Genomic DNA, 72,089 nt, shown 5'->3' with positions numbered 1-72,089 from the left:
AAAAGGTTGAGGAGCAAAAGGTAGGAAATGAAGAATAGGCTGGTGACATGATAAAGAGGTTAGCAGGGACATGGATGGGTGGAGAAATAAGGCAACTGAGGGAGGGAAAGAGAAAGAGTGATGGTTGGAGCTGCATATGGAGAGGAGGGGCAGAGAGATGAACAAAAGGTAAAAAAGTATGACTCTGATCATATACCAGATACAGGCATGATAAAATACTATATGGACACAAAGCACAAACTTAACTACCACTTAGTGTTCAGCTAAGAGTTCACTTCAAAGCACAAGAACCAAGCAACCTTAGTAACAGCGTGCAGTCCCAAGTGACCCCTGTCAAATACAAACACTCTTGCACAATCTTCAGAAATTAATCAGTGACGTGAATGTCCTCAACGGGCAGACAGGTGGATGTGGGCTGACAGCAGAAAGCACAGCCCTGTAACAGTATGTGACAGGCTGCGGAGTCAGAGATAACAATGAGCCAGCTCAGTTCCCAGCAGGAAGACAGTCTTTAATGAAGCCAATAGTTGGGCTGCCTGGGGAGAAAGGATGTTATTAGCATAGGACAGAAGTCTCTGTTACAGGTAGCTCAAGTTAAGGGGGGAAAAACAGGAAACAAATTCGGGATTTCAGCATTGCTTTTTGTGGATGATGTCATGTTGGCTTAGAGGTGGTGACCTCCAATTGCACTGGAGCAGTTTGCGGCTGAGTGTGAAGCAGCAGGAATGAGAATTTGCAACTCCAAGTTGGAAACCATGGTTGTCAGTCGGAAAAGGGTGGAGTGCCCACTCCATGTCAGGGAGCAGTTACTGTCCCAAGTAGAGGAGTTCAAGTGTGGTGTCTTGTTTACTCTGGGTCTTGTTTAGTAGTGAGGGGAGAGTGGAACACGAGATTGACAAATGGATTGGGGCGGTATCCGCAGTGATGCGGATGCTGCACCGATCTGTTGTTGAGAAGAGAGAGCAGAGCATAAAGCAAACCTGTCGATGTACTGGTCAGTCTACATTCCTACCCTAGACTGGAACACTAAACATAACCTCCTTAAAACCAGGTTATGTGTTCAGGTCACCATGGTCATTTTACTGTGGTGATTTATGCAGTTAAAAAGACAGCCAACTCCATCACACAGGAAATTCTGACTTGATATACCTGACTAACCCATTCATTTCCTCCATGTTACACACATCTGCTACATACTACACAAACAAAAGCAAACATTTTTTCACATCTCAAAATTTAAACTCAAAATCGTTCTCACACATAAGTTTTCTTAACATGGCTCCATCTCACAGCTTGTTTTAAAGAGCTTAATTATATGAATTCTAGTGTAATTCCAAAGATAGCAAACCTGTTTTTAAATCACAAATAACAGTGGCCACAGTGAGGACCTGTAAAAGATTGCTTAAAAGTGGGGTTGGCAAATTCATTAATATGCTCTAGGCTAAATATGATCTTCAGTTTATGCTAGTGTATCTATGCTAGCAAATATTATTACTTATTACCAGTGATGGGAATAACAGCATCACGAGTAAAGGCGTTACTAACAGCATTAGTAGTGTGTAGTGTGTAGATAGTTTTGTGTTGTGTGTCAGAACAATGAGGTGACTGCTGTCTCCAGGTAGAAAACAGGAGTGACACACCTGCTGCTGTCAGACCTGCAGGTATCAGGCTGTGATGTTCTCCTTTATAGTGGACAGAAATTTTTGGAGTGGCACAAATAATTTGTGTGACATCTTATTGAATGCAGAACAGCTGACTGTTGTGTAAATAGTCTGAAATGTTTTTTTCTTTTTAAAAGGGGGTAAAAGGTAAATGGCTGCAAATAACTTTGTTGTTTGCAAAACTTGTGCGTATCATTTTCAAATTGACAATTTATATTTGCATTTAAAGTTATGAAATATGATTCATTAATGTTTGTGTTTGTTACAGTAAAAAATATAACTTTTTCTACTCTGATTTTATTTTTTTTTGTCTGATTTTAGATCAATTGTGTTAATGCAGTATGTCAAAATGAAACATAACTGTAAATTCAGACATGTGAGGTTGTGCTGAAAACAATGATACCAAACAAGGCAAAGTAAATAGTTGTTAAAGGTGAAATGTAGCAGAAACATCAAAAGTAGTTAAAATGGCCAATTATACCCTGGACCCCAGAGGGTTAAACTTTTTTTTTTTTAAAGTAACGCAATAGTTACTTTTCAAGTAATTAATTACTTTTAGAATCTTGCAACTCAGTTACTAACTCAGTTACTTTTTTGAAAAAGTAACTAGTAGCTATAATTAATTGCTTTTTCAAAGTAACTTGCCCAACACTGCTTATTACTATTGTTAATTATTGATTACTGCTTGGCGAGTAGTTTTTGCTGACAAGCCAGCTCCTTTCTTTCACACAACATGTGGCTGAGGCTATCTACAAACAACCAAACCAGTTGTGGAGAGATTTCAGCTGCAGCACTGTATACCAGCTCTAATAATCAAATTCATGCAAGCAACAGCGATAGCAACCACTTGCCATCCAGTTGCAGAATACACACTTTCCCATAATGACCACTTGTTACCAGGAAAAGGGGCTTTAGAAATCTATTTCACAGCAAATACCATGCAGACACAACTGGTTTCGAATATGCACTTTTCCCTAGTGGCCAGTGGGTGCCAGGTGGTTGCTAGCTAGTCTTTAGCCTAAGCAAACTAGCCTATAGTCGGTGAATGGGAAGTGTGTTATCTGTATTGCTTTTTATTATATTCATTTTAGATAAAAACATAAGTAAAAGAAGAAAGATGCATCCAAGGTGAATTTAAATATAATTGAAATAATTGAAAATGGATAAGTAATTGAAAATGAAGAAAGTAAAGAAGAGCATATCGCCTCCTGTTCACTCTAAGTGGACAACCTCAGACATTTCTAGCTGTAGTGAGCACAGAGCAGGAAAATGGGATTTGGATTTGGATTTTCTGTCATCTCTCCTTCATACTGTAATCTTTGAGAATGTAACCAGGGTCGTTAAGCCAGAGATGAACATATAATGTCATCCTTAGGTCGTAAGCTTCTTCCTCCCACCCTGCAATTGAAACGGCAGTTGTATTCATGGTGGCTTGACAGTCTCACACAATAGACACAGTAATGGGTGGGTGCATTCCAGCATGCGCCACACACACACGCACACACACACAAAACAGAAACATATACAGGCTTACTGAGACCACAGGCTTTCAGCGAACCACAACATAAAGATCATCATTTAGACTCCTGACTTCCCCTTCACAGGGAACTTCAGACACTGATTATATGATGCTTGTTTGCATATATGCTTTTATATCTGTTTATGGGTGAGACCAGAGAATAATTTTTAGATCAAATTTGTGAGGTTAAAAAATTGGAACACTTTGAAATTTTGTCTGCAACCTGTTCTCCATCAATTCCCTTAGCACCCACAAAACGAACATCCATGAGTTTAATCTGGGTGGCTGAACACGGTTTAAGAATAAGCAAAAAATAAAATAACTTGACAAACAGCCTGGTTTTTATTTCTAATGCATTTCCATATACTAGCAGAGCCACTGAGCAGAGGGCGATCCTTCCTTTCTACAAAACAAACAAAATCACTTTTTCAGCAGAGAAGCATGCACATCTAAGATGAGGGGACAGTTGTGGATAAAAGCCTTTAATTTATTCACAACTGTATAGTCTCCTTTGCAGAATTACAATATGGATTTAAAGTTTATGCAGGTGCACTCTGAGACTCAAAGGCTTTATTATCTATTATAGCTATTTGCCATAAATATTTCCAAAGATGTAAAATGAAAGCTCCGCAGATAAACAGAAATAAGGATTCAGGGACTAAACAACATATCAATAATAAGCATATATGTTTTTTAAATCTGCTTTTTCTGGAGCAAAAAAAGAAAAAGAAAGAAAGAAAGAAAAAAGCAAAAACCCATTGAGAGCTAAAAATTATATTAGACACGTACCAAACGAGAAAAAATTATCATCAACCATTCAGATCCAGTTCCTGTTCCAGTAATAGAAGCTCTGGAGAGTGCTGTCACATGGTTGAAACTCAGCATGAACCATTTATTTCCACCAGTATGGGGTTTCTCACTGACAGACTGATATTTAAAGTTGACATCTGATGAAGCTGTTGACAGTTTCAGCTACTGCAATAGCGCGGCAGGGATGCTTAAACTTTTCTGTATCGTAATATTTTAGCTTTTTTTGTTGCTGTAATCCTAATTGATTGATGAGCACAGCAGTATTTATTGCAATTAAACATGAATCATTTTTATAGTAATTCCCACATGCTATAATAGAGACAAAAATAGATCAGAACAGAAACTGAAATGCTTCAAGGGTCAAGATGACAGAAGATCTTCACAGCTATGTCAGCTCGGCAGCCCGAACAGCAAAAGTCTGCCACATGGGAGTGTCCAGGCAAATGTTATCTATGACAGGCTTCTTGATAAAATGCAGATCTATTTGGTGTAATCAGATATGAGAGCCTCGTGCTTTCGTTCACAAAGGAAGATTGATGCATTGAGTGACAGAGTTTCACTCTGAGAAAATAAATCTTGGTTATAGATGATGGATTTTCTGTTTGACTAGTAGACTATCAATCCTTTGAGTTTACACTCTTACGGCTCAGTGACTGCTGTTTCTGATGTATCCAGTTTTCCTTCTTTTTGTTTTGGGGTTCAGGTTCATGTTGTGTATGAATTAAAAATAAAAATAAAAAGTATAGTTATATCAGAAATGTGGTGCTGTCGTTTCTTTATATTTTACTAAACAAGTCAGATTTTCTTGTCATTCTTTTAAATCTACAGAACAGACAAAAAAGTAAAGAAATTCACATCTTTGGGCACTTTTTGCTGGAAAACAGTTGCAAAAACAATGGATTTGTTCCCATTTTTTAGTTGAATCTGTGAAAAATGCCAAAGATAACACAATTTTTTTTTTTTTTTTTTACCAACCTGGAAATTGAACAAGTGGAGGACAAAGGAAGACGTGGCAGGACCATCTGCATCTGGCCCTTCAGTTGATTCATCAACTGTTCACTGAAGCCTCATCAGAAATAGTTTAAGAGGAAGGGTGGCTGTGAACAAGCTTCTCTTGGGGAAGTGAAACAGGAAGAAAGGGCTGAGCTATGCCAAATTACACAAGAACCTAAGAATTATGGAGTGATGACTCCAAATTCAAAATATGGAGTACAAATCATTATCAATATGTATAGAGCAGGTCATGAGAGAGGTACAACTATGAGTGCCTACAGTTATCTGTAAAACACTCTGGGACGGCTCTGTCATTGGAGCTGCATCTAGAAAGCATCTCATTAGCAACGGCTTCATTTCTCAGCAGGACAATGAACACAAATACACAACCAATGCACTCAAAGCATACCTATATACAAAAATACATACTGGGAAACTACCAGTCATGGATTGGCCTCCCCAGAGCCCAGGCCTCAGCATTATTGAAGCAGTATGGGATCATCTTGACAGAGAACAGAGCAAAAGGCAGCCAACATCCACAGAACAGCTTTGAATGTCCTTTAAGAAACAAGAAGAACTATTCCTGAAGACTACTTTAATGCCATTATGCTATTTGAACAGTCAAATACTTTGCAAGTGTCATCCACCCATTGATACGCACATTGATATAACATATTTTTTCTATGCTTTTTTAAAAATCCCTTTTTCTGGCCAATAAATGGTTACATGGGCACAATATGCTGTTACCATTCATGTGCACTAATTTAACTAACAAGATAACAGAACTAGAGTAACACCCCCTTTCCGGTATTTATTCTAAAGGTAACCAGATGCTGGTTGGAGCTTTGTGGTATGTTATGGTACTTTAAATCTTCTCACTGAATACATGTTTCCCCAAAATGACAAATTATTCCTTTATTGAATATAAAATGAGTGGAGAAACTCCAGTCAAGCAGTTTTTTTCTGCCATTGGTAGAAGTAGAATACACTCACAAGTGCGAGACCATGAGAAAGCCACAGCTCGGTGGCCTCACGTTCTCACCACTAACACTATGTTTGTCTGTAGAGGAAGGCTGAAATAGATAGTACCCCAGCCAAACTATACAAAGAGGACATCTGATGCAGAGTGCTAAGAATAAGGACATGAGTCAACAGTGCTGTTCCCAATATGAAGGGGCAGGCATCTGACAGTGACACATTTTGCTAGAGAAGAGACAGAAGTTGGTCACTGTTGGTTAGTGTTTTACATTTTTTCCCCCATAACATTTGAATTTACAGTATTTTCAGATGTTCCAGTAACAAATTCCCCAAGCTGAGATATTTATTTAATTATTATGATGCTTTTGAGGGCCGGACGGTCTATGTGTCTAAATCTTTATGTACTTTATATAAGAGGTGGACTTAGCTATCGTAACGTTACTCACAGGTTTGTCCCGTTATGAGGCTGCACTTTGGCATCATGGCCAATGCGTCTTTGTTTTTTGAGCTAGATGTGACCATATTTGGACAAGATGGTGGGGTGCTAAGTTAACACTATCAAGCTTGGTTACCAATCCGCCTCTAGAAACCATGTAAGTGTATCAAACGGACATAGATATTAGCTAATTTGTGCTAAGTGACATACAAATAGAATTTTACTCACCGGAACTGGAGCACAGACTCCAGACACAGACTGGGAAAGCCTGTTAGTCAAATAAACCCAATAAAAAGGCTCCAAACCGCACTGCAAGAGGTCAAATTCAGCGAATTAGCGATAATGATGCCTTAGCATACAGTAGCAGCTACAGCTTCCTCTGTCTGCACCCATCTGTCAATAATAGTCGCCGTGTATAACTCTAAGTCTGAATACAATTTTAGTTAATGACCCCAGCGCAGTGTTCATGTATGGGGAGACTGTAACAGCTGTACAAGTTGCAGTTTTAAGATAATTTTCTGCTTGGTTGAAACATGTAATACGAGTTGTTATCTGATCTCTTCTTCCCAAAGTCTTACTGAAAGTCTTGCTGCTGATCTTTGAGAAAGCAACTGGAGTCTGGAGCAGATTTCATGAGGCATTGCACAATGATCTTCTTAAAAGCAGGTCAAGCTCATCTGAGACCACACACCCTGAGGACGCACACACACCCACGTTCTCGGAGCTCAACCTCCCCTCCTGGTTCAGGTCTCTGTTTCCAGCCACTGACAGGTCAGCAGGGCCTATTCATAGTAACACACAAATCACTGTCTTATTGTCAGAGAGAGAGAAACATTGACCCGCAGTGACACAGGACAGGGTTTGGCTTGCTTCTGATTTTTTTAATTGAAAGTGACAGTGAATAAGGAAATAGAGGTGACACACACAAAAATGCTCTTAAGACACCCACAGACCGCTCCTAAGTGATATTTTCTCTCTTTTCCCATTAGCAGCTCATAATAGCATTTTCTTTTTTCATGCAGACTCTGTTGTTCTCCGTGTTCTCCCTCACTTTTCTCGTCGCTGTCACGTCTCGGTGGTCGGGAGATGTGTCTCACCATTCCACCCATCTGTCCTTGTTTATGTAGGTTTGTGTAAGTTATGTGATTTTTTTTTTTTAATTTTGCCACTATAGCTCTTGTTCTTGATCTTCACTGTCCATGTCTCGACATTCGTATAGTGTGCTATTACAGGGTAAAGTATACAGAGAAATTACACAATCTATTTGACCCACTTTCACTGACTCCAACCAGATTTGGCAGAAAGATAAGAAAGCTCTCTGCCAGTAATCTGTTAGTAATCACCTATATAGCATTAAAATAGCACTGGATCTTAATTCAGATGCTCTCATTAGTATGCTTCCATGTAATACAATATGTACCCTGTGTACTTACTCTAACAAAGATAGGATTTCAGCAGGCTAGTAAACAGACTGGCAATTATGTAGTGCTTTTCTATTTAATTTGAGTACTCAGAGAGCTTTCTCACTACAAGCTCAGTCACACAGGTGGGTGTAGCAGTGCAAAAAAAAGTGTTTTTTCCCATACCTAACCTCTTTTAACCTAAAATTCTTCACTGATGTGGCAGTTGTGTTTAAAGTTTATGAATTTCACAAAAAACACGTGTTTTTTATTAAATATTTTAATTTGGGTTTTAATCAGAGCCATTGAATGGAAGAGTCACGTAAAGTCCGTTTGCTCCAATTGACCATTAAAAAAAAATGTTTTTACAGCAATGGCGAATCATGGAGCCTCGCAATAGTTCTAAAAGTTATCAACATACGGTAGCCGGCGCTAAGCAGCACAGAAGTCTAAGGTGAATTTTTAACCTCCCAAGACCTGGACATCACATTTTGGGATATTTAGACAAAAATACTCAATTTTGCTCTACAAGGGCCTGATGTTATACTTCTACTGTTCTATCGAAATTTTAAACGAATATCCTCATATGTGGCTCTCATTTTTCTTAGATACAAAAATCAGGTAAAAAAAAAAAAAATACAAAAAAACACATTTCACAAAAAGAAAAAACACATTTCAACTGTTCACTAAGCACTTGCGGGAAGTATTTGAAGGCTACATGATCCACATGACAACCCCGAATTCTGAACCTTTCCTGACACGACTGGGACTTACTCTCAAGGGCTCTGGTTTTAATCTCCTGCCTGTGTGTTCTGAGGCTGTGTGCGTGTGTGGTCGTGCACCGTGTGATGACGTAGGTGCGTGCATGTGTGCTCCGGTCACAGCACTTTCCAGCATGGCCAGAGGTAGGTCATTGTCACGTTGTTCACGTCGCTAATTCAAGATTTCTTAAGTCCATTAGTTGTAATTTGAATAAGCTCAAACTGCTGTGTCTTGTTCTATTTTATATCTGACTCATCTGGTGTGAGTCCTGCAGAGGGTTGAGTTCGCTAACTGAAATTTATAATGAGTTTTATCTCGAGGATATAAGGGTAATGCTAGCATGCTAAGTTAGCCTGATCGCTAGCATTTTTTGGCTATATTATCATAGGGTGTTTATCATACAGAAGCGCTGGGGGCAACTCTGGGTGTGTTATCATGGGTAACATGTAGGGTTGGAAGAGCCAGGGATCAAACTACTGACCTTGTGATCCATATACACACACTTCTACCTCCTTAGCCACTGCCACCCCTACTGTTGTCTAAAATTGAACATCAAACTTGTAGTGTCACAATACAACACTTACAATGAATGCACAGTTAGCTATCCCCGCCATGATCCTGGCTGGCTTGATGGATGAATTATGCCCATCATCTAAATACTGTTAACATGCCTTTAGCTACTTGTTAGTGTGAACACACTTGCCCTTAGGCACTCAAAATAGCGAGTGTAAATACAGACGTTTACAGTTAGTGACACATTATCTCCTCTCACAATTTTTTTTAATCATCATCAGCACAGTGTGGGTAATGTAAAGACTGTAACACAGGAAACTCTAAAACTCTTCATCGTTCATTTCACAACATCAGCATTGGTCCCTCTTAATCTTGACCACTGCTTTTATAGCAACAATGGCAGCAGAGGCAGCATTTAAATGTAACAAAGCAGCATTAGCCCAGAAACGTCTCATAGCTCAAAATCTTGTGACTTTTGGAGAAATCACAAACATGATTAACAGCATGTTGCCGTAACTTTAATTTCACGCTATAATGTTGTTCTGAGTAAGTGCGGCGAGTGACTCAGCAACAGAACACCTGCTACTACATCAATCTTTTCACCGACTGCACCCATCAGATTTTGGGAACACATATTTTGCCACCTCTCGTGCCTCTGTCGGCCTCTATTCGCGGTGTTCCCTCTGTCATGAGCCTCCTGGCCTTATAGCTGTCTGCCTCTCTTCTCTCTCTCTATCTCTCTTTCGTTCTCTTCAAATGGCATGCTGTGCCAAGTGTAAGTGATTCAGCTGACTCACAAGCAGCGTGGGTTGCCAGCTACCGCCCTCCTCACTCCAACACACATTTTACTCAGAAAGAGGTAGAATTCAGAACTAAGAAGAGAGAGAGCGAGCTGACAGGATGGAGGGAAAATGTTACAATTAAGCCAAGTGTATATTTCTATTTTCTTTGGGTAGATTGGGAGGGGTAATGTAACCGCACACTCAAGAACATACCCAAAATCTTTTTTGCTCTTCTTCTCTTTATGAATATATTGAAACTTTAGTCTGACAGAAGCGGGATACCATTTATTAATTTGCTCCCCGGGGAGCACCAAACTGAGTCATTCCTCCAATTATAACTGGGAGTAGGTAAACACAAAGGCACATAAAGGTAGGCAGGGGGCTCCCCTAAGGTACGCCATTGCCCCTTTTTATAAAAGGACCCTTATCCTAGCATATCACACCAAAATACACATGAGAGCACACAATCCCTGTTTCATATTAGAGAGAGACCTAATTCTGCTACTGAGAAATAGGGTCACATTACAAGCTTTTTACGTTCTTTATTCCAGCAATCAACATTGTTTTATTACACAAAACTTTTTTTCTTCTGTTGTATTTGCATGAAGGTTGAATCACTAATGTAAGCAGCGCTTATGATGACTCAAGTGTGTTGTATTAAATATACATACATATATATATATGTGTGTGTGTGTGTATACTGGGCCAAACAATTGACGTGCACATTTTAGCAAATTATTAATTGGCTCCCCCAAGAGCACTGCAGATGTCCCATCAAGTACAGATCAGGCCATGGGACGCTGGTCACCAGGCCTCATTACCTCCAAGGTTGTCAGACACACACACACACACACACACACACACACGCTCTTTTCTGTGTGTATGTGAAACTGAAGGGGAATTAATCATCTACATTGTGCAGATGAAAGTGCCCTTTAGTCTGCAAGGTTATATTTGCTCCCTACTGGGGTAGACCGTCAACAGCTCTGCACATTAACATACACGCAGACACTGTAACTGGCTTTAAAATGTATAGATAATATCAGTATAGGGTCATATTAGTGATATTATAAGACATAATCTCACCCCATAAACCTTAATACGTCCTTCAGTTAAAAGAAGAAGAGTAGCGTCCAGTCACATATATTGTCATATTATATATTGTAAGTGCAGAAAATGAAATGGTAATGTTCTGCAAATCTGAGCACATTTGGAGATGATGTATCAGAAAGAGTGCTGATTATTTTTTTATTTTTGGTAAAAGGCGGGATAGTACAGAAACGTGTCACTGGGAGCAAAGTGGACGAGAGTCTGATTCTCATACTTTTTTAGACATTTTCATACCATAAAAGACCACAAACTGCAAGGTCCAAGAACTTAACTACCCGGCAAGACAGACTCAGGCAGCCACCAACAAAAGCTTACCATCACACCAATTACAGCCCTAAGCTTCACCACCCCGTGGTCCACCCAAACCTCCGGTGCTCCCCAGCCCCAAATGCCGACCCCACCCTCTCAGTTTATAATCAGAGTTGCCGAGGTAAGCAGAGTGAAAGCACAGGAAAGACAGCGGGGGCCGGTGCTCGACCCCCCATTCAGTGCAGTCAGAGGGCCGTCCCGGGGCCCGAAAGCTCAGATTACACCGCACATAATGAGAGACCTGGCTCAGCAGGCTCTGCCTCTCTTTCTCTCCCTCTCTCTCTGTTGCTCTCACATAGACACACAGACAGAGCCGCTGCGGTATTATTGCTGAAGTCCTGCTCTGTTGCTCTCTCTAGTTGTCTCTGACAACTGCCAGCACAGCTGCTTTACATGTCCCTGTACGGTCAAAGGAAATAGGCAGAGCTCTTTGCTTTGCTGATTTTTGTATTCAGTGTGCGCAATCAAAACAAAGTTGAATGAAAAATTTTATTACCTTATATATAAAACATAAAATATATAATTGGCTTATATATGTAATTGGCTCTCAGTTTAATTTGTGACATTTGTGACAAAAAATGTTGCTTTAAATTTAAATATTTGAACCAAAATTTAAAAAAGATAATTGCTCTTTGTAATTTCCCGTTTCTGTGTTGTGCACACCAATGCCTTCTGGAAGAGTCAGTAATCAGCTTTGTTCCCAGCTGTGCAGCCATGTTAAGCAGTATAGAATACATGGTGCTATCGGCATATGACTGCAGTAATCTATGCACCTCCCTATGTTATCCATGCTTGATGTATGTGTTTGATGGTGTGTGTGTCTGTCACCTGATATAAGGTTATGTTCATGCACAGCACGCAAATGGGTAAATTAGAAGCAGCCAGGGAATCTGCATCTTAGCTGATCTGCTCTTATGTCAACTGCTTTAAATATATGCAGTATTTATGTGTACTTTGACAGTATGGAAAAGAACATTAGATGGATTTGACCTGACTTAGTTTTTTTTTCTTTTATTGTACTTTTTTAATTTTCTTTTTCTTTTATTTGTGTATTGGAAAAGTATTTCTAACTCTTAAAACAACATCAATCCAAATGAGAGCATATCTCAGCAACGCTAGCCTGTCAAAAACAAACTTGAAAGATAGAATCAGGATCCCGAGGAATTTTCAGATAAAAAATAAAGTGATTACAGTGGCCCTGTAAGACCAAATGCATCGCAAATTAAGAAAACACAACAGAAATAGAAAAAGCTGCAAAAGCTAAAATAATAATAATAATAATAGCAAAACAAAACAGAAGTGCCAACAGCAAATATGTATCTACAGTATTATATGAATCACATGATCAAAACACACATTAACCTTCTCTCTTACTACTCTGATGAACCTTCTGCTTGTTTTCAGCGTGTCTCAGTTCAATGCTTCACATGTTTTGGTCTCTGTCACTTTAATGTGTCACATTATTGTGTCCCCTAAAATATGTCTGTTGTATTTTGTGAGATTTTGTGTTTTTCTACTTATATTGTTTAAAAAAAAATATTTCTGTTGTGTTTTAATCAACTTCCATTGTGTTTTTGTGTGCGTTTGCAGCAATTTTTTATTTCCTTTGGTTTTCTAGGTCTAGTTCTGTTCCATTTGACCTCTCAGAGCCACCATACAAATCATGTGCAAGAACACAGCCAAAACCTCCACTATTAGATTTTAGACTCTTGTAACAGTTTTCCGTTTACAATCAATCAAAAGTAGCAAAACAGCAAACTAGGAGCTACATCATATCTTGGCAACTGTTTCATGTACTGACAGCACTGCAATAAGATTGACTTTGCCAAAGTGCAGAAAGTACCACACATCTCTGATGAGCACACAGCCAGTGTGGCTTAAATAACAGTTATAAACAACTTGTATTACACCACAACCCACCTTCAGTTTGTTTAAAATACTTTAAAAAAATTGCAACAAAACTCACTTAGTGACAAGTCACTGACTAAACAACGTATCATGAAATGGGCTCCAGGAACAGTGTGTCCTCTGTGAGCCCTGGTGGCAAGGTCCTTACAAAACCATATTAAAACACGGCCTTTTCTGGAAGCTCAGTGTGTGCAGCGCTGTGACAAAGCCCAGCTCCTTCACAAACACACAAACACACAGATCCATTCAGGACACAACTCACGGCCCACTCGCTCACATGCCGTGTGGGCCGGCATTGTGTTTGTTGCTCCATGCTTTCAAAGTACCAAGGCCATTAGCATTGTGCAAAGCTGGACTGGGGCACAGTGAGCTTGTGTATCCATACGCGTTTTTTGGTGTGTCGGCCCATCAGCGTACGCTGAAGGGCATGAAAATACGTTTGCAAAAAATTACGCATTTAGGTGGAAGACTTTTTTTTTCCAGAGTGCTCACCTCTTTGCTCTCCGCCGGGAGTACGGTGTGCTCGTGTAGACTCGGCCGTGAAATAAAAGGAATGAGTGAGGTCACAGACTTTTGCCACAACGGCCCAAGGTCCACTAGAGTACAAGCAGCCTTTGTCAAGGCCATGTGTGGAGTGCTCTGTGCTGCATCACAATGAATCTGAGAGAGATGTAGAGGAGCAAGGAAGAGAGAGTGAAAGGCTTTTACAACTTGTATTGATTAGCAGGAAAGAGTTCCACCTTCTGCTCCATCCGGTACTACTGCTGCCAACTGGAAAAACAACAACACCCAAAACACTCACCTACTCTGTCATTTGGAAAATAGTTCTTTCTTTCTTTTCCTTTGAACTGCACCTAATTTAACATGGCTTCCACGGCTGTGTTTCTCAGAAGTCCCCCCTTGTGTACTCTTTGTTTGTTTGAAGCTGAAATTAGGTGTGCTTTTAGCTTTGTGCCTGCTTTGTTTTCTTGTCTGTTTTAACCTGAAAGAGAGGAAACACCAAGCTAATGCAGAGCTGTAGATCAGACCTGGTTAGGGTAGCTGCTTAATACAAGTACACACGTTTTATATATATATGATATGATACAATAAAGTATTACTTCTAAAGATTTGTCATGACTTAATTAAACATGGATGCAATAAAAAGCCCATATATTACATTAAAACAGCCATGCTCATACAAATATTACAGCATGGACCATTTAGGGACGAAACTTCAATTGCAAGCACAAGAATATTGCCCCCTTGTATGTGCATGTACTTCATGTTTGTAAAACTGTGTGTTAATGAAGGTGAAGGTGTGCTATGTAGCAGGCTGACAAAGTTGGAGGCTGAACACTACTCTAAGAGCCTGTGTGTTTGTATTTGTTTCTCTGTGCATATAGCTTCAAGGACATTGCATGCAGTGCAGTATAGATGTTTTCCTAATTACATAAGTATCATATAAAGGGAGTTTACTTATAAGGTTTAGCCTCTCCTCTCACTTTCAGTTTTAAGAATAGTCTGGCAGACAGACTGACTCGGTAGGCCAGTAATACACTCTGCACCTGTCATCAGAAGCCTCACATGCAAATAGCTGACAAGAATATTAATAATATAATCATGTTGGGAAATTTAGGCAGCAGACTTTCTCATCTGTACTCAAATAGTGTGTTGCAATGTTTAGGTAGGTGATGACGGTAACTTCAAAATGACTGCTGCGAGCCAAGGTTTCCCATTATGGCTGATGTTGTACCAGCCACTTTAGTACCAGGCTGATTTCTGTTTGCCTTTGGGACTGCCTTAATTCTTAAAACAACACGGTTCTGAAAACAAATCTCCCATTCCACCACATCGCAAAGGTGCTCAATTGGATTGAGATCTGGCAATTTGAGTGAATGGTGCACTATCCTAGTGGAAGCAGCCATCTGGAGATGGGGACACTGGGCGTAAAGGGACTAATATGGTCACAGCAATGCTGACCAGTGCATTTAAACAATTCTCAATTGATTCCATAAGACCCAAGGTTTGCCAAGAAAACATCCCCCACAGCTTTGAATGCCTGAACCATTAATATACCACAGGATGGGACCTCGAGGTTAGTCAAACCTCGGATACAGGAGGAACAATGCGGTTTTCGTCCTGGTCGTGGAACACTGTATTAGCTCTTTATCCTCTCGAGGATACTTGAGGGTGCATGGGAGTTTGCCCAACCAGTCTACATGTGTTTTGTGGACTTGGAGAAGGCATTGGACCGTGTCCCTCGGGGGGTCCTGTGGAGGGTGCCCCGGGAGTATGGGGTATCTGGCCCATTGCTACAGGCCATCGACAGATGGAATGGTGCAGCGGCAGCAGTGATGCGGACGCTGTACCAGTCTGTTGTGGTGAAGAGAGAGCTGAGTGTAAAAGTGAAGCTCTCAATTTACCGGTCAATCTACGCCCCTACCCTCACCTATGAGTCACAAGCTGTGGGTAGTGACCGAAAGAACCAGATCGCGAATACAAGAGGCGGAAATGGGCTTCCTCGGAAGGGTGGCTGGCCTCTCCCTTAGAGATAGGGTGAGAGGTTCGGCCATTTGGGAGGGGCTCAGAGTAGAGCCACTGCTCCTCCACATCAAAAGGAATCAGTTGAGGTGGTTCGGGCATCTGACAAGGATGCCTCCTGGGTGAGGTTTCCGGGCATGTCCCACAGGGAGGAGGCCCCAGGACAGACCCAGGACACGCTGGAGAGATTATATCTCTCAGCTGGCCTGGGAACGCCTTGGAAGAAAATGGATGGATGGATAGAACAATACTTTCTTGTTGTTTTAGCCAAAATGTTGCAGCAAAAACTGACACTCATCAGTTTAGGCAACATTTTTCTAGTTGTCTATTGTCTACTTCAACATAATGTGTGTTCAGAGATGCTCTTCTGCATAACCTGATTGTAACAAGTTGTTATTTGAGTCACAGTTGCCTTCCTTCTTGAATGTGTGCCTTTCTTCAGTCTGGCACGACCAACAACCATGCCACATTCAAAGTAATCAAAATCATCTTTCTTCTCCAGTCTGATGCTAAGTTTGAATTTTAGAAGGTCACCTTGACCATCCCTTCATGGCTAAATGTACTGGGTTGCCGCCATGTTATTAGTCAATTAGATATTTGTGTTAATGAGCAGCTGAACAAGTGTACCTAACAAAGCCAGTGAGTTTACACTTCTTATGTCTGATTTTATCGTTGTGACTGCTCGTGTGGGTGTGCCTGAAAATGTGCAGTGTCTTTTCATTTACGGTGGAGAAATGTTAGAAATGAGCAACGACAGAACCTACAATAAAGGAAGATGAAACAGTTACATTTTTATCATAAAAAAGTAAAAACTCATTGTCATTGCATAAGCCTTCAATGAACAGCAGTGGACTATTGTATACACACATAACCCTTGAGAAGTTGTGCTTGTCATTGGCCGATTCCAATAAAGTCCTTTGAAGGGAACTCATCAGCTGGAAGCAACACATTTCCCAACATATTTGTATTTTCACACGTGTCACCCATAGCTGCAAACAGCAAAGCTGCTCCAATATTTTCAGCTCCTGTTCTGTCCCAAGGCAATATCCTGAGCAGATGAGCCTTCAAGGGGGATAATCATAGGCACTGCATGTGCACATTAGTGTGTTTGTGTATGCATGTGTGCGTGCATACTTAGATTACTAAGATTGCGAGGACAATTGTGTTTGCACTTCCAGTCTTTCTTCATTCTGTGTAAAAAAACAAGGTCTCATAAGCTAACTGTTGACGTTTTAAAGTACAAGGCTGATTTAAGATTAGAGCAAGGGTAAGGCTGAGGTCAAGGTGAGGGTAAGTCTCCAGAAATCGATCATAATGTCCTCTAAAGTGATGGAAATTATGTTACGCGTGTGCGTTTATTTGACACAGCGAGAAGTGGAAGCTCTGGCAAAGGGACACATATCCCATCTGCTGCCATGCAGCTTGTAAGTGTGACACAAATCAAAAGCACACCAGAGGAATAAAAATATACGTGTACTAAGACATTTGCATGCCCTCTTTGTTTCTCATTGCTTTCTTTCTTCTTACCGAAACCTCTCATCGTTCCAAATGAGCATCCAGGTAAATGAATGTCATCTTTGCAAGTCAAAGCTGACTGCAGCTGGAGGTGGAAACTAATGGCTGGCTCGGGAAGATGATTAAAGCGCAGAACACACATTAGGAGAGATATTAAAGCCCGAAATGCCATATGGAAGAATGGCTCAGGGACCACCAAGGACAAAATTATATTGCCTGGCAATTACACACATCAGAGAGTACATATAACCTTTTTTTTAAAGAGTGGGCATCAAATGTGAGATTGATGGAATGAGTCATAGTACGTGACTATAAAATTAATTAACGCTACAAGGGAGTGAACAACAAACCTTTTGATGTGACGAGAAGGACGTGTACAAACGCATTTGCATCCCACGCTTTCAAATGCTGTCAAATACATCCCAGGTGATACACATGAGGTGTCCTTTCAGCGGTGATGCCTTGATGTACCAGCTGAGGCAATATTAGATGGCCAATCCTCTTTTAAAGAGAACAAAGTCCACATTGAGAGGTTGGACATGTGTCCCACATTTGGGAGCTCTGTGTTCTCCACTTTGTTTTGTTCTGGTTTGGTTTATGCAACAGAAACTCCTTGACTGGGTTTATAAGAAGATTCACTACATTAAGCCTGTTGTGAAGAAATATGCTAACAGCCACAGAGTGCAGATGATGCTGAGAAGTGTCTTACAAGGGTGTGTGACAAGTTTAGTCCACTCGGACCCAAGCAGACCCTAGTGGACTCATGAACATGGAACATTATAATCCCAAATTTAGGAATGAGGCCATCTCACTTATACCAAAAAACCCCAGTCTCATAGCACAAGTACCAAAGGACATGTTGTGCTTACCTGTGCCATATAACTGCCGTATTTGACTCCCCAGGATGAGAATTCGCTGAGTGTGCATACACAAAGAAATGAGGAGTTAAGTGGCAACCAGAGACTAAGCAATAATAAAATTCAGAAACTTGTAGTGATTTCAGGTGAAATTACTTTCGTCAACATGCACAGAGTTCAGCTACTTTCAAGTTTGAGCAACTGAAGTGACAACAAAGCAAAAGACATTGTTGACTAACATATTGCACAGAGGGTTACAAAGACAGACAGAGGGTTGAGTGTTAAGGCCAGCTGCTTCAAAGCCATGGGAGACGAGCAGGTCAGCAAATGTAGGCCAATATACTTAGAGGAAAGTTGTTTCTATTAGAATGATATATACATACAGACAAAATAAAGTAAATGAAGGACTCCTCATCTATTCACAACTTACTACAAAAGCGTTTTTTTCTCTATGCCAGCTGGATCTTCAGTTGTAATGGTAACAGATCAGCGTAATCACATCCTCAGGGTAAGATTCATACAGCCCATTATTGGTGACTTGACAGGAGATTTCCACTACGGAGATCGTTAATAGCTGTCAACTTCACCATGTTCCTGCCACCTTCCCTATTCATCTTACCTCCCATCCATCCACTCATCCATTCATCCATCCATTTTCTACCATTTAACTATTTCAGGGTCACTGGAGGGGTCACTCTGAACAGGTTGCCAATCTGTTGCAGTGCCAACATAAAAAGACAGACAATTTAGAATCACTAGTAAACCTAAAAATAACACAGAAAGGCCCTAGGCTGGATGGTGAGACAGTGCTAACCATCACACGACCCTCTTTGTCTTAACTTATTGTTTAATCAAGTCTGTTTCTGTGTTTCTTCTCAGGGTTTCACTCCTGCTTGAGCTTATATCTTTCTCTTAGTTGCTGGACACACCAGGGGTCAAGGGTGAAAGTGTCATGTGATTGGATGTTTAATACACTCTGGCATGCTGCCTAAGCTGCTCAGGACGAAAGCATGACGTCCCGCGATCTGCCACCCACAATAATGCTGTACCCACACACACACACAAACACACAAGCTTTGATTAGATGTGAGCTGCACGTGAGGATTTCGTCTGTAGCCAGCTTAAAGGTACTTGAATTGCAGCCAAGAAGCACACACAAAATGTAAGTGTAAATACAGTTGTATATGCATTTGTGGGTGCTTAAGAAGAACATTTTGTCTTTTTGTACCTGTTAGCAGCTAATCACCCCTTCTCTAAGCAAATTTGGAAAGTCAAATTTTTCAGGTGTGGAGCCCAGCCTTTCTTCCACGCAGCTACTTTTATGTTCTGCTTCTCTCTGTTGCTCTGCTTTTGACTTGTGAGGTAATGCAATACAGGGAAACAGGTTTATGGCTTTCCTGCCATTCAAGCGCAGAGGGAGTTTTTCCATAACAAACGATAAAAGCACTGATTAATATTCATATTCTCTCAAGGCGGAGAGGCACAAACGGTGGAGGAAAGGAATCTGACTGTATCCAAAAATAGTTCAACTGCAACTTCTTTCTTGTTCTCTGTCTTAGACAAGCCCAGGCATTTCCTTCCATTTCAAGTAGTGAACCCTTATGTAATTCTCCTGAAATAAGGTCAGATGCCTAAGTCTTACAATATACATTATGCATAAAGCCGCACTATTGTGCAATGTGACAGTCTGAAGATCATGTCTGTCATGAAACAAGAAACTGATTATAAAATGGATTGAAACGTGTACACAATTCCAATTCAAGAAGTGGTAAGTGGGGAAATGATGACTCTCTGAGGAAACTATCTGACACGCTATTTCTCACTGACTTGTTGGCTGACACAAGGGTCAAACAACAGGTCAGTGAGTGACCTGTTATGTAATGGCCACCATTAGTCAGATGCTAAAAATGTAATAAATAGGCACAGGTGCAAGATGGATTATTTCAAAGCACAAAAAAAAAAAAACAGAGACAACAAAATAAAAAAATTACAGATGTCTGCTTCTAAGAGAAGGTTTTTAAAGGCTGCATCAAAGTTATGATCTATGTGTCCATGAGTATCAAGTCACATGGCCAAATGTGCAAGACACAGATGGTTCTGCCTATCATTATACAGGGACAAAAATGAAAAGTAAAGTAGGAAGCTGGCAAAGTGTAATCCAGAGCACTGGACTGAGAGAATGGAAAATAAATCACAAATTCATCTATTTATTTGTTCTCCTCTGATCCCTGATTTACCATGTGTGTCTCATTGCTTTGGGAAAGTGATCTGACATTTGTTTGGCACTACATTTGGCAGAAAATGCCCTGACTATGCTACAAAAACTTCTGTGGGAACAGCTGGAGGAACACAACTGAAAGAAAAAGAGTAAGGCTAGAGAACTGATTTAATATTAATAATATAACTAAATATTTCACCTTCTGCCTCATTACAAGTTCCGTGTGGTACTCAATATTATCATTGAGTCAAAACATGTAAATGACTATTACTATAAACATCAAAGGACTAATTTTCTATTTTTTTCACGCGTAAAGACAAGGAGAAGTCTAGAACTCCCTCCAGTGTCTGCAGCGCTTTATAGCATTCACAAAGACGTGGATCCTTTGGCCCGTCTGGTACCCCTGTGGTAACAACAGGGGTTGTGGAGCCACTGAGGCCATAAGCACATAGGAAAGGAAAGGCCTGGTATATACACAAACTAAAACAGACTGGCTTCTAAATTTCTCCTGAAAGAAAAGCTCAGAAAATAAGTACATCAATTATTTGGGAAAAATAAGCATATCTATTATTATACCTCTTCAACTGCTCCTTAACACAACTGGGATTACTGGGATTTTTCCCACCAACTATCTCGAGAATTTACAGAGAATGGTCTAAAAAAGAGACAACATCCATTAAGCAGTAGATTTCTGAGAGAAAATGCCTTGTTGATGTCAAAGGAGAGTGGCCAGACTGCTTCACGCTGATAGGAAGGCAACAGTAACTCACACCCTTTACAACCAAGATGTGCAAAAGAGCATCTCTGAATGCACACTCTTGAAGCAGATGGGCTATAGCAGCAGAAGACCACACCAGGTGTCACTTTTGTATGTTAAGAACAAGAAACTGGGGCTATAATTCACGTGGTTCAATGAAATTGGACAAAAGGTGATTGGAAAAATCTTGCCTGGTCCGATGAGTCTTAAATTTGGCTGCAACTTGGATGGTTTTTCAGAATTTGGTGTAAATGCCATGAAAACATGGACCCGTCCTGCCTTGTATCAACAGTTCAGGCTTGTGGTGGTGTGATTATATGGGGGACATTTTCTTGCTACACTCTAAGCTCCTTAGTACTAACTGAGTATATCTGAAACATCACAGCCTACCCGAGAATTGTTGCTGGCCATGTCCATCCCTTTATGGCTACAGTGTAAATATCTTCTGATGGCTGCTTCCAGCAGGATAACACACAATGCCACAAAGCTCAAACAATCTCTGGTTTCTTGAACATGACAATGAGTTCATTGTACTCAAATGGCCTCAACGGTCATCAGATCTCAGTCCAACAGAGCACCTTTGGAATGTGGTAGAATGGAAGATTGACATCATGGAAGTGCAGCCTACAAATCTGGAGCAACTGTGCGCTGCTATCATGTCAACATGGACCAAAACATCTGAGGAATGTTTCCATCACTTTGTTGAATCTATGACAGTTTTGAAGGCAAGAGGGTTTCCAGCCTGGTACTCTTAAAATGTACCTAATAAAATGCCATGTGAGTGTACATTTTATAGCAGCCATTGTTGGGTTTAGTAATGTGACAGTAACTTCAGTACTGCTTTATTACTTCTTAAAAGGTGTTTGTAGATTTTAGTTTGTGTCTTTGTCCTGTCTTCCTCCTCTCACCCCAACTGATCATGGCAGATGGCCGCCCCTCCCCAAGCCTGGTTCTGCTGGAGTTTTCTTCCTGTTAAATGGGAGTTTTTTCTTCCCACTTTTGCCAAAGTGCTTACTCATAGGGAGTCATATGATTGTTTTCTCTGCTTTCTTTGCATTATTATTGGATCTTTATCTTACAATATAAATCGCCTTGAGGCAACTGTTATTGTGATTTGGCGCTATATAAATAAAATTGAATTGAAGTGAATTGAAATTGAGGTGATTGTTGGGCATGCGTGACTGGAACGTCTTTTCATATTCATGAAAGCAAAACAAGCTGCGGCATCATTCTTGGTGTGCACCAATAATCACATACAGCATTGGATGTATGCCAGGGAAGACACTAGTAGTCATTTTTATGCTGTTACAAAAACACCTATACACTGAGATGTTGATATGTTGACAAATATAAAGCATAAATCACAGAGATTTATTATCTGTGATCACTTAGCTTCATGCAAGCACCACTGGCTTCATTGTTCCAGCTCTGAGCTAAACCAGGTGGTTCCTGTAGGCCTATAGCATTACCACTTTAAAGTTAGCTTTTGGGGTACCAGTGGTATCCAAAGACAATTGTCATCCTTGCTAACAGCGTCTCGGCACCTCAAACCTACTAGCCAAACTAGTACATATAGACTGTTCATCAAATTCAGACATCACACATCATATTTGTACCACTCAAAGATATACGACGAGAGACGGTTTGTCTTTCATGTTGGCCTTTGTGTAGTAGTAGTCTTAAGTACCAGCATCACAAAATCCCCCATGTCCTTCCCTCTCTATAAGCAGATTTCTTTTCTCTGCTCTGCATCTAATCATATGTAAGGCAGGTCATTCACATTCACAAGAGACTGGCTCCTCTTGTTTCCACTCCTGATAGCATCTGGTCTCTGCTGCCTTTCTGCTGGGCCACACGAGGACAATGGTCCTTGTCCCAAAATAGAACAATGAGAAATCCCTAAAAATAACCGTGTGTGATGTTGGTTTGGGATTAGCATATTTTGTCCCAAAACATCCCTCTCTCCCAGCCCCCCTCCTCCAGGCTTTCTCTATTTTTTTTGGCCACTCCCTGTCCTCTTTCTCCCTCACTGCTGTCAGCTTTTTCTCTGCCTCTCTGTTATTCACATTTCAGGGCGATGGCAACTAAACCTGATTTTCACTCTTGCGTTTTCTTGCCTCTTCATTTGCAGGTGACACAGAAATAGGCAATTTTGAGCCTGCATTATCATGCTTTTTTATCGCCCTACACTGAGCAGGTACTATTTTTAGAAAGTTAAAGATGAGTGGGGAAAAGAATCCCCAGGAGTCAGCAGCAGCAGTTTTATGTTCTGGACAATTTACACCCTCCTAATGCTACAACGACCTTTCTGCTCTCATTGCTCACGTATCCAAGCCCCCCCCCCCACACACACACACACCCCTTGCTCTGTGCTCTGTTTTCATCTCCTTCTCCTTTCTTGGTCAAACGTCCACAGACCTTTCATTCACCACACATACCACATGTCTTGAAAAATAAACGAGAGACAGAGAATACTGCTGTGGCCAAATTGTGAGCTTGTAAAGTGATTTTCGCAAGCACTTGTTTGCCGTTTGTTCAAATATGATACGGCCTCTGTGTAAGTGGAAAAATTCCTGCTTACCAACTCATCAGTTACCTCTAGCAACATCACATTAATCCACTGAGCTCAATCTGCATTTTATCTTGATAATTTATGGCTTTCTGTTTTCTTTGGCCTTCTCTGTATTTTTCCCCATCTGGCACATTTTAGTGTACATACAGACCAGCTGTGCTCCGAAGAGATGCTATTGAGAATGTGTGCGTGTTCATGAAGTACTAGCACATCCAAAGCATTGGGCACGAGCTCCACGACCATCTGGCTGCCTGCTTGTGGATTCATTCATAAGGTAAAATGACACACTGTGTGTATGTGTTTGTGTGTAGGAACATTTGGAAATCTATAATATATTCATACAGTGCTGTGCAAAAGTCTTGAGCCACCCTCATTTCTCTGTATTTTGCTTATAAGGAGCCAGACTTTAAAGCAAGTTTGAGCAATAGATCACCAGACTTCTTGAAGGTCTTTAAGGGTTTTGGACGACTTCTTCACTCATTCTTGTCTGGTCCTTGTACCTGATCATTTTCAGAATGGTTTTCTGTTTTTTCTTTCAGTCACTTCTCATTGACCTATGAATTCAAGCATAAAAAAGCAACTAACTGAACCACTGTTGTGTCTGCACAAAACACACTCACAGCAAAGAACCAGTTTTAAATTGTATCTTGAGGCACTCTGTTACTATTTTTGTTCACATTTCTTTAGTTGATGTATGAAATGTGCCGAAGATAATACAGTTTGATAGGCATAAAGGGGTATTTGTGCACTAACCAGGTGATTCACAAAGAGCTGTAGGGTGAAAGTTTGTCAGACTGGTGTTCAGTCTGAGGAAACTGGACAAGCAGAGGATAAAAGAAGAAGTGGCAGGCCTAAAAACTATCTCCAGCAAATGAACAGTATCTGAAAATCATAACCTCAAGAAACAGGAAGAAATCTTGACACAGAACCTGAGAGATGCATCTGGCCCTTCAGCTGATCTATCTGCTGTTCACTGAAGACCAGAAATGGTCTCAGTGGCTGTCAAGGAGCTATTTTTAGGGAGTGGAAACAGGCAGGGAACGCTGAGATACGCCAAATTCCAAAAGAAGTGGACTGAAAAATCACTGTCAGTATGTGAAGAGGAGACAAGTTTAACAGTAAGTGTCTACAGCCATCTGTAAAACACGGTGGAGGCTCTGTCATGGTTTCAGCCAGTGGTGTTGGGGATCTTGTCACAGTTGATGAAATTATGAATACAGAAAAAAACCCCATCAGATTTTAAACCGCTACGCAATATCATCTGGAGAGTGTCTGACTGGCAATGTGTTAACACACTGCCAGCCTGGTAAAAACACACTCGAGTAGAAAAACACTCAGTATGTCATAGATTGGCTTCCCCAGAGCCCAGACATCAACATCATTGAACCAGCATGGGATCATCTTGGCAGAGAACAGAACAAAAGGCAGCCAACATCTAAAGAAGAGCTTTGACCGTCCTTCATAAAGCCTGTATGTACCTATGTATGACTGTATAGTTTAATGATATTATTAACAAAATACAAAATATGAGGGGCAGCTCAAGACTTTTGCACACAACTGTAATATAATCAGCCCCAGGTATATTTAGAAACAAAGGTCCTGTTAAACTTACCTTATTTCTCACTACACTCTTATTCATATTTTGAACTATGTGTATTTAATGAACAGTAAATATAGATGAAGGACAACTATCAGTCCAACTTAACGTTATATTATTTAAATGTACTTAGGCAAGCTTACCGTGGCTCATTGATTGCTTTTCTCTTTATTTTTTAAGTACTCTGCTGCCACCCAGTGGACAAACACAATGACTGCTGAAAAGAAAAATCAGTAGTGTAATTTTCTTCGTATCCACCACACAACAACGGCCCATTATGCAACTAAAAAATGTACTATTAGCTCTGATTACATTTAATTTTGGTGTCCTGGTCCTCTCCAAGATTTAATCTAAACAGCCTCTTAAAATAAGCAACATGTCAGACTCAAATAGTCACTGATCCGTTTTTTTATACTTTAAATTGAAAGGCTACATTTTCAAGCTGCTTTGACTTATTTTAGGATGTTTGAATATAAAGACATTTGCAGCTGGTAACTGTTCAAATTATTGACTTGAACGTTTCTAAATGATTGCAAACACCAACACAGGATAAGAAATACTGAAATTATTTGTTTATTTGTTCACAAATAACCAAAATCTTGTGAAGTGATTGCGAGACATAGAAATGATGCAAGGACTGCCCCTACTCTGTTTCTATTTCATATCACATATGTGTGTATTTTTTTAATAGATATAGATTTGATCAAATTATAATGAATATGGACATTGGTTGGCAATCCAACCTTATTAGATTCCTGTGCAACATATCTAATGTATAACGTAATTTCATTTATTTATTTTTTTCAATTAGTCATCTTAAAGTGAAAGTAAATCACCGCTCTGAATACATGGAGGTTCTTCAGTGATATAGTGTCACTGAGGGCACTGTGGCCCCCCCCTTTGTACCTGCGGCTGTCTGGCTTATTATTATGGTCTGTCTGGCCGGCTGCCTGGCTGGTGGTCTCTAAGTGAACTTGATACTGAAATCAGCAGCCAGCTGTGATGTGTAGTACATCAAGGAGGCTGTGCAGAGCTCTGTCTGGAGCTCAGCCAGTCACTTAACACTTGTCAACAGTTCTAATGAAAGTGGCCTTTTCCTTGGTGGCCTCTTTTTCATTAGCAGGGTCAGAGGTCGCCGCCCAAGGCTGGTTGTCGGTCGGTGGGAAGGAGGTTGAGGAAGAGGGCTGAGGAAGGGATTTAGAGAAGGGGATATAAGGCCAGAGGGGAAAGGAGGGAGGGGAGAACATTCAAAGGCTAGCTGGCGCTATGATCAGCTGATCCAGCTCACAAAGCATTTATAAACCCTGCCTCGATTCTCAAATTACAAAAACCTGCAAGGCTGATTTTCTTTTCGCCATTGTCACCATCCACAACCAAGATCTTACCGTGAAAACATTAAAGCGTTTTCAGGATAACTGCGTGTGCTTGAAGCTCTGCATTGACTTGCTCGCTTCAAGAGTTACCTTCCCCTGCTCCTGCTTAACTTATTACACCCTTTTACACCCCTTCCACTCCTCTCTCTGTTCTCTATTATGTCCCCTAAACACAGATGTGGCCAACTGAGGGAGCGAAAGAGAGAGAATCAGCCAACATCCCTCTTCTCCTCCCCCTCCTCCTCTTCCCCTTCACCGCGGCCTCTTGCACATGAAAGGGACCGTGCAAGGCCAATGGATGGCCGGTGGGGTGTGTGCTATGCGAGGGCCCCAGACCCAGACACAACACAACACACAGCTCCACAGGCCACCACAGCTGTGCTGGAATGTGACCTGTTTCGGATTTTAATGCCAGACTCGGCCCTGCGTGTGTGTCTGTGTGTGTGTGTAGAAGGAGGAGGACATGGATGGAGGGACATCAACTACAGAACAACATGCACTGCCCGCCTTAACACTTTGACAAATTGTGGCCGTGTCTGGTATTTCTCCTTCAGCAGAGGAAACAGCATTTAAAAAAAATCAAGAAGGAAGGAACATTTTTCAAGATTAGCTTTATTTATTTGCTATCATGTTTTATACGTTTTAATGAACATTAATGTAGGATATCATAGACAAAATTAAAAAAAACCATATCTGGTCCCTATGCAATTAGATCAACAGAGCTAGATCAGTAAAAATAAATATGAAGTACACAAGTCCATGTAACATACACATGGAAACTCAAAAAAAAATCTAAAAATAAAAAAAATTGTCCGGAAAATGGAACCGAAGAGCTTATTTGATTCTGGTTGATAAACTGAGGCATTATAGTGAGCTTAAGTGCTGAGGACAGATGTTACAAAATATCAACTGTGAGATACCCATCAAAAAAATAAAGCAACTATACTAATCTTATTAGGATATGCTGATATACGAGTGGCATTAGTGTATATTTGGGTAACATTTGGAAAGGAAAAGGATTAAATACTTTAAACAGGGTAAATGCTTCTGACTATTAATATGCCACTTGCTTAATCCGGACAGTGTACCCCACAACTGAATAAAAAGAAATAACACAGTGAACAGTACGGATGATGTAAAATGTTTTTCTGAGACCTTCTGAGCTGTGTGGAAAATGAGAGAGGAAAGAAAACAACAACCTGCAGATACGTTTCTAGTTTTGTGTTTGTTGGCAGTCAGTCTGACTGTTGAGGTCACTGGATTTATCTGAAAATGACAACCTGTAATGAGCTTTCAGTTGCTATCAGAGTCTACTGGACGGTGGAGAAATCTTTAATGAAATCGCAAGTTTTCTTGCTGATAATCTCACGCAGCTTCCTGATTCTGCGATTGCTCGAGGAGCCTACAAAGCTGTCGGGCTGCAGGACAGCCATGCCATTGTGGACATCCCCCATGATAATAAGCTGCCCATCGGCTACAGTGATGTTGGGGCAGGGGCAGTTCCAGTCCATGTTTAGAAGAGTCACCTCGAGTGGTTCTTTGCCAAAGAACCTAAGACCCATCTTCTCATCCTTCAAGATCTCCTCCACCGTCACCAAAGCATGGCCCGACTCTTGTTCCTCTGTCAGCTCGGTCACCCGGCCGAGGATCACAAAGTCGCTCTTGCAGAAGCTGGCCACCATCTTGCCTCGGGGTTTGCACACCTTGCAGTTGTTGTTCTTCGGAAAGGGGCACATCTCTTCGCAGGCCTCTTTAGATTGAAAGTTGTTCTCGTTGCCACCGCAGCCTCCATACACAAACGACTGGCACTTTTTGAGAGTGCTGCTATAAGCCCAGCGGGGCTCGTAGGCTTTGCAGGGGCCTTGAAGGCTTGGAAGGCTACAGGGAGCTGCCAGCTCTCCTCCGCATGACAGCATGCAGGTTTCATAGGTGTCAAAGTGGTTTCTGTTTTTGTTGCACTGACTGTAGGTAAAGGTGAAGCAGTTGTTCCTCTTTGGTTCATAATACCAGCTTATGCTCTCTTCCCCACAGTCATCCGTGTCTGGACTCTTAAGGCACTCGGCAGCTGGAAAAGGCAGGTTGGTGCTGTTCCCCTCTGGAATTTTACCTTTCGTTTCTTTCTTGATCACTACCAGAGGATAGTGTGATGACACACTTCCTCCAACATTTCTGGCTGTGCACGTATAGATTCCAGCATCCTGAAGTTGCGCATTGTATATAACTAGCTGACCGATGTTAGTGACCACGACGTTCCCTCGGACGTGATTGGGTCTCATTACGATATTCTCTTTCCCTTTCAGTTGCTTCTCCCAGGTGATTTCTGGATGCGGCTTTCCAGACACTTCACACAGGAAGGTGGCTGTCTCACCCACAAAGACAGCCTGCTGGCTGGGTCCATTGTGTATGGCGGGAAGCTGGATGTCAGTCGGGAGGGTGGTCTGGAGGGCAGTGGTGGGATGTAATGTGGTCTCCACAGGGAGTGGGCTGGTGTTTGGCCAGGTCAGGTGGTACCTGTAGGTAATAAATCAGAGCCAGTTAATGTCTGAGGTTCTTCTTTCATTCCCATTGGGATGTTTTATACACAAAACACATTAATATTGCTAAACTAAAGCTAGAGGAGAGTCTCAATTTTTAAGACTGAAGAAGGACAACTTTACCTTGTTACCAAAAAGCAAACAGTAGAGATCTAAAATACTTAACATGTTACCTGCAGGTGACCTCAGAGATAGAGATACCCTTGGAACAGGCCTCAGCGTCCATGTAGCACTTGTTATAATACGTCATGCCATCAGATGCACACGTGAAGTGGGGTTCTCTCTCACAGCGGTCTCGGCACTTACAAACAGGCTGGCCGTCCCAGATGTCACACTCGGACCCTTGCTGAGAGCACATGAACTTGTCGCAGGTGGCACCCTTTGGCATTCCAATGGGGCCCTTGTTCCCTTTGATGTCTATATAGCGTGCTGCCACACAGCTCTTGTTACCGCATACATTAGGGCAGCACTTCTCAAAAGTCTCACAGTCCTAAAGTTTGGAAGAGAAAATAACACTTTTCTACCACATATCAGCAGTGAATGGAATCACGTGAACTGGACAAAACAGAGAAGACACTTTAAGGCAGGGATGTCAAAAGTGGAAAAAGAGGAAGTTTTCTGTCATTTAATTGTTTATCTGTTACTTAACTATATTGGTGTAGAATGAACGACAGTGCAGGTGGAGTCTTTATCGCTAGAAAAAGCTGTAAAACGCATGACAATACAGCTAAAAGTTCAAAATCATTGCACTTCACGTTTTCCAAACCCTTCCAGAGGGCCAGATTGGAGTCTTTGCCAGGCCAAATGTGGTCCCCGAGCCTTATGTTTGACACCCCTGCTTTAAGGTTTAAAGAAGTCATATTTTGTGTGCACATTTTTCATTTGAGATACATTTCGGTCTTGAGGATTCTTTAAATACAGGCTTTGAGTTTACAGCAGTATTGGCCAATGTGTGACGGCTTGAATAAAAACTTTGAAAGGAGTAAGTTTAGTTATAAATGCACTCCTGGTACATGACCTTACCACAGAGGTTATTTTGGCTGTGTTCAGTTTCTATTACAGTGCAAAAGGAAGGTAATACGTTAATCTACGTAAAGAACACATAAATTATTCCCACTGATCACTCTTAACTCCTCTTTTTGTTCAGCCTCGAACGTTTTAACTTCAGTATTCAGTAGCAATGAATGAATTCAAATGAAGTTTTCTGAAATGCAATTTCTTTCTCTTATTTTTAAATCCAGTTTGCCTAAATCTCGGCAGCACGCGAACATTTTACAAGCAGTAAGAGAACTCACCTGATCGGATTCGCACTCGCGCATGCAGGTGCTCATAGCATCCACCCACAGGTTAGGGTTCAGATCGTTCGGGCAGAGACCTGCGTGAGAGTACACCACTTTTGCCACAGACATGGGCATTGCTCTTACACGGCAGCTGTCTATGTAAAGGAGTAGAGTATAGCAATGTCCAAGAAGAAACCAGATCCATCGGTGAAACAGCATCCACCACATATCCGGCGCGTAATGGAAGCACTAAAATGCAGAAAATACAACCGGGTCTCGCCGACTTTAGGGCTTTTAAGATGTCTTTACACTAAGTCCAGTCGCGTGAAATTTAAAAAAGAAAAAGAGACGACGAATAAAATTGAAGGTAGAAAAAAAAGGCGTTTGCGGGACCGGGACCGATCTTGAGAGCTGTCCGGGTTTTTTTTTTTTTTCTTCCTACGTTGATAGAGGCAGAGGATGAGGGCTGTGGTGGTGCGAACCCCTTTAAGGTCTAGCTACATGAATTACAGTGACCCGTCTACTCGGACAGCATAAACCCAGCTGAGTTACAGTCATGAACAACTTAATTAAAAGTTCGCCAACAGTTTGCAGGCGTTGTTTCACAGAAGACTGGTGAGACACCTGTGCGTAAGGCGCTGCCTGCCTTAACCCTTAACTTGCAATGTCGGTGAAAAGTAGCGATGATTCCGAAATTATATCGGGAGTTTAACACCATTTAGTATCCATGAAAAGAGAAATGTAAACTATTAATAAATGTGACGTCGTGGTTTGGCACGAGCTCATTCATTCTCATTTGTCAGTATTAAGATTTTATTCAGTATATGAAGAAAAAAATGCTACTATCCTGTAGCATATTGAGCTTTGTGCGGGCTTCTTTTCAGAGATAATGTTTTACACAGACTGCGTATCACTTCATCTTTGTGATAATGCGCAGTGATTACTGTAAAATCTCACCGGCTCGTCTGAAGAAAATGTGACTCTCCAGAAGATAGCGCCAAACTCAGTGCAGTTTCGTCGGGTCTTTGCCTTCTGCACATCCTGTTCTGGTTTGCCTTCTGCACGGAGAGACCACCAAATAGTGCCTGGTTCATTCAGTCTTCTTGTGGTGAAATGCAGATGTGGCTGCACTGTGTCGGCTATTATAACTGTTTTCGCACGGATTTGAACATTTTTATTTTGGATAATAGGTCTTTACCTATCTACTTTTTTTTACATTTCAATGTCTTCCCACCGGGAAACAATTCTGTGCCTCACAAACTCTGATTCACACTTTTCAGACAGAAAACAAGTATGATGGCGCACCAGGTGGTGTCATACATGTCAGGATCTCTGTTCAAGTTTTTAATTCCTGTTATTTAATAATATATAGAGACATGTAAAACTATAACAATGTTAATTTCTGCTTCTTACTATTTTGAAAAGAGGTTTTTAACATTATTAGTGTGTTAAATCCTAAATCAGTCTCAAACTGCTAAATAAGGAATAACCACTGATTTTCCTTTAATGACTCTTACTGATAAGTTAGTCAATTATAAACTGAATAGAAATTGGTGTTTAACTTTCTTAACTAAAAGCTTTGCAGTGTCTGGAAACCTAAAAGGAAAAACTTTAGGCAGGGCATGCTGCAGTAAAGGAGAGTCTGCAGGGTCATTTGGCAGCTATCACAATATTGACATGCAGGACGTCACAAATAGTACAGCTTGAAATCACGCTGTGAGAAACTGTATCATTTCCCGCAAAAGGCAATTCCAGGAAGTGCTGCAGAAGAGAAGGCCTCAAAACAAAACAAATAGGTTGGAGGTCTGCTTGGTGTGAACAAAACCACAGGAACAAAGGGTTTTCTATAGTCCACACTTTAAGCCTTTGCTTGTGTTAAATAGCTGGTGCAGCTTTAAAGGAATAAAAATGTTTACATTTTGAAATCTTCTGTTTCTGCGTCTCTATATGTGTGTGTGAGAGAGAGGTAAAGAGCATGGTTATGTAGGCTGTGCTTCCCAAGCTGAGTCCCTGCTGAGCCTGAAGAGGCCCACTGTTCTTTAGGCCAAGCCCTGCAGTCCCATTCTCCTCTCCTGTCTGTTAGCCCTCTCTGAGGGCACTTGTATAAACATGGACACATAAAAACGAAGTATATAGAGAATGTGCTTAACACTGATTATAAAGATTCACCTATGGACATGCATACAGTCACAGTCAAGATATGTTTTTACTGTCTGCTCACTCACACCCCCACCACCACAGACCCCCCCCCCACCCCTAACCTTCAACCCTCAAGACCCTGCATTCCCAGCATAGTCGACACTGGTGCTTACGGGGCATGTCAAATATTGAATAAAGCTACACGGAGGACCCCATGCAGCCCACCAGTCTATCTGCCTTCAGAACATATATTGTCTGAAAACAGACCTTGACTTTGACCTTCTCCGTGCTCCCTCTCCATGTGTCTGTGCAGTCCAAAAACCCGACAATTTTATGTTTGTAATAATAAGAATAAAATATATTAATATTTTATGCTTATTATACATTATATAATATAAATCAAAAGCCTGATAACAGGTTGCAGGACAGTTTTGCTATAGGAGTTGCTCTGCCAAAAGTTGACAATCACTAAAGAGTTTGTTGGATGTGACAGAGAACATCACTGGCAGAAGCTTTCCTGCCATTAAGGACATCTACTTCCAGCAGTGCTTGTGTGAGCAATAAGGGGCCAAGGATGGCACCCTGGGGAACGCCAGTTTTAACCATTGGTATTTCTCCCTTAGCTGTTTGGATATTTACTTAAAATGTTCAAAATTTAATTTTATCTTGTTTTAAGTGTTCAGTACATGTTCAGTATCCTCGCGTTAGTCAAATTTCTAAAAAACCTTTTTGTTAATTTGTGTGAAGTACAAACCAACTGCTAATAAGTACAGCATGCCACAAAAGGAATACATTTTCACACTGCTTGTGGACGACCTCACATTTAACATTCTTTATTTCACAGACTTAGGACAACAAGCCTACTTAAGGTATCCATATTTAAAAACGATTGTACATTTTTCTTTGCAGTTGAAATGTTTGTTGTTGTCTAGTGTCGTGAATACATTTACGTTGTAAACAAAATACCTCTTTATATGCTTTGGGCATTATCCCTGTCACCCCAAGCTTACTCCAAGCACATTGACCGAAGTATGTACACTACCAGTCAAAAATGTGGACATGCCTTCTCATTTTTTTCTTTATTTTTACTACTTTCTACATTGTAGATTCATACATACATAAAATATTTGAAGCAAGACATATGGAATTATGTAGCAAAGAAGAAATTGACATACAGCTCTAAATATATTTCATATTTTAGAGTCCTCAAAGTAGCCACCCTTTGCTTTGTTGACAGTGCTGCAAACCCTTGGATTTCTCTCAATGAGCTTCATGATGTAGTCACCTGAGATGGTTTTCACTTCACAGGTGTGCTTTGTCAGGGTTCATTTGTGGAATTCCTTGCCTTCTTAATGGGATTGGGACCATCAGTTGTGTTGTGCAGAAGTCAGGTTGGTAAACAGCTGACAACCCCATTTGACAGCTGTCATTATGGCAAGAACCAATCAGCTAAGTAAAGAGAAACAACAGTCCATCATTACTTTAAGAACTGAAGCTCAGTTGGTCTGGAAAATTGGCAAAACTTTGAATCTGTCCCCAAGTGCAGTCACAAAAACCATCAAGTGCTACGATGAAACTGGTTCAAATGTAAACCGCCCCCGGAAAGGAAGACCAGGAGTCACCTCTGCTGCTGAGGATAAATTCATCCAAGCCAGCAGCCTTAGAAATTGCAAGTTAACAGCACCTCATATTAGAGCCCAGATAAATGCCCCATAGAGTTCCACTCGTCAAATGGCTGCTAAGAAACCACTACTAAGGAAACGCAACAAGCAGAAGAGATTTATTTGGGCCGGGAAACACAAGGAATGGACATTAGACCAGTGGAAATCTGTACTTTGGCCTGACAAGTCCAAATTTGAGATCTTTGGTTTCACCTGCCGTGTCTTTGCGCAGAAAACGGATGGTCTCTATATGCATGGTTTCCACCATGAAGCATGGAGGAGTGTGATGATGTGGGGGTGCTTTGCTGGTGACACTGTTGGGGATTTATTCAAAACTGAAGGCACACTGAACCAGCATGGCTACCACAGCATCCTGCAGCAACATGCCATCACATCTAGTTTGCATTTAGTTGGACCATCATTTATTTTTCAACAAGACAATGACCCCAAACACACCTCCAAACTGGGTAAGGGCTATTTGACCAAGAAGGAGAGTAATGGAGTGCTGCTCTAGATGGCCTGGCCTCCACAGTCACTTGACCTAAACCCAATCGAGATGGTTTAAAATGAGATGGACCGCAGAGTGAAGGCAAAGGGCCAACAAGTGCTCAGCATCCCTGGGAACTCCTTCAAGACTGCTGGAAAAACAATTTCAGGTGACGACCTCATGGAGCTCATCGAGAGAATGCCAAGAGTGTGCAAAGCAGTAATCAAAGCAAAGGGTGGCTATGCTGAAAAATCTAAAACATGTTTTGAGTTATTTCCCGCTTTTTTGTTTACTACATAATTCCATGTGTTCATTCATAATTTTGATGCCTTCAGTGAGAATCTACACTGTAAACAGTCATGAAAATAAAGAACCACCATTAAATGAGAAGGTGTGTCTAAACGTTTGACTGGCAGTGTACCTGCAAATAACATCACCTTCTGCCTTTATTTGTAAAAATGCTCTCAGGGGTTCTGCACCACATCAATCTACAGATGCTTTTGCCCACGATTGAAGTCTGGGGATCTGGTGGGGCTGGTTTAAAAACAATGAAGGTGTTATGACTGTTCATACTAAGCTTATTATGAGTGTCTCATTCCATAACAAAGGAGAACGACACATCCAGCCACAGCAGGGACCTAAGCCGATTTTTCAGTCTAGACACACAGCATGTCAATGAGAGACATGTAGGAATACACACACAGATAATGTATGCAGTACATCTCACTAAAAGTGCCTCGTCTCTCTTTGTAAATTGGCTTGCATTTTCTCAAGACACACACATACATACACGCACGCTTAACTTCTGGAACACAATTCTGTGTATATTATGCAATATTTGTGCTCTGCAGATTTGCTGTCTCTGAACATCTGGTCACCACATGAACACCGCTGTATTCATTTCGCTGAAAAGGTTAAGCATTTCACACATACAAGTATCAGGACTTAGGTGATGTTTATGTTCTTTAAAACCAAAAAGGAACATAACAAAATGTGTTGTCAGCTAAGTCCATACCAGAACGATGCACAACACTGACTTGTTGTGCAAATGTTAAAGTAGAATGAACTTAACCACAGCTGGATGGGATTAGCGCGATATCTCATTTTATCAAATCTTGAAATAAATGCCTAAAGTACACTCAACGGCCACTTCATGTACTCGTTAACACTAACATCTAATCAGCCAATCAAATAGCAGCAACTCTGTACTTTTAGGTAAGTAGACATGGTCACGATGACCTGCTGGCCTTCAAACTTAGTATCAGAACATAACTATTTCTTGGCTTTAAAGAGATTGGTTTGAGAAAAAGAGAAAAAAATCCAGTGAGCAGCAGTTCTCTGAGCAAAAGAGCCTTCGTGTCAGAAGTCAGAGAATAGCCACACAGCTTCAAGCTGATGAGGCAACAATAACTCAAATAATCACTTCTTACAGCCAAGGTATGCAGAAGAGCATGTCTGAATGTACAACACCTTGAACTTTGAAGCAGATGGGCTGCAGCAGCAGAAAGCCACACCTCGGTGCCACCCCTGTCAGCTAAGAACAGGAAACAGAGGTTACAATTCACACAATTCCACGAACAAGGAAAACGGACTGGGAAAAAAATGCCACTTTGTCCAACAATTATTCAGATGGCAGGGTCACAATTTAACATCAACAGCATGAAAGCATGGACCCATCCTGCCTTGTTTCAACAGTTCAGGCTGGTGATGGTGCTGCGATAGTGCGAGGGTTATTTTCATGGCAAATTTTCGGCCCATTAGTACCAATTATGCATTGTTTAAATACCACAGCCTACATGAATATTATTGCTGACCATGGCCATCCTTTTATGAAAAGTGTATCCATCTTCTGATGGCTGCTTCCAGCAGGATAACAAGCGAGGTCACAAAGATCACATCATGAATCTTGAGCGTGGCAATAAGTTGCCTGCACTCAAAGGGCTTCCACAGTCACCAGATCACAATCCAACAGAGCACCTTTGGAATGTGGCAGAATGGGGAGATTGACATCATAGATGCTACCATGTCGATATGGCCCAACATTTCCGAGGAATGTTTTCGGCACCATGTTGAATCTATGCCACGAAGAACAACGGCAGCTCTGAATTGGATCAATCCACTACTGGCAAAGTGTACCTAATGAAGTGGCCAGAGCATATGCATATAATTGTAACGGCAGCATTTAAAATGTAAATGTCAAGCAACTCCTTGACTCCTGACTGGCTGATTGATGTATGCAAGCTATGAGCAATGTGATGACACTATGAGAATCATCTTATCAAATGTACCTTGGTGAGAGTTTAATATACTTCCCTGTGGTTTTATTATACTTAGATTTGGGTTTGTAAAGTTAACAACCTACAAATGGAAAAATATTCAGATGTTTATTAGAATCAACGTTTAGGCTGTAATACAAACAGTATCTCTGTTCGTATTACAGAGCAAAAGTGATATTTGTTTAAAAGGAAAAAGAAAAAAGGGGAGGGGGTAAAGTTTCTCTTATTTACCTGCTTACTCTGCTACACTTCTAAATGACAATAATGAAACCATTAATGTAGCAAAGACTGAGAAAGCTTACCGTGACAGTTCACATCCATAACTGTCCTATGTGACAGTGTAAGGATTAGAACTGAACTGTCTGTACTCAATTATATAACAGTATTTAAATGACTCTCCAGACACAGAGAAGAGCAGATAACTAAAAATTGATTCCTTTCAGTGTAAAGCTAAAATAGTCCAGTATTTAAACAAGCTCAGATTAATGACTGTAGTGAACTCAAAGAAATTTAGAAAAATCTTTAGATTATCACACTAGTCCTCCTATATGTGGCTCTTCCAATGCCTGTATTTTCTCATGTGTGCCCTCTTGTGGTTGTCACCTGAAACACATTTCATTTCAGTTAAACCTGCAACACAACACATGTAAAAGGAAAAGAGTTCAGTGTAGATATTCAAACAATTAGTCAGATGGAGATATACCATGCTTTATCAAAGAACATACAGGTCATCAGAAACAAAAAAAATTAACAGTGCCCAAGATTAATTCTACAAGTACACAGGACGTACTGTATATAAAAATATCAGACTCTGAATGCATAGGTTAAGTCAAACTGCTTTTTCTAGAACAATAAGCAACCCAACAAATACAACGTTAGTCATCGCTTCCCACAGAATCAAAGACGACTCCATAAAAACCGACTGCAAACATGCTGCTCTCATTCACCGGGGCGCAAACCGTCCCCACTTTCTCAACCGAGCTCCTGCCTGACACACGTGGCACAACTTCACTTAATAAAGCATTTTAAAATAGTTTGGAACATAAACTAAGCACTCTGTCTACCTCCTTTCACCTTCACAAAAACCTCTGAAACACCTTCCTCCTCCCCACACATTGCACTTAGCTTCAGCATCACAGTACTCCCCCCGCCACTTTTTTGAACTACTCCAAGACATTAGACTTTTTTTTTGACACAAAAACAACAGGCCTAGCTGGTTTCAAACATACATACAAATTAAAAAATATAAAACATATAAATACAGTAAGAGCTTCAGGTAATACAGTTGAACCGTAAACAGTTACTGGGTAAGAAACTGATTGCAGGACATGAGCGGCGTCCGCCAGCACTGCTTAAAAGAAACGAGCCCCAGCATCGTGAATTAAAGGATTATGTGTCGGTGAAAGCAGCATAAAACATTACCATCTAACACAATGTGGATTTGCCTCTTCACCAGTTTAACAATTAGCTTTCCTATTAGTGTTAATCATCATCTTACATTACTTTGATTTTTTTGTTGTGTATTTAAATTTTTAAAAGGTCTTACTAGCACTAGACAGGCCTTGCTGGTAGAACTAAAGCCATTTATACTCCTTCCTGTCTTTACTTAAAAAAAAAAAAAAAAGAAATCTAGTCCCCATATACGAGTTTAGGTTTGAATTGAAGTGACAGTGCTATTTGTAATATTATTTTCGCAACGAGGAAGCGCTGAATCATAACAAACAAACCCCCCAGGTCCTTAGCAATCTCCTGTTTCATTCCTTCCTGGAGTTGAATATCGGTCGAGGATGCCTTCTTTTGTGTGGTTAGCATCTTTGCTGGCTAGATTAGTTTTTGGTTTCAATCCTGACACATTTAAACGTATGGACAACAACTGAATACATTCGAACTCACGGAAAAACGAAATGGAGCGTCATCCGCAACCTCTGCTGGGACTCGAGCCTCGTCAGCCTAAAGCGTTATTCATGGTCTTGCTTTATTAGTATTAATGTAATTGTAAATTTAATATGAACCCTTCACAGTTGACAGTAAGTTTTTTAGTGACGAAACAGATTAACATACCCTGCAAAGCAAAAGTGATATTTGTTTAAAGAGAAAAAGAAAAAATAAGGGGGGGGGGGGTCAGTTTCAAGTGGCTGCAGTTTTATCTCCAACATTTAAGTCTTACGTGAATAAACAAACATAACTAGATCTTCCTTTACCACAGTGTACAACTGAATGGTTTCACTATGCAGGGAAACGAGTACTCCTGCTCAAACGTGTCCATCCTTGTGGGAAAGAGATTAAAGCGTCATCTCTGCTATCGTCTAATACAAGTAAAATTAGTCCAGCGATACTTCAAATGTCACCTGTTGTAAGATTAAATCCACCTTGAGAATTAGGCCAAGAGCAGATACACTGCAGGGGAAAAAAAACACACAGTTTTTTGCCTACAGCATATATGAAAGTGTGTACTAGAGCCAGTATGTGTGATATCACTCAACAGGTCACGTCCACGGTGCTGCGCCTGGTCCTGTTCTGTTGACTTGATTATCTTATCAGTTAGAGTTATGCAAATCCTTCCTGTTGCCCTCTGTCTTCTCAGACCACAGCCTGAACCAGTATAGAAATGTGTCCATATAAGGCTATTGCAGAATCCCGTTCAAGTCCAGCCCATAAGGAAGACAAGCCAGTGTCCTCCTCTGTTGTCCTACTGGAGCCTTGGCACAAAGTGCAGTGGGAGGAGAGAAAAGAGCTAAAGAGATGAGAGAGGTGTCCGAATACTTCTGCAAGTCATCGAGGGCACCATGCATCAGTAATCACTTAGAACTGGTTTGGGTACACAAAAGCAGCGTGAGGGTCAGAGGAGGACAGGAGGCAAACAATAAGCTACAGTCTGGGGGAAAAAAAAGATTCCCAGTTAGTTAAACTGGCAAAACACCAAAGCTGAACAAAACTGTAATGAGGGACCTGGGCAGGCAACTAGTTATGGTTGCTTGAGGGTAGCTACAGAAGCCCATTGTAAGCAGGGGGACTTCCAGCTTTTTGGGAGCTCTAGTAGGTGAGTCGGGAGGCCTTCATGTTGTAGCAGGGTCTGTCTGTTAGGCCCCCAGACCCAGAGAAGAGGGACAGGCCTTCTGCTTTCTCCAACACGACCTCCAGCTCCTGAAAGTCCTGCAACCGAGCCACATCCTTGTCCTGGTCAGGAGGCAGATAGTCGCATTTAAAATCGTCAACAAACACTACAGTTTCAACAAGTTCAAGTTAAATCTTTTTTTCATGGACATCCATAAAGTAGAGAGGACATGGATATGACCAAAGAAAGAAAAATGGAAGCACTGAATTCTAAACTAACACAATAGCACAGAACTGTGTGTGTTGTTGCTGAGAGCATACCTCCTTACTGAAATCTACCACCCAGTGCACGTACCCCCCTCAATTATTTTTAAATATGAAGGTTTAACCAATCAAGAGACTGACCTGAAATAGCTTACTTATGCCTTCAATAATTTTACGTAACTGATGTTTAGCTGTGTAAAGCCCAAAGCTTCTTGTCTTTTTATGTCAGTGGAGTTCAGTTTGGGTCATGCTGGGGTTGGACTACAACACAGAGCCACTTTCAGCTACTTTGAGTTTTCACAGACTAAACAACGAATGTAAAGAGAAAACAAAATGAACCACTTGTTGCAGCTTTGTCTTAATATATTCATTTTAATTTGATCACGCAGTCATCATTTGGACATAAAAGAACATGAACACAGTGTACCGACGGGGGTGGGAAGGTTTCAATGGAAAGTTAAAGTGGCTCACAAACTACAGATTTAAGAGATTTAGAGAGTGTCACGTGCATGAGTCAGACAGAGGAAAGCAGTGAGACTGAAAAGCTGAATTGTTTTGAATATATTCCTAACCTAACAGGACAGGTGGCATTTCTGCGCTAGGCAGATACTAAGCATGCATTATATACAACACGTCAGCCTGAGAGTGGCTTTGGTGCATTTTCATTAGGTGTGTATTTTGCACGAAATTACACAGTAGCAGAAGATGTCGCACAGTCCTTGGATATGGCAACCTATAATATTCACAACAACCTTTTGTTTAAAGGTTTAAAGTTTCAAAGTTTCATAGAGTGAGGCCAATTTTGTAACCACACAGACAGCAGACTAAATATATTCCACTTTGTCCCCTCCACTGAATTTGTTTTTTATACTATCTGTCTCATGGTTACCTTTAAATGAGCCCAAGAAATAATAATAAAGAGGAAAAAAAGCCTTTAAATGGCTGAAATTGTCTTTCCACATCTAAGATGCTGTGACAGATAAAATCGGTCTCTTGTTCTCCATTGTGTGAACATGACACTATACAATAACATCATCAGCCTACACAGAGTAAGCAGGCTTTTGTGACCGTACCTTTCTCAGCATGGTGTTGGGCAGCTTGCGGATCTTCTCCACGTGCTCGGCGCTGATATCCAACTCACGGCAACAGACTCGTAGAAGGGAACGATAGGTGAGCTCCTGGCGGTCCAGCTCCACCTCAATGAAGTCGTTCTCCCGCGCATTGGGGTTCTGGATACGCACCTTCAGTACCAACTCTAGAGAGAGAGAACAACAGCAATACATCTTTACATTAACCACCAAAGTATCACACAGGCGCCTGGTGAATCTTGTCATTTTGGCTGTAAAATTATAAAATAATTCTTATCTTTCAGGAACCATTTGAACTTTCTCTACAGCTCAAAGTGGTTGAGAAGTTTTCAGGTTACATGGTAACATGTAACCTGGAAACGCAAATATATGATTTTTCTGTCTGTGCTCAGACAGCAGCACCTCATGAATGCTTTGTACTATTATGAGAGACTGAATATTCTTTCTGAACAGTTCATTTACTGATCATTTAAAAAGTGAAAAGAAAGGGTCTGTTTAGTTTTTATGAAAGCACATTAATAAAGAAAGCATGCTGGTTATATTTTGTCATAAAGATCAGTTTCTGGTTTGACAGGTCGACGACATCATGGAGTCAAATTAAGTTGTTATATTTGTGATATTATTAGTAACTCAGCTGCAAATATCCATACTGCCATGCCACATGAAAGTTTTACTGTCAGAACATTCACCGACAAAGTGTCAAAGAGCCTGGTTCTTTCTTCACCCAGCTACGCCTGACACCAGTGGGTGTTTAGCAGTGTGCAGTAATTTAATGGGGCTCTGCTAGCTGCCAGGAAACCTCAAGGCAAAGGAGTAAGTCACTACTCTCAGCTAAGAAATCCTTACAGCATGCAGTTTCTAGAAAATAATCCATGCTGTTGTTTTTATATTTCTATTTGCATAAACATTAAACAAACAAGATATATAAAAAGTAAACCGCACATCATGTTTATTAGAAAAATGTGCTGATACTTGTGGTGCTGCACCTCGACGCTTCAGAGTAAACCAGGGGAGTTGTTTCTTCCCACTTAATGTGTTTGAAATTGAGATAAACATTTCCTGTTATTTTAATCTTTAATTCACAGTAAACCCACCTTGTACATTGACAGGGAAGGTGCTGGTGAAAAAGAAAGGCTGGAAGGCTGGCATGGCACCACCAGCCTGGCCGTAACTCAGTTGCTGTGGGATAGACTGCTGTCTGCTCACAGTCGGGTTTGTGCTGGCCACTGGGGCTTGGACCTGGCTCCCGCCGTTGCTAGCCAAGCTGGGACTGGGTGAGGCCAGTGGAGGCGAACACACGGTGCCGTTGTGCACCACTGTGTGCGGGTAGTCGGCGTGGTTGACAAGGTGAGGCTCGACTGATAGGTCCATGGGCACCGTGCAGTTAACGACAGTGTGACTGTGGGAAGCAGCCGTGCTGGGTGAGACACCGTTCTGCTCGTTCACAGGGATGAACTCCCCAGTCTGGGCTTGGCTGTGGTTGATGGTGGGATTTGAGGAAGGAGCGGAGGCATCGAAGACGAGTTTCCGAGGAGGCTCGTGTGTTGGTGAAAGAGATGCCGAATCACTCTGCGTGTCTTCAGCGTGCTCTCCAGAACCGTTTTGTGTAAGGTGAACCACCTCTGACTTCTTGTCCATCTTGGAATACATAAAGGGCGGGTTAGACAGGTAGTTGGGGATGATTGGCAACTCGGGCTCCTTCACTTCAGGCACTTCCTCCACCTCAACTGTTGTAATAATGATCACAAAAGAGGGGGGATTATTTCCTGCAAATAGACTCGAAACAATAGCAAAGACTGCCACAGATGCGTCAACACAAATACCCAGTGTTATAACTGATTATAGATATACACTTCACTCACTCAGTCACACTTACACATTCATGCAGTACTTTTATCTATGCCTAAGCACTTCCTAACATTCACACATTGATGATGCCCAAGAAAGCTTCAGCATGCAGATCAGAGGAGCCGGGTATCGATCCACTGAATCTACAACTGGTGGACAACCTGCTCTACGGCCTGAACCGTAACCAGCCCAGTTTCACCAATGTGACACAGGGAGCAGCAGAGTGAGAAATGTTGACTTTACCTCCTAACAGTCTTTTGATCTCCGGCTTGGATGTCAGTTGTGACGCTAACTCATCCTTAGCTGTGAGGATGTCTTTGTCCGCTCCACAACTGAGTAAGTAGGACACTATGTGCTTGTGATTCCTCTTGCATGCCCAGTGTAAGCATGTCCTGCAGGGATTATTGGAGAAACAAAAGAATTTAGTGGTGTACAAAAAGAAAAGGAAAAATAACAACAGAAATATACTGCATCAATCAAGTGGTACCACCTCTCATTAAGCTGACTATAGTGTGTGGCACTGGCATACAAATGGAAAAATATAAATAATCTATATATTACTTTAAACTTTAACCAAAATCTCGACATAACTCTACTTGGATCTTTACGGGTGCAAAGTAACTGATGATGGGCGCATGCGTGAAAATTTAATAATCAAAGGCTTGTTTATGTTTCCGAACTCAGTAATCAGGTTATAGCAAAGAGAACAGGCTTGTGGTTGAAGCAGCCACTTTACTCAATACTTTGCTTGTTTGCTGGTTTTAAAGAAAAGCTAAAAGTGGCAGCGCCGGCTGATTAACAAGCCCTCTTTGGCGTAATAGGATAACGCTGAGCAGTGTTTTTAATCCCTGTAGCTTTGCTCTGCAATGACTGCACTCAACTCCTGGCCGGCTGCAGTCGCGACCGAACAAATACTACTATAAATCGGTGAAAACACTCACCATCCGTTGATTTCGTTTTGTGAGTTGACATTAACCCCACTCTCCACTAACGCCCGCACTTCATCGATATCCCCGATGGCAGACGCCTCTCTCAGCTGCTCCTGTAGCTCTTTATCCAGCGAATTTGTGGACATTTTTGGTTCACACGGCTAGCGACGTGCGCTCATAGGACACGCAAAGACCACGCGAATTATGTTGCCAATACTAATTAGCTAAATATACTGGTTACAGCTAGCATTAGCTACCAGGCTAACCTTACCTACTGGCTAGCTCGACGAGGTGCTAGCTTATGGCAGCAAATCGCTTTGGCTATTTCAACTACGTGTTAACCGTCTCTGGCGTTCACACGTCAAGTCGTGTCCCCTCCGCGTGTTTCTGCTGTTAGTTCGCGTTACAGTGGCACCGCATGCACTCGCTATAAACTCATTCAATCAAGCAGTAGTGTCAGAGCTCCGTCAATGCACTGCCAAAAACACCGCCGCCTCATCGGGGGGGCATCTTTAGATGTGACAACAGTGAGCACAAATGTTAGTTCCCCTCCGAGGAATCGCGTAGCCCCACGTAAATTGTGTGATACTGCCGTTGGCTGTCATGAATGAGGAAATAACTGGGAGATAAAAGTTCAAAGTACTTTAACTGTTTTTGACTCATACGTGTTGCAGGCAAGCTGGAATAAACCTCCCTACACTTATAATACCCAGTCCAGAAAAAGCTAAAACAGCTGTTGATTATTTGTCCCAAGCACACTTGTTACTTTTGTTTTTATATCCATTTTAATAAAGTTATAAATACTGGTTTTAAACTTGCAGTACATTTTTATGCTGCATTTCTTCAGTATGCCACTAGAGGGGAGCAAACACCCACGATACTACACTAACTTGAACTTTGGTGTAAGATACACCAGGGATACTACAGCTGCAAGGCAGCATTTTTAAAGAATCACAGTTTCAGACTCTGTGAGTGGCGAGGGAAATTGCAAGAAGACGAGAGGAAAGAAGATAAGGAGTCTTAGTGGTAAAATGCGGAAGTACAAGAAAGCATTTAAAGGAAGAGGTTAGCAAAGAAAAAGTAGACAAGAGTACTGGGAGGCTGGGTGTACAGCAAAGAGAAGTGGCAAAGGATAATAGTGGATTGTATGTAAGGCTCTTGACACTAAGAACAGAGAGCAGGAGTTGTATAAATTGGTTATGGAAAGAGATCAAGGTGGAAAAGATGCACAGCAGTTTAGGGTGATTAAGGTAAGAGGTGGAAATGCACAAATGACTGAAGAAAGTGTGTTGAGAAGAGCGGGGGGGGGGGGAATCAAGAGGATTTCATAATATTATTTGGTTTTCATATGTGCATATTTTCAGTGATATCAACTTTCTTAGCAGAAAACTAATATGTTATATTTGAAATTATATTTGACAACAGCATAATAAAACTGTGAATTCAGTTTTTGCTCTGCCAGCCCAATAGTTTTAGTGGCCCCCATATGACCACCCTATAAAAAATCTTTTGGAGGCACTACTGGATGTAAAAAGATGCAATGCTTGCTCTGAGTGTTGCTGTAGAGGTGCATAGAAACTCAGAGGGAGTTGAAATGAGTTACTAGATGGTAGTAAGACCTGTTATGATGTATGGTTAAATGAAAGGAGAGGAGGCAAAGTTACAGTTCATAGATGGAGTGAAGGAGGACATGCAGAGGGTTGCTGTGACAGAGGAAAACTAAAACACACTGGGGACATTAACAGGAAATTTATGTGGACTTGCCTTAATAAATATTTGGTCAGCACTCAAGTCACAAAAGTATGCATTTATTAATCGTTCCTGGCAGTAATCAGATCTGGCAAAATCTGCATCACTGAGATAGATTTTGATGATGTCATAGCACTGCAACTGTGAAATATGCAGTCAGAAAGCTTCGCGTGTGCTTGTTATGATCAACATTCACTGAGTTTGAAGTTTTTAGTGTGACCGATGGGAACTGAGTAAAAGCAACAAGTAAACATTATATATTACAGTATCAAATAAAGATCCAATACTAGTGGAAAATAACATTAGTCTGAATGTCCTTGTGTGATAGCCTCTGATGATATTTTTCACACACCACCACAATCTGGCTCTTCGATGTAGCATTTGTCTTCAAGAAACTTAAAGAAGTCCAGACGCTTTTCTTTCCAAGCTCATCAGACTACTCTGAAGTTGCTTCCGTTGTAAACTTTCAAAATAAAACAAGGTATAAACATACGCAGTGCCGCAACAGCGGTTTCTGATCAAAATACAAATAGAAATCGCACATTTTGTCCGTTTTTGATCAATGATAAAGTTTGCGGCACGATACGGAGAACTGAATCCTGGACACGATGGTCAAACTAGTACTTCCGGTTCAGAGGCCGCGGGAGCAGCTCCTGGGCTAGTTGTACTCGGACTGTTAGCGGGCGTTGTTGTTACAAGGTCTGCCATTTTGATTAGAAGTACTTCGCGCAGCAGATGGTGTAAATTGGGCCTTCTGGATATTATTGTAGTACTTTAAATTAAGGCTACATTCCTGCAGGAATAATGCTTTCTGCCGCCCAGTTACTCGATGAGTTGATGGGTCGAGATAGAAACTTGGCCCCTGACGAGAAGCGGTCCAACGTACGCTGGGACGACGAGAGCGTAAGTTAGCATTCTAGCTACCGTTAGCTTAGCTAGTTTTAAAACCTATTAGCCGCGAGGTGTCCAAAATAAGCGTGCGTGGCGTGCGCGGTGGGTACCGGCTAGTTTAGGCGGTATGGCCTCCAAATTAAAAAATTTCGATTCACGCACAGAATCGATGGCGAAAAGCGGGCGGTTTGAGTCAGCGGTGCTTGAGCACGCGTGTTAGCGAGATTAGCATCACGATTCGGTCATTCTTAAAGGGTTTCATTGGGCTTACTTCAGTTTTAGCAACTTGTTTTCTAGGTATTGTTGCGATAATAGTTTAACTGTTTAACTGTGTTAATACAAATGATTTCGACGTGCTAATGTGTGAAAGGACCTGCACATTACGTTCTCTAAAGGTTATGCTCTGCTTATTGCATAAACTGGCATTGCGATGTCTTAAGACTAAATACGGTTACATACATATTGCTTTGTATGTAATTTGGCATTAATATTTAATATTAGTAATAAATACTGTTTTCCATGCTGTTGTGTTTTTGTTGCACTTGCAGTGTTGTGGGTATGTTTTGTGTTCTTAGTTCAAGCAGAAATTGATTAGGTGAATTTGTACGACTACCACATTCATTTGCTTATAGTTGGTGTAAGTAACATGCTGTCACTTAATCCAATGTAATCTACTATGGAAGCAAAATTTACATAAAACTGTTTGATATGTTTTCTTTTAAGGTCTGTCGGTACTATTTGTGTGGCTTCTGCCCTGCCGAGTTATTCACAAACACCCGCTCTGACTTGGGTAAGTTGGGAACTTTGTATTCCCAAAATGTATTATAATCTGGACAAAGCCCTTGAGATTTGACAAACAACTATTTGACAATAATATGTTTATTGTTTTGGGTTCCCAGGTCCTTGTGAGAAAATCCATGATGAAAATCTTCGAAAAATGTAAGTTCTAATTGTGGCTTTTTTTCCTTTTTCTTTCCGTTTTTTTTTGGCTTGATATGTTACACATAACTAACCAATTCTGTGTTGTTATATCCAGGTATGAGAAAAGCTCTCGCTTCATGAAGGAAGGTTATGAGCGAGATTTCTTGCGCTATCTGCAGTCACTCCTGGCAGAAGTGGAGCGGCGGATCCGCAGAGGGCATGCCCGGCTTGCGCTTTCCCAGGCTCAGCAGAATGCAGGGGTTCGTGCTTTTATTTAAGAACATCATTCTCAAACTCTTCTGTGCATCTTCATGTTTTCTCGGACCACAGTGCAAGTTATGAATCTAAAAGAAAATAACATTACCTGTATGTTTCTGCTTCGGATGCATTGAACTTAATTGTCTTCATGTATTCATTCTGTAGGGCCCTGGTCCATCAGGAAAGAATGAGGAGAAAGTCCAGGTTCTAACAGAGAAGATCGAAGACCTGGTTGTGCAGGTTTGCCCGAAATCTTTAAATTGGTAGTGTTTGAGAAAAACTGAAAGATTTGAACGCGGGTTGGTCTTCTTGCATCAGGATATCTGACGATCTCCTACAAGTTCTTCTTCTGGTGCCTTGCTTTAGGGGTTGCCACAGTGGAACACCTGCCTTCCTCTGACCTTATTACTAGCATCCTCCCCTGTCACGCTAACTCTTGGCATGTCCTCCTTCTCCACATCCATAAGTCTTCCTTCCTGGTTTCTCCCAATGAATATTTCAACATCTTTAACTCTGCCTCCTTGAGCTCTAAACTGAGTTTAACTCATACATCATAGCAGGTGCGACTACCATCTGATAATCCTACCCCTTCACTCTAGCTGCTATCGTTCTGTTGCAAATCACCTCTGACACTCATTTCTACCCACACCTCCCTGTCCGCACTCATGTCTTCACCTCTCTTGTGCGGTCTGCATTACCTCGGCTGGTTTACCACATATATTTAAACTCCTCTAATTTAACTACCTCTGAACCTCTGCAGCTTCACTGTTCCACCAAAATTTGTGAATTTAGAAGGTGTGTGGAGTGCATGGCTAACTGTACATGCATTTGAAAAGAAGACTACATTAGAGTACAAGTCTGATAAAGGCTGTCCTGTCAGGAGATTCATTGCTACCCACACTTGTGCAGTTTCTCTTGAAAATAATTGAATAATAAACAAATGTAATCTGTGGAAGGAGATTTTGAACCCTTTGGGAAAATAAGGAAACATGTTGCTGTTCACACTGATCTAAGTGTAAGCTGACTTCAGACTTGAAAGCATTAAAACAGGAACAGCTACCTGTTGTGACCACAGCTGTTTTTGTGCATGCACTCTAGACTGTATGACATTTCAGATGCTTTTCCCTGACTCTATTACAGATCACATTATTTAAAATAAAACTCCCTAAATTCTTATATGCACTCCATAAATCAAGTCGTGACATTGTAACATGGCTTTTTTCTTTTTCTCAGATTGAAGAGCTGGGCTCTGAGGGCCGAGTGGAGGAGGCCCAGGGAATGATGAAACTGGTGGAGCAGCTGAAGGAGGAGAGGGAACTACTCAGCTCCACCCCCTCGGTGAGTCAGTTTACCCTGGGCTAATCAGCCTACAAACACAGCTTAAGATAGCATAACATGAGCATCACCTACTATCAGTCAGTTAACATAAGTTTAATTCCATTTCAAATACAAGTTTAAACCCAGCCGGTGAGCTAAAAGTTATTTTTCACTGTAGCTGTATTTGTTATTAATACTCCTAAAGTAAAATCTGTGCGAGCTGGGCAGGCAGCTATGATGCAAATCAGAAATGTTTCCTTATTGTTTGACTTGATGTCTAATAACAAATTTATGTCCTTTCAATCCAGACCATCGAGAGCTTTGCTGCCCAGGAGAAACAGATGGAAGTGTGTGAGGTGTGTGGGGCCTTCCTCATTGTGGGCGATGCACAGTCCCGAGTGGACGACCACTTGATGGGGAAGCAGCACATGGGCTACGCCAAGATCAAATCCACTGTAGAAGAGCTCAAGGTGACAGGATTGTATCATTCTTGTATCTAGAACTTTTTACAAACTTGAGCTGCTTGAAAGAGTGTTTCAATTCGACCATGCTTGGTCTTATTGTTTGAATGTCTGCAAATGTTAGAAATTATATAATATGTAATGTTTTTGTATTCTCAGGAAAAACTGCGCCGTCGCTCTGAAGACCCTCAGGGTGAAAACCCAGCCCTCAAAAGAGAACGAGAAGAGCGGGAACGGGAGAGGGAGGAAAGGGAGAAAAAGCGCAAAGAGGGGGAAGAGAAGGAGAAGGAGCGCGAAAAAGAGCGAGAGAAGGAGAGGGAACGAGAGAGAGAGCGAGAGCGTGAAAGGGAGAGAGACAGAGAAAGAGAGAGGGAGAGAGAGCGGGACAGAGAAAGAGAGAGGGACAGGGAGAGGGACAGAGAGAGGGATAGGAGGGCACGTCGAAGCCACTCTGGCAGCCGCCACTCCAGTCGAGCATCGGACAGGAAACGGAGTAGATCCCGCGAGCGCCGGAGGTCCAGGAGCAGAGACAAGGACAGGGACAGGGAACGCAAACGTAGCAGGTACGACTGACCGGACTGAGCGTTGCACTTGGATTTATGGTCACGGAAATGTCACACACAAAGCAGAATCCAATGAAATGTTACAATTTAAAACATGAGGGATGATATATTTGTAATTCTGAATGATTATTTTCTCAAAAATCATTTTAACCACAGCACTTTTTCTCGCCTTTTCTGTAGGAGCCGGGACAGAGAGAGAAGACGCAGCCGTGAACGCTCCGACAGGAAACGCCGCTCCCGAAGTCGTGACAGAAGGAGATCGCGTAGCTCAGAGCGCAAATCTCACCGCCACCGCAGCCGTAGCCGAAGCAAGGACCGGGACAGGGATCGGGAAAAGGAGAGAGACAGAGAGCGGTCATCAAAAGACAAAGGTACCGTCTGATTATTTTTATTTTTGTTTGTTGCTTCCTCATCATCCGCTGTCCTTCCAAACAATATATATTGAATACCATCCCTCCATCTATCTGTGCTCTTCTACTTATCTAGTTCAGGTTTAAAATGGGGGGCTGGAGCCTGTTTCATATGGTGAAAGGCAGGGCCCACTCTGGACAGGTCTACATTAGGAATACCTTGAGGGAATTTCTTCAACACTGGCAAAAGCATTTTATTATGTATCCAGGTAAAAGTCTCATTGAGATGGAGAAAAAAATCCTAGTGAGACTTTTAGCTGCTCTCAGTGAGTCACAATGAGTAGCTCCACATATCTGATTTGGCAGATTTTTATGCAAGTTGTCTTCTACCCGAAAGAGGTTTGTGTTTCCTCCCGGGATCAAACCCCAGATTTTCTCCTTGTTAGGTGAATGTTTAAACCACTACACCGTGGAGCAACCAATTTTAAAAATGTATCAATATGAATTTAAAAGAAACCTATTGTAGTTTGAAATTATGTTACATAAAGCACTTCACACAAAGCACTTATGTATCTTTTAGACTACATGAGCAGTAATTGTACAGTCTCCCTCTTTTGTCTGTTTAGGACAGTATTCCATAAATGAGAAGTATTAGGATTACTAATGCATAATATTCAGGCACAGATAATTTTGTTAATACCAATAAAGGGCAGTTTGTTTGGTGCTTACCCAGACAACCTACTTACACAATCAAGCTGTTCCCATAAGAAGTCCTGCAGCAGTCTGTGCCCATAACAAATGAAAGGGGTGAGCCAGAGCTCGACACAATCCTACTGAACATTTGTGCATCAACAAGCACCTGTTGAACTCTTTAATAAGACAGTTTAAACTGAGGTTGCGCAAATATTTCTTGCTAATGTGCGCAATGTTTTCTCTCTTCTTTTTTTTTTTTTTTCTTTTCTTCAGACCGTAAGGGTACAGAGGAGAGGAGCAGCTCTAAGAAAGACAAGCACTCAGACGGAGATGCAGCCGCCATCAAGGCTTCTTCAGAAGCGGAACCGATGCAGACGGAGGCGGCTGCCTTCTCCCCTCTGCTAAACGGCCAGCAAGAGCTCCTCCATTCTGAAGGTGACACTCAGTCCAATTAAAACTGATCTGATAGGACCTCAGATCAGGCTCAGGTAAGTGCGTCCTCCTCCTCACACCTCCCCTGGCTCTCAACCCAACCCCCTCCACCCTCCCCTCTCACGTCCCCTCCCCTACCCACCTTTCCCATCTCCCTTTACCCACCCTCTCACCCCTGCTCTCCCACCCTGTTTATGTTCAGTTCAATGCCTATGATTTTGTCTTATGTACTATATGCAAATATCTTTATCCTGTTTTTGAATAGTGCATCATAAGTATGCACTGAAGATGAAGGACTAGGCCCGATGAATGAGAAGAAGGTAGAAATCATTCACACAAAGCCAAGAGGGAAAGGCCAGTGTAGTCCTGAGCAAACATGCCCAGAGGTACCCCTCGTTTTGTATCGGTTTTTGATCCTTATAGATGTATATTTGTCTTTGTGGACAAAATGGCAGAAAAAGTTAACGCATCCAGTCAAGATTTCCTGCCTGTATTTACTTGTTTCTTTTATTTATTTATTTTTATATTTATTTATCTTTTGTTTTTTTACTTTGAAGTAGCAAAATGTAATAATTGCTATTTGTTGCTGTAATAATCCATATAGGGAGGAAAACCAGTCACTGTGTGTGTACATGTTTCCATTTAAAAACCTTGGAGTTTTCTCCTGCTCATATGTAAACGCACAGGTGAACACACAGCCTTGGTCAGAGTTTTTTTTTTTTTTTTTTTTTTTTTTGTCACAAAGAAGCTATTTATTTTGCCATATTTATAACTCAATTGCCATGGATTTGTTGTCCAGCGTACTGTGCCTGATGATGCCATGCCAGTGTGTGTTTGGGGGGTGTTAAAGCACCGGGGGCCTAACGTAACCTAACTAACTGGAGGGTAGGGTTTATCGAATGAATTGCAGCTGACTTCCATACCTCACACAGCGTTGGTGTTGTGAGCGAGACCACATGAGAAAAGGGCAAATTAAAAATCATGGATACTCTCTGACTCTCAAACTGTGCAGGTACTCACCCCAGGTACTCCTTTCTCTACCCACATCCATTTCTGAATGCTGTTGCCTGTCAGAAAAAAAAGCAAATTGTGTACTTCTCCAGAACACGAACTTGAAAGCTTGATTGTGTCACATATATTTTTAATTGTGCCTTCTTTGTTTTCCTATTTGTTAACTTTCAAACATGTTTGGGGAGAATGTGCGATAGGATTGTCAGAGAGACACAGATGCACAGACAGCCTGCCTCATATTCCTTTGCCAACTTGGAAATCGTTGCTGATGTGTGCTTTTCCGCAGTGCTTCGTTCGTGTGTTTTTAAAAATCTAATTTGCTCAGGTGTTTGTAATTTTACACTTAAAAAAAACATCAAGTGCATTTCCTCTTTGGCAAAGCAGATATTGTAGTTTTGACACTAAGTTCAGGTTTAGACTTGAGGCAGCTCCTGAAGAGCTTCTTTAAATTGCAAACTTGTGCAAAATGTATAGAAAACAAAATAATCTCAGGGAATTTTGGCCAAATGCAGTCAAGACTTCAAGTGTCTGTTGTGCTAGTAAATGGATAGCTTTGTGCATTATTAGCAGTGTCTCTTGAGGGAAATCTGACTAGTAAATGACTTTGTAAATTGTTGTTTGAGTGGCAGCAGTCGTTGCTACAAGCGGATGTTGTGGGACCCTGGCTAACATCGCATTTTGTGGACGTTTCTTTATGCTCAACAGGGGAAGCTGGAATATCTGGTTGAGGAAGAAGTTGAAGAGTGCACCCATCCTTACCCTGAACCTGATACTTCGCTGCTTAAAAACAAGGTGAACCACAAATGTGTAATGGCTTATTTAAAGAAACATGAATATAAATTAAAACACGTAAAATTGAGGAGAGAGGACAGAATGCATCGATTTTTCTTGTTCCATTACCTGTTCATCTTTTGGCTGGATAAGGATAGTTGTGGTTCATCTGTTTATCTGATTTTACTGGTCAAGATGTCAGCCAGACATCACTTAACAAACCAAACTTAGAGAAACTCTTTATGGATTTTTGTTTTTTATTTTGAAACTCTTTCCACATCCTCCGTGTTTCTTGGCATTTAGTGAAAATAAAATAAAATGAACAGTGCTTGTGGTTTGTATTGATTTGTCAGGTTCTACTTCACTTCCTGACCTCCCTTCTTTTCTTCTTTTTTTTTTAAAGTCAGCTGAAGCGTATGTACAGTGTTAGACCTTTTGAGACGAGCAGTGTCTTCTTTTCTCCTCTACTTTAGAGCTCATTTTGATCGCTCTTGTTCCATAACTGTAAAATACTCTGATTTAATTTTGATCAATTTTGGAGACTTAATTTGTTTCTCTTTTTGCCCTGCTTTTATTGTCCATGTTGTACCATGATGAATAAAAAGCAAAATCTTGTCAAGATTGTTTTGGGTGTTTTGTTTTTTGTCACCTTCCCCACCCCCGTCATTGAGACTGTCTTGTATAGAGAGGCTCATCTCTAGTGGCACCTTGTGGGTGTGTTATTTTCTTGCCTAAAAATATGGGTCTTGGTTTATCTGGCAACTTACCTTCTTAATCTCAACAGTGGGGGCCAGTGTGGATATGTACACAAAAACTAGTCCTGAGTCAGTGGCAGAGGTAAAAACAGTGCTGCAGTCTCATTAGCATGTTTGATCTGCAGCTGGATTTACATCCTTTTTTTTTTCCCAAATATTTTTTCACTGACGGTTTTCCTAGTGAATTGTACCATCTGTCAAATACAATGTGAATATTTGATCAACATCCAATGTGTGATTTAAGTCTTCCCATAATTACTTTGATCAGTTTGTGTGAATTCAATAGGCTGCTAAATGTTTTATTATCAAAGTAAGTAACTTTTAATTTGATTCATTTGCAGAAGCATTAAAATCAGCTGTTTTCCAGTTTGCATGGGTTTAGATGGTCCATAGAAGACGGAGTGGCCTGCATATGGTTATAGCTACTCTCTTTCAGAGCTGAGCTTAATATTTGTCATATTTTTAATATGCTTCATAACTGAAAAAAAAACAACAGAATTCCTGTAATGCAAAGTTAAAGTACCAAATAATCAAACCCTGCAGAGTATGCATGTGTTAATTATAAACCGAAAATGTTTTTTCTCTGTGTATATTTTTTATTTGAAAAAAATCGTTTATAGTTCCTTTGACAATGAAATGTGTCCTGCTCTGATCTACAAGAGAACGAAACTTTTACAGCTTTAGCAATAAACTCTGTTTAAGTACACTATATTGCCAAAATCATTCACTCACTTATCCAAAGCATTGAATTCAGGTGTTCCAATCACCTCACTGGCCACACCTAGGCATGAAGGTGCTGCAAAGATTTCTGTGAATGTGTCCAAAAGAACGCCTTTGTGATGAACTGGAGACTAGAACCAGGACGTATCATCCGACATCAGTGGCTGGCCTCACAAATGTGCTTCTGGAAGAATGGTCAAAAATTCCCATAAACACCCTCGTGAAAAACCTTCCCAGAAGAGTTGAGGCTGTTGTAGCTGTAATGGGTGGGTCGACATCATATTAAACCCTGTTGATTAAGACTGGGATGTCACTCAAGTTCATAAGCTTGTGAAGGGAGAACTCTCAGAAAATGATTAGCTTTATTTCCAAATAACGATAAACTATTAATAAACGTGATTTTTTTTGGTTGTTTAAGCAGCACTAGCCACTTTTTTAAATGCTTCCTTGAGAAAACCGATTCCTGCAGATTCCCGTCTCTGCAAAATCAAACCTGTAAAATGTATTCTGTGCTTTTCTAAGAATCACCTTTGTATCATATTTTCACCTTGCTCAGCAGTAAACTGCATATGTTGTGCAAGGTCCAGTAAGTCTATCTATACACGCATTAAAATCAAAAATTGTCCCTCCAGATAGCTTCGAGTTCATCATCTTTTCTAATCAATACTGAACAGACAGCAGAGGCATTCTGATACTGCCAGCTCAGCAAGCAACGCAGATGCTGGCCAGAAGCCACCTGCCTGGAACGACCAAAGTGGGGAAAAAAAGAAAATGTTGATTTATTAGCAACTGCAAAAGCCTCTTGCTCACTTTTGCATGTCACAGAGATCTGTGATTTGCCCGCTTCTCAATAATGAACATAGCCATATATTAGTTGCTAGGACACCAACACAAATCTATGCACATTGTATTTACCTGAGATCATTATGTCATGCAGAAAAAAAGATTTCACTCATTCCCCCATGCACGTCCATGTCGCTCACAGTGCCCACAGATCAGGCGTGTTTTGCATGGAAATGACCTTTCCAAACCAGGTGCCTGTAGAGAGAGTGGCAGGGGTTTGTCACAGTTCATTTGAGTCTAATTCCTGTATACAGGTCACCTAGGTCGCCGAACAGCCGGGGGGGTTGTATTACCCATACCCTGCAGATTCACCACAGTCTGGACTCGAGCCAAGAAAGGAAACAGCAGAAATGGATTAAAATGGTTGTTATCCCATCTGCTGTTACAGAAGCACAACATGCTACAGATTAGCAACATATCAAAACAGAGACAATGGTCTTAAGCAAGCTTACCCTTGTGTTAGAAGTGATGGTTATGAAGCTTGATGAAAAAATCTTCCTGCGATTGATTAAATGCCTAAAACTCATCTCAGTTCATCAAAATTACATATTTGGATTTTTTTTTTGCCCCCCCCCCCAAAAAAAGAAAATTATTCATTCAAATAGCTTAGATGTAACCCTACATCACTGCCTAATTTAGTATGTGCAGGACTATAAATATGCAAATTAGTCGCAGCCTTTCCTTCCCTTTCCTTGCAGCCTGACCCCTCTCTGACTGTCTTTTTGAGGACCAATGTCTCATATGTTCTCGTGCTACAGTGAGAGAGAGGGAAACCCAGTTCTTGCTTTGCAAATTAGGAGAGGAGAGTGCGGGGGAGCTAAAAAAAGTTACAGGACAGAAAGTAGTAGTAGTAGTTAGTCCCTCCAAACAAGTTCATGCAATTAGTTCCAGAGGTTTTTATGTATTAAAACCCTGGCTGTCTGGGTCATAGTTCATGAGCGCATAATTGGTACGCACTGCTGTTTTAGCTCAAAAACACAAAACTTATGGAGATGCTAACAAAGGTAGACACTTGATTTTGTAGACACGTAGGTGGTCTTTGACTACAGGTTGCAGATGTGAACTTTATCTGTCATAAAGTGACCAGTTTAGCAAGAGAGCGATCAATAAGCAGATCCTCATTACTCAGTCAGCTGTGTCCAGAGCTGCTTCCCAGAGAAAAATGTGATTTGGCTAATCATGTATTTGAGTTGAGTCTATTAGAATTCAATATGTGTTTGAAAGGTCATAAGCAAATTATAAGTCAATTACACATGACCATGCTTGATTGTTCACCTGAACCGGCCCCAGCTGTGACCTCTGATTCTGTCGGTCTCGTGTGACTGCTCAGCTTCACTGCATGTTGCTGCCTGAGCCTTCTGGCTCTGGAAGGCCTCACCTGTCCCTGAACACCAACGAGGCAGGTGGGCTTCATGTGGTCTGTTGACTTCTGGGACTGATACCGGAATATAAAACAATGGCCCGTGAATGGGAGGACATACTTAGGAGAAGCACAGAGCTTCACATAAGGGAGCGACCAATAAGCATGGTTTATTTTTCTGTACATGCAACTTTGAAAGTTATTGTATAGATTAATATAGTGAAGCAATAGGCTTTTGCCACGCTGAACAGCAGGAGGCAGTATTTAGCTTTTTTTCTGAATGGCTTAAACTGCAAAATGTGTGAGGAAGTTGCCTCACAGCATTGCAGATACAGTATTATATATCAGACATGTTGTGTCTATTATTGCATCCCAGTTCATGCAGGAGCGGGAAGGAACACCGAGAACAGTAACTTCTTTGAAACAGTGTCACACTGAGACAACGCTGCCATCCCACTCTCTGCAACACAATCTGCACGTCATTAGCAAAGCAGTATTTCCCCAGGGTAAGAGTTAGAGCAAAAAACAGGCGAGGGAAGCAACAACAGGAAGATAGTGAGCTGAAAAGACAGGGGAAATGGAAAAAGTGATAGAGCAGGAAACAAGGAGCGAGTCAGCCTGGTGTGATGTTAAATAACCTGGTTTAAAAAAAGAATAATGGAGATAGATTGTCTTCTCTTTTCCCTACTTTTACTCTCTTTCACATAGACAGCCGGTCGATCCGAAGTGAAGGTCGAGGGGGAAAGCAGCACATAGATTATGCAGCAGAGCAGGCAATTCATCAGCGCTGTTGGCATGCTGTCTGATTAATAATCGAAACTGCAACACGCGCTCGCAGCTTATGTCAGCTGTCAGTCATGTCCTTAAGGCATCTGTCATTTGTGCTGAACTAATGCCAACTGCATACTTCTTGCACAACTGTGGCACCACTAATCCAAGAGGAGTTCAGCAACACTCTGAAGGTATACAGATATTTTTTTACATGTGCCAAGTTTACATTTGTCTTGCACAGCAGCTTTTAACAGAACAACAACCCCATGTGGTTTTTCATACCCAGACCAACAATCAGTATTTCCTTGCTATTAAACCCAGTGTCCAGTGGCTGTGTGTCCTCTGTAGCAGTATCAGACAGAGGTGGGCGGATCGATCCCAGTATTGATAATATTGATACCAATGCTGATATTGGTATCAGATCAATACTAGCACGATAAGTGCAGTATTTAGCTCACTGAATTGTGTGAAAAAAATATACCTCAAACACGCACTATAAAAAATGTCTGAACCTTTTTGTATTTACTTTCATGTGTAGTTTATTTATATGCTACAGCGCATTTAAACAACACAAGCTGACCCAAAAGTCCTTCAGTGACAAGCATATTTACATTTTCAGGACTCCTAAAAACCCACTTTCAAAATAAGTAAAGTAAAATTTAGTGGTCATTAAAATACTTCCAGATTCATCTCATTAATCACGACACACTGCTTTCCCCTACATACATACTTATATCAGTCCTGTATTTGTTCAGTATCGGATCACTACCAAAATTTGCAGTATCGCACAGCACTAGTGTGACATTTCTGAGCTACCTGGTTCTCCTTAAGAAGGAGCATACTATACATATACGCCACATGCTTGTATGAAGATGGCTTTTGAATGTGATGCACAGGAAAGATGTAGTTTTTTGGAAAAACTGAAAAAAAATCTCCAGGAGCTCAGTAAAAACCTTGGCTCCTGCCTCAAGCAGCAGTCTTGTCTTAAACAAGAAATACTTTTCTTTAACAAGAAGCATAATTGTTATGCCAGCATAGACCCACATGGTCTGTCTTCTAGTTTGCACTCTGCACGGTAAAGGTTAGGTAAGCCTGCTGCAGATTTGAGTGCTTGCTTCTCTAACACAGAGTTATCAGTATCACAGATTACACTGCCGTTCTTTTTCAATTGTATGGGAACTTGTTTATCTGTGTTTGTTTCGAATGTCTGTGTTTTCATGTAAGAATCCTGTGGGGGATTTTTTTCTGCACAGTGTAAAATGTAAAATTTCATTAACAGCAATGGAATTGGAGTGGATCATGGCTTAGTTTTTGCACTGCACTCCATCTCTCTCGTCTTCTTCCCTCAGCAGATGGCTCCACCACAGGAATGGGCTCAGAATCGACAAGTAAGAGCCCAGCAGCTTTCTTTTTGTCTTTCTTTCTATCTCTTCCTTCATGCTCTCTCTATCTTTTTTTTCCTTTTTAGTCCTGCAGTGTTTGCATTTCTGGCCATAGATGAGCCAGAGCCAGGATGGAAGCCAGTGAGAGTTTTCAGTCCTTCCACCAGAGCATCAAAGTCCTTCTGAAGACAAGACTGTCCCCTGTCCTCTTTCCTCATCTGAAAGCTGCACAGGTAGTGATGCAAAGAAAAAGGAATAAGTAGGAAGAAATGCTCCTGATAAACATAACAAAAAAAGAAAGAAATTGCTAATATATTACAGAGGAACTTGTAGTCAGAAAGAGAAAAAGAGAAACTGTCAGGATGTGCAAAAACAACAAAGCTTTACTTTCAGATTCGGTTTAAGGGTAAATCGCTGCATCTGATATGCTGGTGGGATCACCGCGTTCTCATGAAGAACACATTCACTGACACATGTGGAAATTCAGGGCGAGATCAAATCATCCCCTGGTGTAACCTTGTCTCCATGGCAACGGCTCAAGTGACCTTGCCTAATTTGTACCATAACAACCGACAGTTGCAGAAATATGCACCAGGTGAAATGAAGATAACTCTGCACACGGAGCTACCTGCCTCAGTGTCTCCTCGCACGGCTAGAGGGGCAGATAAACCCGGAGGAGAGCTGAAGCCGAACAAATAACAATTACCACCAAAGTCTGTCTGACTAATGCAAAACAATGAAAAGGGCAGCGCTGGAAGAAATGGTTATTTTCATTCATGTGAAGCCACAGATGACAAAGGTGAACAAACAAATGCATGTTTGTTTCCGCGTACTCGAGATGGGTGACTTTTTTAGCACTTTGATGAGCTGCAGCATCATTAGAAGACCGTCAGCGTCCCCTGTGTTTAGTTATTGATCTCAGGCTGTGGCACCCAGAGCTTTCTCATTACATGCTGAATCCATGATGCTCTTATTCTAATCTTTGTCAGTCACTAGTGATCATTGTCCTCAAGGTTTATTGCCTTTTACCCACTCATTACTAGTTGATTGCCATTCATTGTGTTTTCATCAGTATGGATGCAGCATTGATCCAAGTCTTATGTGTCACATACCTCAATAGGATTTGGGTGCTTTTATTGTTAAAAAAAAAGGTAATTATTGGAGACATTTATAACATGTCAAGTTGTCTTGCTTCAAGACTTCTTGTCCACCCCCTCTCCATCACATCAAGCTTTACTCAATAACTCTTGAGCTATCTCTTCCTAATCTGGGTGGTGTCATGTGGAAAAGAGTTTTCACAGTACTTTGAACATTAACAAATGCTTGAACGAACGCTTGTAGAACCACCTGTAGTAGCACTAACTTGAAGCAATTATTTTCTGTGTGACTTTATCAGTCTCTTATATCATCATGGAGGAATTTTTTCCAACTCTTCTTTACCAAATTGTATCAGTTCATCGAGGTTTTGGGAATATGTTTAACCAGACCTGTCAAAAGGTCCAACCACTGCATTTCACTCAGGTTGTCTCTGCCATTGCAACAGCTTGATTCTTTTCTTTTTCAGCCATTCTGAAAAAGAAAAGGGATCAGTTGGGAATCATTGTCCTGTTGCATGACCCAATTTTAGCTAAGCTTTAGCTCTCAGGCATAGGTATACAGAGCTGTTCGTAGCTGAATCAGGTGTCCAGGACCTGTTACTGCAAAACAACCCAAAATCATTACCCGTCCCTCAGTTGGTGTGAGTTGTTTGTGCTGCTGTTTGGTTTTCACCAAATATGGTTCTGTGTATTATGGCCAAACATCTCCGCCTTGGTCTCATCTTTCCAAAGGTTTGCTGTGGAAGTCTTGTGGTTTGTTCAGGTTCAGCTTTGCAAACATAAGACTTGCTGTAATGTTCTTGTTAGAGAGATGAAGCTTTCTCCTGGCAATACTTCCAAATGACTCATACTTGTTCAGTCTAATTGTGCTGTCATGAACTTTAACATTTAACTCGCTAACTGAGCACTGTGGAGTCTGAGATGTAGCGCTTGGGTTTCTGTGAGCAATGCATGGTCTGACCTTGAGGTGAATTTCCTGAGATGTCCACTCCAGGGACGATTCTGACATTGTGTCACATTTATAGAGATGCTCACACTTGCTCATGATCAATTATTGAGTTAATTAGATGCAAGTGGCTACTACTTACTCTCTTAATTGCTATGGAAGCAGTAAGGGTGTACTTAGTGTTTCACAGGGCCCAGTGCATTCCTGGGAAAAGGTTGTTTTTTTTTACATAACTGGAGACTTAACCTCCTAAGACCCGAACTCTTCCACAACATGCATTTTTAATTTCTCTTTGATATTTGGGCATATTGGGGCCCAATGAATGTAAAAACAAAGAATTATTTATTTCAATTTACCTTATTTTTGTTTTTAAGAAAAATGAGAGCCACAAATGAGGATATTCATTTAAAATTTTGATAGAACAGTAGCAGTATAATGTCTTCGTAAGTGGATATCAGGCCCATGTAGAGCAAAATTGAGTATTTTGGTCTAAATAACCCAAAATGTGATGTCCACATATGTGGACGGCAGGTCCTAGGAGGTTAAGTAGGGTCTTGGCAAATATTTTGGTAAGAGAACTGTAACGTGTATAATAAAGCGCAGCTTTTAGTGCCAAGTGTGTACCTCAATCCATCCATCCATCCATCCATCCATCCATCCATCCATCCATCCATCCATCTTCTTCTGCTTATCTGGGACCAGGTCGCAGGGGCAGCAGCCTAAGCAGAGAAGCCCGGACCTCCCTCTCCCCAGCCAACTCCTGGGGAAACACCAAGGCATTCCCAGGCCAGCCGAGAGATATAATCTCTCCAGCGTTTCCTGGTTCTCCCCTGGGACCTCCTCCCGGTAGGACATGCCCGTAACACCTCACCCAGGGGGCACCCAGGAGGCGTCCTTATCAGATGCCCGAACCACCTCAACTGGCTCCTTTCGATGTGGAGGAGCAGCGGCTCTACTCTGAGCCCTCCCGAATGGCCAAACTTCTCACCCTATCTCTAAGTTAGAGGCCAGCCACCCTTCGGAGGAAGCTAGTTTTTGCCGCTTATATCTGTGATCTCGTTCTTTCAGTTGCTACCCAAAGCTCGTGACCATAGGTGAGGGTAGGGACGTAGATCGACCAGTAAATTGAGAGCTTCTCTTTTACACTCAGCTCTCTCTTCACCACGACGGACTGGTACAGCGTCCGCATCACTGCAGCCGCAGCACCAATCTGTCTGTCGATCTCCCGCGCCCTCCTCCTGTCGCTCGTGAACAAGACCCCAAAATACTTATACTCCTCCACTTATAAGTATTAGGTGGTAACTTCACACTGCAAATACATCACTGTCTTGTCCAAATATGGTCAGTTTAGGCCGCAAAATAAAACAATATGGTCACATATAATTGAAGTGCATCATTATATAGAGTCTGTTATTCAGCGTCATTAAGAGAGAATTGTTCTTGCAGTTACTGTGAAGTTTATAGATTTTACTTTAGTGATGTTGTGACTGATCGGTGGACTGTATATAAAATTACACATAAAGGCAAGTAAACAGGAAGTGTAGCTGAGTTTGCATTTTCAGAGTGACAAATACTAGTTTTAGAATTAACAGCACCAAACACACAATAATAGGATGTATTTTAATTTGTGTTCACATAAGGCTAAACTCCTGAGAGGTCCTTTCATTTTATTATTGCAACACGTGCTTTGGCCATAACTGCGTTTTTGTTGTCCTGTTGATTAAGCACAGGCTCTAGTGTGGTCTCTTCTATTTTCTCCTCTCCGGGAAACTGCTGATGGTGCAGTTTTCTAACCCATCTTCTCTCCTTCACAGCACACTTTTCCATCCCATGAATTATGCATCTGATTAATTAGGCTCGTCATTACAGTATATGGTCAACTGGAAACTCCCCTTTGTTCTAGTTCAAACATGAAATGGACATTTTTTTTCTTCCCCTATTTCCTACCATCATTGTCGGCCATGTCTGTGTTATGGATGAGAGAGAGGGCCCTGGGTATTTGTTGTATCCCTCGGGATGCTGCATGGAATTGCGTAGGGGGAATACAATAAAATAGCAAGATAACAAGATAAAAGCCTCATGTTGGACTTCAAAGCGGAACAGCTGCTTGAATAGAAGCAGACTGAAACACGGTCTGCGCCTTGGTGATTTCAAAGAACAAGTCCACACTGATGGAAGGCTTGAAGAGAACACACGGGATGCTGTGTACAAACACACAGGTGTACACGTGACGGTGTGAATATTTAATCACTGCGCCGCACTGCAGAATGCTCCTCAAATCGCACTGTACTCAATTTGAAGCAACCAGCCTCTTCTTGCTGCTGTCTTGTGGACTCTCCTGCTTATGCTCACTGGAACGATCAAGTTAAGCCACATTAATCTAAGCTTCATCGAACTCCACTTCTTTATGACACACAATGTCACGTGAATGTTTAGCTCTAAGTAACCAGAAGGCATAAACCTCCCTCCAAACAACAATAAATAAAAAGATTCTTGCTAGATGCCAAATTCCTCAGCTCAAGGTGCCTCATCACTTATTGATCGGTGCTGTGCTCGTGAAGGTGGGCTCTCCCGGCTCCTTGGAGACAGTTAAACAGACACATGAATCCTTTTGCTCATGACAGGAGGGAGGGGATATTCAGGCACTTTTCTGTGCAAAAGCTTGCATTTCTCAAATATGTGCATACACTCACACATTTTACAAGCTTTTAATGCAGTGGGCTTGCACCATGAAGTAATAGGAGGTGTTAGTGGGTGGTTCTGCATTGTGAATCCTGTGGCCTTTCATCGATCCAGGGCTTCAATAGCTGTGTATTGATTGTCCCTCTTTTCCTTGTACAAAAATCAGTCATATACAGTACCTGTCCACTGATGCGCTGCGGTCAGCATCGCTGTCTTTTATCATTGCCCAGCCGGGAGATTATACTGACGAGTCGAGGATGGGCAAAAATTAAAAAGCTGCAGTTCTAATTGTGTCTCATGACTGTAGCTTTTGAAAGGTTTTAAGATTTAAGTGTCAAAATGAAGCGGCAAGGTGTGTGTATGTGCCTGGGTCTGTTATCAGCCTTACTACTGCTCTGCTACAAATACTGTCAGATGGCATTACTCGGATGTACAGTATTTGTGAGCACCTGTGCGTCTCAGCATGGGTGTTTATGCCTGCATTTATGTGTGTGTGAGTGTGCCTCCGACCATTTTCCTGTAATCATCTTGTGTGCTTTTGCGATGAGTAATGAAGCGCTGGCTGTCTGGCGGATGCTGTTTAATCATGCAAATCAGCACCACGCTCATTCCCTGCAAGGATATTGCAGCCAGTGCTGGACAGTGAGCAAGGCCGACCTCCTCCTCGCTGATTTACTCTGCCCTCTTCCCGCTGCCCCTGTGAATGACACCACGGCACTAATGGAAAGGTTGACGGGGAAGGAGGGAGGCGTAAAGAAGGACAAGGAAGGTGTGGGAACGAGGGTGAAGGAGAGAAAGAATGGAACAGAGTAAAAAAAATTAGCAGCAGGGGGAAGGAAGAAAGAAATCTGTGCTTACTCTGAGTCCAAGACACAGTCTGGTTTAACCAAAATTCTCATCCTTGTTATCCTTGCATTTCTTCTAGCATACCACAAACTCAGCTGCTGGCAAACTTGTTGTCTTACTCTTCCAATTATTCCGTTCACGAATGCACTGATTAGCATGATGCATGACCACACATTAAAAAGGAAATTTTGTGATTTGTTATGTTAAGGGATACTAACATTAAAATGCAAACAGGAGAATGACGTTTATCCAGCGCTGTTAAGGTGTGGCTGATGAGAACTGGATGACTTCTGTCTTTGTCTGTGCATATGTGTGGGTAAGTCACTTGTTTCCAAATATGTGGTTGTGGTGCGTTTTGGGAGATGAAGTCAATGAGTACTGACATTTGCACTGATGTGCACTGAAATGGAAAATTCAGTGCGGACTGACACACACCTGACTCTCACCTCAAAACGTTGAGCAGGTCCACTATAATTCTACACAGGAGCATATACCAGCATTTGTATTTTATATATACATATATATATACATATATATATATATATATATATATATATATATATATGTATATATATATATATATATATATATATATATATACATATATACGTATATATATATATATATATATATATATATATATATACGTATATATATATATATATATATATATATATATATGTATACATATATATATATATATATATATATATATATATATACATATATATATATATATATATATATATATACATATATATATATATATATATATATATATATATATATATATATATATATATATATATATATATATATATATAGGCTAGGTCTCATAGTTCAGTAGCTTCCTCTGGATGTGTTCGACAACACAAATTAATAGTTAAAGTAAAAGATTTTGACGTTTAAGGACTCTTTGAGCAACTGAACCATTATCAACCAGAAATAAGTACAAATTCATTTTTAATGATATGCTACATGTAGACCTATTACATGGCTTTCAGATGTGGTGAGTCATGATATTCTGCTTGGTGATTGGTTAACGTTTTTTCTTTCAGGTTCAGTTGATTCTCACTGGTTACGTCTCAGACCTGAAGCCAACTGTAAAAACTGAGCACATAAAACGTAGTCCAACTCAAAGGCTCAAATTCAGACCATTTCTGTACTTAATGTTTAGACACTTTCTAATTGACTTTTCCCACTTAGTCAAATTAGACTCCCATAGGATTATCACAACAGTTCTGTTCCTGCTAAGAACATAAGAAGCTGTGAGTGTGTTACAAGCAAATCTACAGCCTCCAAAGCTAAACGATGAAGCCACTGCAGAAGTGCCAAGAACTTGAGGGTGCCTCTAAAACCGAGTTAATCATCACAGATTTCCAGCTTTACAGCAGAAATAAACACAATTTTATCAAAAACAAAAACAAAAAACTTTAGTAACTTCAGCGGTGATTCTAGAGTCTCGTGGGGCTCTAGACAAAAACTCACAGGGGGGCCTCTCCACTGTTCAACACCATTCTGCTATAAATACTCTGACAGCACCAACAGCAGTCCTATAACAGGTAAAACATTAATCTTGGCAGAGATTGTGTTTATTTCAATAACAATGCCTGATGACAAATTGACTGGTTATAAACTACTAGCTTCTGTGATCTTTCAGCCTGGTGGCTTTGCTAACTAGTCTACTGCTAGTGTATCAACTCTGGGATAACTTGTCTGGCCCCCCAAGCATTTGTCTGCCTTGCCTTGGGTGGCAAGTGGCAGCTCTGTGTAACTGTGGCTAATTTTCCCCTTCATTTCAATAAGAAGGGATCATTTAGAAGAATTGAACATGATTTATTGAGATGCAGAATTCAATTAATGAGCTATTTGCCAATTAGACTCTGATGAACCATCATAGCAGAAAGGAATCCAAGAAATGATAGGAATTAGGACAGGACCACTGGTGGAGGAGGTGAAGATGGGGGTCTGACTGACCAGGGTGAGATAGAGATGAGGAGGAGGTGGGTGTCTGAAAGGCAGAATGACAGAACAGCGCTGAGATTTAAAGCAGCCAGAAATAAGGCTGATTGGCTCGGAGAGGGCAAGTAAGAAAGTGATTGGATTAGAGTTATGATGTCAGGACTGATTTTGACAGCGTGCGAAAGTTAACACAATTTAAAGAATAGACTAACAACCCCAGCAAAGCAAACAAATTACTTACAGCATTTTTCCTATTTTATACTTACACATAAGCGTCATGTCAGTGTATCCACTTAAATGTGATCAAGGATTAAAGATGTGGCTTTTTTAAACATTAGGTGTGCCACCAACATTGGCAGCTACATTGGGTGGCTTTCTGCCAGGCCTTACATCAGCAAATTTGTAGCTGAGCTCAGGAGGTAGAGCAGGTCATCTACTAATCATCTACTAATCGGAAGGTTGGCGGTTTGATCCCTGGCTGCCCCTTGGTCAAGTTGCTCTCTGATGTGTTTCATTGATCTGATTCATATGTGTGTGAATGTTAGACAGAAAGCACTTACTAGCTTAATCTGAGTAAATGGAAAAACCTCAAGTGACTGTGAGAGCCACAGTTCAGCCAGCAAAAAAACAAACTCTATGACAGGTTTTATGCTTCACCTAGAGTACATTATATCCCCTCTGTTACTACAACACACAGCTTTGTGGAAATAATGAGATCACACATCCCAGGTGAGTGCTGGACTGCTGGAAAGCCTGTGTGGGCTTGGAAAGCGGGAGATCATTATTAAGCTGTTTGTTGCTGTCAGGAATCAAAAAAGGGTCATACTCGGTAGCAAACACAATTCAAGGTGATGCAGCCATTACAAAGATATGGATACAAGCATGTTTGCTTCTTGTTCTGGTCTAGAGGAAGTGCACACTTTATTAAAACATTCATTGCTGTGTAAATGGATCCATGCATTTGCACAACAGGAGATCGTGTGGTGAGACACAATGAATCGTAATGCAGCACCTCCCCTTTGTTTACATGACACATTAAACTTTCTAGGCAACGGCACCTAATAATCTCAGCTTTATGGATGCCAGAATTACCCCTCGAGCATACAGCGACAAAAAGAGTGGACATCCGCTTTACTGTTTTTTAGCTGGCTGAATACCATATGTGCAGGAGAGTGAACATCTGCCACAAAACAGGAAGGATACATACACGTGAACAACAGATCTGCAAGTGGATGCATCCCCCTGAGAGAGCAGAGCAGGGTCATTGCTGCACAATTCCAGTTCCAGCAAAGAAACCAAAGAAAATAGTCATAGTGTCACTTGAGACTGTGGAAGTAATGAAATACCACATTTTTTACCCAATGTGGCATGCCAGAACAAGAGTGAGCCCATCTGGAAGTCCAAATTAGATTTTAGTTGGATTGTAATAAATTTAAATCAAAGTAAAGCAGGTTTATCTTTTCTTTTCATGACAACAATAAATTTGTGACTGCAGTATTTGTTAGAAAGAGGAAAAAATAGAAGTTGTACCTATAAATACAATAAAGTACCTGAATAATCACCTCCTTTATATTTAGATTATATTTAGAGCACCGACTAAAGAAAGAAGGGCACAAGTCCAGGTGAACTGGAAACGCTGTACTCAAGGAATTCTGGCCCCTTTCCTTTTGTTTTCCCCACCATATGCTCTCCATTGCCTTTTTAAGTCCCAGCTATCAATCTATGTGGTATTTCCTTTGTTTTTTGCCAATCCTACAGTGTGACCACTAAAGGAAAAGACAGAAAGCTCCCCCCAGGTTCATGTTCCATCACTGATCTTAGTGTCCCCATATCAGTCATTTAATAAATTCATCTCCTTGAAGCATGCCTGCATCACATCCTTCCTCTTATCTGCCCATTAGTATCTGCCCTCTCCTCATCTCCCTTTCCGCCACATTACCATCAAAGGGACAGACATCAAAAGTGCCACATAGCGACCCATTTGAATGCACTTGCTGCTTTGCTCATGCTCGTAAGACTAAATACCTCAGCATGCATGTGCACATCTTTTAATGACTTATAGCCTGTAGTAGATAAAACTGATAAAATGTGGCTGAGTGGACTTTGAAGATGAAGATGGAAAAATTAAAAACATTTAGGTAAAAGGCGAAAGTTTAAAAATGATTTTTCATGTAAAAGAGCTGTTTAACCAATGAAAACTTTTGTCCCGTCTCCAGCTGTTTCGCATCTGATTTCGGGTCCACTCTGTAAATACTGGTACGGTAGCAGAGCAGTGTCGCACCCAGTTGTTGTTAGAGCCTGCGTCTAAAGACCTGAAGCTAAGCCACAGTTTTTGGACAAAAATTGAATTCCTCTACCTTAAGTGTGCTGTAGGGATTAGCTTTCTGGGACTAACTAGTATGGTTTCATGATGCTTAAAGATAAGATTATTATTTAGTGAATGTTTGCATTTCATGGTTATACAGATCATTTTATAATTGGAACCTAACTAACTACGCTTAAGCTTAATCTATGTAATATTTATGGCTAACCTTTAGCAATGTAGTCAGTAACAATACTAGAGGAATTCTCAATACCTATCAGGACCAAAAGAAAGTGGTTCTTGATCATTTATTTAAAATGTTAACATTAAAATTTAATGTTAACACTAACACAGACTGATATGTTAGGATGGTTGGTGAGTAGCCTACTAATGTTACAGTTACATTATATTTGCATTAGCATTTAATGTTAGCTGATGCAAACATTTTAGCCTGTGGAATAAAGTTGATTTCAGAATGGCAGGGCTAGCTCTCTTAAAATGTTAACATGTATTTCAGGATTTCAACTGACACAGCAAATAATTTGGATGTTGCTACTGTGAAGTGAAACATACTCAACTTGAATTCTTCAAACAGATCTGGACATCGATATTTTAAGTCTTTCGTTAAATTACTAATCTTCTGCGTGTAGTTTTTGGTGCCCCATTCATGGTTTCTCCTGTGCTTGTGGGTTTCTTTCATCCTCCTGTTTCTCTTCAGCATGTAAGGATAGACTAGAACTCCATTTTAGTTGCAGAAGAAATGGCGCCTCAACGCCAAGACTCACTGAACATGTTGTAAAAAAACAAGACGAAACAACACTTGTTGTGTCACTTAACCTCCTAAGACCCGAACTCTTTAATGGCATGCATTTTTAATTTCTCTTTGCCATTTGGGCTGATTGGGAGCTGATGAATGTAAAAACAAAGAATTACCTGATTTCTTTTTTTTTTTTACCTGAGTTTTGTTTCTGGGAAAAATGAGATACATATAAATGGACATGCATTTTAAATTTTGATAGAGCATGGTTCTATAGAATTTCATGGTTTGATCCAGGAGCTGAGACTGTGTCATGACCACTTTTTTACATGTTTCAGGATGTCAGCGGGGCAGTTTGAACTCTTGTTGGCAGAGTTGGAAACACATCTGAGGGGGCAGGGAATTAATTTCAGAGCATTGTCTAGCTGTGTATCTGAGGATGAATAACATTACTTTACTATTTATATATCCAATACTGGTGTGGGTTTTGAGCTACAAGCACACTTGCAGCTGTCTGATTGGTCAGTTTATTCAGATCCGAAAAATCGAGCTTTGTTTGAAAAGAAAAAAAATGAATGACAAACTTTCCAGCACTTGTTCTACGTTTATATGAAGCTAGTGTGAGCCTTGTAGAGTCCAGTCATATAGATGTAGGTATTGTAGAGGTATTGTATTGTTTAGATAAAACTCCCTCTGTTGTTGAGTTGGCTGGATGGTAACACAAAAACAGGGTTTTCTGACTAAACAGACTGTTACTTTCACAAATATCCACTGATTTGTCTCACTCATATTAGCCACAGATAAACATTGAAATATATTCTTCTTGCAAAGAACTAGATTTGGATTTTGTTTTCCATCACTTATATTGGAAGCACACTAGGAACAGATTTCAGCCAATCTGGACAGAAGGATTGATTACAGCAAGCAATAGCTGTTCAGTATTCATATGGCACCTAACTTTTTATTTTATTTTATATATTTATTTATTGCTAGATATTGAAAATGTGATATTTATTGGGTGCTAAACAAAACGTTTGATGGCAATCGCCAGAAAAACAGAGATGCCATTTATTAGATACAAGGTTTAAAGTATACATGTCTGAATTGAATGACAGGGACACATCCAGTACAATGAATAGATTGATTACGGCACAGCCATATTATATATACGCATAGCATGTTTTCTTTGTTCCTGTTAGTCTTTTTTTCTCACTATTTCTTGCTCTTTGTCACCTCCCTGCTCGTTAGTCTTGTGTGTGTTTCACATTTTATGTTTTTCCTCCATAACCTTCCTCCCTCTCCCTGCCTCTTCTATACCCCCTTTATTTGCCCTCTTTCCCTGCTTTAGTGAATGCAGACATGGCAGATGCAATTCCAATATGGATACATCCTGTGCATGAAGTGTTGGCTTCAGTTTCACTTCCTGAGCTCCTGTGGATATACAACATATGTTCAAAAGCTAAATCTGGCCATTTTGTAAAAAGTCACCAGTCAAGTGGCTGTATAGCAGTGTGACACACTCAGTTTTACTTTGCCACACGGATGCTTTTCTGAATGTTTTTGGCATGTTGTCGTCAGTGCTTTCTTTATTTTGCTTCGACCTCATTCATCTTTTCACCTGGCTTTGTCTGCAGCGCAGTCTTTCAGTCTCCATCTGTCTCTTTCGCTCCTTCCTTGCCTCTTACTCACCCACCAAACTAGCTCTGTCTGTCAGTGATATTGTCCTCGTGTAGATGCAGTCACAGCCAGGACAAAAGGCAACATTTGCTACAAAAAAGGGCCAGGATGGCTTCTTGATCCGGCCTTCAACAAAACGTAGGAACATTTGACAATCAACATGTTTGCAGCAAAGATGACGAAGCGTCTCTTTCTTACCCACATGTGCACTCGCACACATCAGCCTCCTAGGTAAACAGGACAGACAGGCTCTCCAGTGGAGAAGAAATGCTTTTCCCAGTGTGGGCCTACATGCTTAGCAGAGTGCATAATTGCAGTGATAAAAATGAGGTGATGGAGAAGGGAGATTAAAAAAAAAAAACCTCGTAGGATTCAACCTGGCGAGGCAAATTCATAGAGATTAAAGAAGTAAAAGGCAG

The 72,089-nt window shown here is 41.0% G+C and overlaps 3 protein-coding genes across 3 annotated transcripts; 1 reads left to right on the top strand and 2 right to left on the bottom strand.

Annotated features, from left to right (window-relative positions):
- Window positions 1-27,220: 27,220 nt before the first annotated feature.
- On the bottom strand, window positions 27,221-31,320 carry wfikkn2a (info WAP, follistatin/kazal, immunoglobulin, kunitz and netrin domain containing 2a). Its single transcript, XM_063470602.1, has 3 exons — window positions 30,423-31,320; window positions 29,301-29,617; window positions 27,221-29,104 (listed from the first exon to the last, which is right to left on the bottom strand). The coding sequence occupies exons 1-3, from the start codon at window positions 30,633-30,635 to the stop codon at window positions 27,904-27,906; spliced, it is 1,731 nt and encodes a 576-aa protein (XP_063326672.1). The 5' UTR covers window positions 30,636-31,320; the 3' UTR covers window positions 27,221-27,903.
- A 7,260-nt stretch (window positions 31,321-38,580) lies between these two features.
- Window positions 38,581-44,652, bottom strand: ankrd40 (ankyrin repeat domain 40). The gene is made up of 5 exons (XM_063471661.1): window positions 44,166-44,652; window positions 43,468-43,616; window positions 42,471-43,103; window positions 41,362-41,543; window positions 38,581-40,147 (listed from the first exon to the last, which is right to left on the bottom strand). Exons 1-5 carry the CDS (start codon window positions 44,297-44,299, stop codon window positions 40,004-40,006), a joined length of 1,242 nt encoding a protein of 413 aa, XP_063327731.1. The 5' UTR covers window positions 44,300-44,652; the 3' UTR covers window positions 38,581-40,003.
- A 1,909-nt stretch (window positions 44,653-46,561) lies between these two features.
- Window positions 46,562-54,189, top strand: luc7l3 (LUC7-like 3 pre-mRNA splicing factor). The gene is made up of 11 exons (XM_063471660.1): window positions 46,562-46,805; window positions 47,517-47,583; window positions 47,693-47,732; window positions 47,830-47,974; window positions 48,138-48,212; window positions 49,206-49,310; window positions 49,598-49,759; window positions 49,910-50,313; window positions 50,494-50,684; window positions 51,630-51,844; window positions 53,505-54,189. The coding sequence occupies exons 1-10, from the start codon at window positions 46,707-46,709 to the stop codon at window positions 51,809-51,811; spliced, it is 1,470 nt and encodes a 489-aa protein (XP_063327730.1). The 5' UTR covers window positions 46,562-46,706; the 3' UTR covers window positions 51,812-51,844; window positions 53,505-54,189.
- The last annotated feature ends 17,900 nt before the right edge of the window (window positions 54,190-72,089 follow it).

This window comes from Pelmatolapia mariae, linkage group LG4 (genome assembly GCF_036321145.2).
Source record: "Pelmatolapia mariae isolate MD_Pm_ZW linkage group LG4, Pm_UMD_F_2, whole genome shotgun sequence".
Lineage (NCBI taxonomy): Eukaryota > Metazoa > Chordata > Actinopteri > Cichliformes > Cichlidae > Pelmatolapia > Pelmatolapia mariae.
This window is presented reverse-complemented; position numbering and strand designations above follow the sequence as displayed.

Excerpts from the sequence above, each read along its gene's own strand:
- wfikkn2a (XM_063470602.1), bottom strand. The coding sequence starts at position 30,635 with ATGTGGTGGATGCTGTTTCACCGATGGATCTGGTTTCTTCTTGGACAT. Across the intron at positions 29,618-30,422 it reads GCGAGTGCGAATCCGATCAG|GACTGTGAGACTTTTGAGAA; the intron begins GTGAGTTCTCTT and ends TCCAAACTTTAG. Across the intron at positions 29,105-29,300 it reads ATCTCTGAGGTCACCTGCAG|GTACCACCTGACCTGGCCAA; the intron begins GTAACATGTTAA and ends TATTACCTACAG.
- ankrd40 (XM_063471661.1), bottom strand. The coding sequence starts at position 44,299 with ATGTCCACAAATTCGCTGGATAAAGAGCTACAGGAGCAGCTGAGAGAG. Across the intron at positions 43,617-44,165 it reads CAAAACGAAATCAACGGATG|GACATGCTTACACTGGGCAT; the intron begins GTGAGTGTTTTC and ends TAATCCCTGCAG. Across the intron at positions 41,544-42,470 it reads CTTCCCTGTCAATGTACAAG|AGTTGGTACTGAAGGTGCGT; the intron begins GTGGGTTTACTG and ends CTCTCTCTCTAG.
- luc7l3 (XM_063471660.1), top strand. The coding sequence starts at position 46,707 with ATGCTTTCTGCCGCCCAGTTACTCGATGAGTTGATGGGTCGAGATAGA. Across the intron at positions 47,733-47,829 it reads GATGAAAATCTTCGAAAAAT|GTATGAGAAAAGCTCTCGCT; the intron begins GTAAGTTCTAAT and ends TGTTATATCCAG. Across the intron at positions 50,685-51,629 it reads GCGGTCATCAAAAGACAAAG|ACCGTAAGGGTACAGAGGAG; the intron begins GTACCGTCTGAT and ends TCTTTTCTTCAG.